The sequence below is a fragment of the Ceratotherium simum genome, chromosome 11, assembly GCF_057802395.1.
Source record: "Ceratotherium simum simum isolate JZ-2026a chromosome 11, ASM5780239v1, whole genome shotgun sequence".
NCBI lineage: Eukaryota > Metazoa > Chordata > Mammalia > Perissodactyla > Rhinocerotidae > Ceratotherium > Ceratotherium simum.
The window spans coordinates 35,682,686-35,752,431 of NC_141910.1; the positions used below are offsets into that span (position 1 = coordinate 35,682,686).

The window sequence follows — 69,746 nt, forward strand, 5'->3', positions numbered from 1 at the left end:
GCAGGTGCAGGGAGGAGGGACCTAAGCAGGTAGACATGTGAGATAGCAAGCTCCCATCCTTAGGAAGCTGTTGTGGCAATTCAGAGCTGAGGTAAAGGCTTTGAGGATAGCCAGCTAAAAGTCAGTGACTTATATAGTGATTCAGTGGGAAAAAGTGCCATTCATCATGGGGCTGGTTCCCCAAATGACCCATGCCTATGTGCAGGGAACTCATCATTTCCCTATTATATAAATTGATTAGGTCATTCAGAGTTGAGATTGACGCCATGGGTTTGCTGCTAATCAAGCTAGAATAACAAGCTGGAGGACAAGGCAGGCCCTCTGCCAAATGGACAAGGAGCTGGTCCAGAGGCACAGAACACTGCAGCAAAGCACTCTGTCCCTGCCCTGGGAGTCTGGGTGAAGAAAGCCACTGAGAGGTCTAGCAATGTCCTTCAGCTGCATCTGGAGAATCCAGAGCCAACTCCTGGAATGACACTTCTCAGGGCTTCTGTCAGAGCTGACCAATAAAGTGGAATCCAGCCCTGGAGGTCCATGCCTGGGTTATCCTGCCAGCAGGAGCTTGTAGAGATAGGGATAGGGGAATAGGTTGGGGTGACACCAGTGGAGAGCCCAGGGGAGGCAAAGACTTGGAGAGAGAGTGCTTGAAGTACATTTTGCCAATAATAACAATAGTCTGCAATGGCAATAATTTGTGTTTGTGTAAGGCTCCCACTGTGCTCTAGAAAAAGGAGGAGGGGGCTCTGCTTTCTCCATGGATGAGATGTTTTCCCCTTCACACAAAGGTTCTCCAGCCCCTTTCTAATAAAATGGCTGCAAAACTAGCCACATGCCACCCAGTGCCAGGAAGCCTGATTCTGACTATGGTGGCAGTAGAGTCTCTCCCAACCCGTCCCCTCCCTAACACAGAGGGGAGTGCAGCTGGCTCCATCTACAAACTGGAGCAGCATTTCTAGGAAGATCCAAGACTCCAACGTGCCCTGGTTTGGGAAAATCCATGTCCCAAGTCAGATGCCTTTCAGCTTTCCAATAGCTCTCCTGCCCCACCCCCATCCCCTAGTCTCCACGTCGGGGCATGGGGTCAGAGGGTCCTAGTTTCCAGGCAGTGCAGGGCTCAGTGAGTGGTGGAGGCTCCTTCAGGAACCACTTTGAGCACCCTGACCCTTAGGGCACCCATGCTACTGCCGCCACTTTGGGTCGACCCTAGCTTGAGTGTTTTCTATTGCGGAGGCCAGACACCCAGGGGTTTGGGGTGAGGGGCGAGTTCTGCATGTTGCCACAGTTCACCCACCCAGGATATCTAAGCACAGTCACCATCATTATCTTTTATTTTCTGTCATCTGTGTCGTCTCATCATCATCAAGGTCCGCCTCTCCTGTGAAAAGGGGACGGACAGAGAAGGGGCTGGCAGCCGGATGAGGACCGTTTTCCGTCTGTACCAAGAACGTTCCTCGCCAAAGAACTTTGTGGCCCAGGTCAAGTTGCCCGCGTCCGGTGGAAAAGCGCCCGCGGTAGCGCGGAGCACCCGCGGCGTTTCCCGGTCGCAGCAGGGCGGAGGGGCCGACAATTTCCCCCGGGCGCTCAAGAGCACACCCTCCCCCACCGCGGGCATCGAAGGAGACAGCTAGTGAGCTCCTCCCACACCTCCTCTATCCACCTTGCCGCAGCCAGGTTCTTACCCAGGATCCCCAACCCGGGGCTGGAGGGGTCAGGGAACTGGGTGGCGAGAGGAGACCTAGCAGCCGGGTGGGCCTGGACGCTCCTTTCTCCGGTGGCAGCTCGGTCCCCTACTAGCGCTTGACTCCTCCCCTGTCTCTATTCCGCAGCATCCCCGCCCAGTCAGCACGCTGCTTCAGCGATCGCACCTGCCTCCGACTGAGGGGGTGGAGGGGTGCACACAGGAGGTAGAAAGGGAAACAGAGAGGGTTTGGGGAGCAGCAAGGTGACCGGCCTCGCCCCGCGCGGTGGACCCCCGCAGCCATAGCAGCCGCCCGCCCCGCGGCTGCGGCACCGATGCGCTGTCCGCGGTGCTGACGCCGGCCACCCGCTCAGGCGGGAGGGGGAGGAGACGCCCTCATTCCGCGGTCGCCCCGAGCCGTGTGACCCCACCCCCACTCCTTCCCAAGCGGGATCGTTTCCCCAAAGGAACCCTCCGAGACCTGGCGCTGTGAGATCTGGATCCAGAAAAAGGAAGCGAGCGAGAGGGAACTTAAAACTTCGTACTGGAGCCCAAGAACCCGGTGGCGGGGGACCCGCGTCCTACGGCCCCCAGCCCCGGAGACCGCAAGGCACCAAAGTTGAGCAAAGTTTGGCGGCAGCTTGAAGATTAGGGAGGGACTCCGGAGCCAAAGCACAGGAAGGGGCCGGACCCGGTTCCCCAGCGGGGTGGTAGCCAGCACCGCAATCCGGACACCTGCTTGGGCGGCCCGCATTAGTGCCGCTAGAACGACCGGGAGGCGTCGCAGGAGACCAACTCCCCACCCCTTCCCTCCCTTCCTTACTCCCCCTCGCCAATACCCCGCCCCGGGCGCCGGTGACTCCGCCTCCCCGTGCCGGGCGGCTCTCCGGCTGGAGCTGGAAAGGGAGCGCTTCCCTGGACTCGGCTCGGTTCTGAGGCTCCGAAGCCGACGCCGCTAGCTCAGGCCCGGGGGCGGGAGCTGGACTGCCCGCGCAGCCTGCGCCTGGGAGCCGCCGAGCCGGGAACGCCTCATGGGACGCCCCCGGGGGCTCTCTTCATGCCCTGCTGCCGCGTCCCAGTCCTAGGCGCCCGGGCTTCACAGCCCGCCCTGCCCGCAGCCCGCGGCCTGTCTGGAGAGGAGTATGAGGCCCGGGGCCCCGCGGACGCCGGCCATAGGGCGGCAGGGGCCTAGCTTCAGACCCCTGTGCCCGAGGGCGGCGGGTGAGGAGCCGCGGGAGCCAGCGAGGCGTCGGGGCGCGAAGAGGACCGCCCCAGCCCGGGCGCCCGAAGGGCCGCGGGACCCGTGTGCGGCCTGAGCGCCGACGAGGAGGCCGAGGCGCCCCGCCGTCCGGGCTCTGGCGAAGGCGGCGAGGGGCTCCGCGGCGGCCCCCGACCCCTGGCCACCATCCTCACGCTTCTGCTCCCGCGGGGGGGATGTCGCGGCCCAGGCTCCGAGCGCCACCCCGGCCCCGGGGCTGAGCTCCGGACCATGTCCTCCCGCAGCCCCCGGCCCCCGCCCCGCCGCTGCCGCCGCCGCCTGCCGCGCCCCTCCTGCTGCTGCTGCTGCTGCCGCCGCTCGCACCTCAACGAGGACACGGGCCGCTTCGTGCTGCTGGCGGCGCTCATCGGCCTCTACCTGGTGGCGGGCGCCACAGTCTTCTCGGCGCTCGAGAGCCCGGGCGAAGCGGAGGCGCGGGCGCGCTGGGGCGCCACGCTGCGCAACTTCAGCGCCGCGCACGGCGTGGCCGAGCCGGAGCTGCGCGCCTTCCTCCGGCACTACGAGGCCGCGCTGGCCGCCGGCGTCCGGGCCGACGCGCTGCGCCCGCGCTGGGACTTCCCCGGCGCCTTCTACTTCGTGGGCACCGTGGTGTCGACCATAGGTGAGCGGCGCGCCCCGCGCGTCTTTCCTCTCCGCGCCTTTCACCTGCCGCCCTTTCCACTGCTGGGCGGCTCGGCCCGCGTCCGTCCGCTCCTCGCTTTCCTTCTAATGCCCCGTTGCCTACTTTCGTCTCGCCCTCTCCTCTCCGCCCGGCCTCGTCCTCCTGCCCCTTCTCTTAACTGGCTTTGGGCGCGGGAGCAGACCTGAGAGGCCCATCTCTGGCGCTCACCCCGCGGTGACTCGCCTGGCAGTGAAGCAGAATGGGGAGAACCCTAACCAGGCGCTGGGCGGCCCCGGGGTCGCCCGCGCTCCACCTGCCAGCTCCATGACCTAACCTCTGTGCGCCTCCGTTTTCTCCTCTATAAAAGTACTTGTGAGAATATGTAATCAAGGGCCTACTGCTTCCTTCCTATTCCCCACGACCCCCTGGGCCTCAGTTTCCTCATCCAGATAATTTGGAAAGCCCTCTCCCCCTGCACTCACAGCGTTTTTCTCTCCTTCTTTCGCTCTCTTCTTTTTTTACCACGCATTTCCCCTCAGCGTCCCCTAGCGCTTTTACCCTGGGAAGGGCGACCACTTTCCCCAGAATCTCTTTCCTAGATCTCCTTTCCACCCTCTTTTTCCACAGTCTACACTGTCCCCTCCCCAAAGAAAATCCCGTTACACTTGGAGGCCAGGACTTCAGGCGCTCTTGTTCTGGGCCCTCCTTGGTTTTCTTCCCCTTCTCCCCCTACTCCCCTCCCAACTAGCCTTCCAATTTTTTGACCTTTCTTCTTTGTTACTTTGCCATCTTTTCCAGCCAATAGTGGGGCACCAAGGGGTAGCTTGGGGGAGTGGGGTGTAGTTTCTTTATACTTTCCATCGTCCCTTCTCCCTATTTTTGGTATAAACAGTTCATGGTTTTGCAACCTTACCAAAAATGCTGTGTAAATACTCCTTGAAGCCCCCCACTTCTCCCACCTTCACCCCTCCTCTGAGCCTCTCCTGTAGAGATTCTGGAGCCACCACTGCTCCCCACTCCACCCCTTCCCTCTCTTCTTTTCCTCTCACCCATTTTCCCCATCCCACCCTTTCCCTGGGCCCTGGGTGTCATGTGAAACAGACCTCCTCCCCAGTTACTGTACAGAGTACACAATAAATACAAGATTTTCACTTTGGCAAGACTTTGTGTGTGTCCCATCCACTCCTGCTTCAACTCCCAGGGTGGGAGAAGGCACTTGGCTGGTCATACCTCTCGTCAACCCAAGGCACTGTTCCCTGGTGGTAGTTTTGGAGGAGGGGGTTGGATTCACTGGGCTGAGAAGTGAGGGATGTCACACCTTCTGTGGGTGGGTTCTGGACTGGTTTGGTATGCCAGCTTAGAGACAGGAGCATGGGCTAGCTGATCAGTGTAAGCCATTGCAGATGGCTGCTGGGAGGCAGAGAGAAAGACTGCATCTATGTGCAGGATATGAGCAGCTAGAGATGTCTTTCTGAGTGCATATGTATAGTCTACGAAAGGGCTTGCTTTCCTTCAGTGATTTTTCATGTGTCATGCTTGATCTGATTATTTTAAATAGAAAAGGCAAATATGGCCCAAGTCCAAAGTACACACAAATTGGATAAAAATACGCTGTAAAAGCTATATCATGTTGTTATGGTGATTGAAGATATAAAATGACCCCCTCAAAAAAATCCCCTTTTAAGAACTGCATCAAGTTGCCATAGCAACTAGAGTTTTTTTTAAGTGCATTAAAAGTACTAAGGATGCTTAGTCCTGGAGGATGACATCATGTATTCATAGCTCATTATTGATTTGTGCTCTTTCTCTTGAAAACACACCCTTTTGCTCTCTTCCACCTAGAGGCACACCTGAGCACATATTGGGCAGCCACAGCATTTGTCTCCCTGTGACGTGCTCTGGCTTTGGCTTCCTAGTGGAACCCACAGGCTAACGGGGAAGATGTGAGCAATGTCCTCTTCCCCTACAGTCCATGAGTCCATCCAGATGGGGCCCCATTCCATTGACCTGTGGTCTCCATGCCTCTCTGATGAGCTCCCATCAGTTTCTTCATTCACTACCCAGCCTTCGCTTCTAAAGCTCTCAGCTCTTTGCACAAAATCAAGTCAGCGTGTTGGCAAATTGTTACAAGCCCTAGCCTTTAATCTACTGATAGGATTGGTCATTCTTTAGTCAAGTGGAAAGAAACTATGTTCTCTCTCTTGATTTGTGTTTTCGGATGTGGGCAAGCAGTGTAGGAGGGCTACACTGAAGTGTGTGGCTGTGTTACAAATGATCCAACAGATTGTTTCCAAGATCTGCTGCAGGGAGACAGTCATCTCTGAGGGGAGCTGCACTCAGGGGCCAGAACTCGCCCTTTGCAGGGGTGCCAAGACAGCCACATGAGTAGAGGAGTCTCTGTCAGTTATTCACCTGCTATTGTGGTCTCGGGCAGTGGTTCAAATTGGTCACTTCTGTCAGTCAGATAAGTTCTGCTGAATCCCCAAGTAGCATGATTGTCATTTCAGCCTTCTCTTGCAAAATATACTTGGATGAAATTTCAGTAAAGACCTACATATGTCAGTTTCTCTTCTGCTTACATAGTTCCTTTCCCTCAAATGTCCTGAGTCTTCAGAGACAATTATTATTATTATTATTATTGGTGCTTTTATGGATTCAGCAGCTCAGGGAGCCAAAACTCTGTCCAAAATGGGCAGTCAGGGTTGTCTATCTGCTACCTCATCCAGTGAAGAGGAAAATTAGCATGCGCTCAGTTTTTTTTGATCAGTGACTATCACAGTGTGTATGGTCTATACAGCAGTGTAGACATTTCTTTTTTGTGCTGTGTAGACCAAGCTAAATGATTCATCTAGACTTTAATATAGAAAACCCTTCCTCCATTCATTCCATAAATATGATGTGTTGTGTATGTCAGGCCCAGTGCTATATTTTGAAAGGTTAAAGCATATTCCAACATGGGCAGTTGGATTGCAGCATTTATGGGCACCACATCTTGGCTGTCCTCACTAAAGATGATTAGAACAAGAAGGGGACCCTTGGTCCAATACCATGTGGCACAGAGTGTTAAGGGACTTGTCTCAGGTCACAGTTAATTATGTGTTCAGCCAGGCCCAGAATCCAAGTTATGCAGTGTTTGTTCTACCAATTTTTTGCATATAATTGGTGGACACATTCTTGTTTGAGATTGAGGTATTTAATAATGGGTGTGTGCCTGTCTGTCTGAGTGTGTGTGTGTGACACCAGGGCAGGGCTGGGCAGGAGGACTGGTCTGTTGGTCAGGCCAACAACTGATTAAGTCCAGAGAAAGCTTGAAGGATCAGGCATATCTTAGAGGTCATACAGACTAGAAGCATCTGGCAGGTCTTAGACGGCTGGGAAGGCAAGAGCCAGTACCAAGAAGGTCAGAGACAGGAGCACTAGCAAGTAGGAGACATTCTGGTAAACTCTGGTCCAACGACAGAAGCCACTTGCTCTCCACCTTCTTTTGCACCTGTGTGTGTGTGTGCACAGTCAAGCGTGGCTGTGTGTACTCAGGGTGAGATGGAACATGATGAGGAGATGGAATGTTTGTCCTGACATTTGGCTTGAACAGGGCCCCATATCCAGAACTAGGCAGTTTGCAATTGTGTAGACACACATGTGTGTCCACACGACACAGACCCAGCAGAAAAATTTGCCAGTGATGGTTCAGCCGTGGTTGAGGCTGTATAGAAAGTCAATCTGAATAGCTCAGGCAAAATAAAAATCCACTTTGTGGTCTAAATTATTCATATTGATTGCTTACACTGAACTGAAATCCTGGGTAATTATTATTTCTCCCATTTATGCTGTGTGACGTATTCCCAAGGGGTTGAAATCAAGTTTGCTTTAATGTGAATGCATCCATTTATTCATTCTTCCATTTAACAGAATCCGAGACAAGCATAACTCAGCACAGATGCATGTGTGGCTTTGGCATGTCATTATCTGCATCTCCTGTGATTACATGAACTCCTAAAGATAAAGACAGTGGCTTGTGCTCTTTTAATACTTGGAGGCAGTGGTCTAGCTCAAAGATATTCAAACAATCCAAAGAGTATTAATCCATCATTTCACATCCTAAAGGACATTTTATTGGTTTTCTTTGAAAAGATTAAAAGGAGACTCTCCACTGGGGCTTTAATTATGCAACTGCTGTCAGATTTACACATAGGGAAGAACATATTTAAAAATCTTTCTCAAATGGCAGCTTGATATAAACAGAAATATTTTTGCTTCCTTTTATTAGGTTTTCTGGCAGCGTATTTTAGCTATAAAGCTAAAACCATGCCGCTATAGACGGGATGGTGTAGGTATGCGAGTTGTCACTTTTGGCACTGCATAATTTAGCCTGCTACTTTCAGAATTAGGCACACTTAATTATTCAACTGCGAGATTAGTAACAAGTCCTAACTTTTTTCCTCTTTTTTAACATAGATTTTTTAAAATGTTCCTGCTTCAAAGGAAACTAAGACATTATAAGACCAAAATGTCGCTACCACATTTACACTCAGTTTTCTTCTAACATATATGTAATCCGGCTGGAGTGGTTCTGATACCAGGAGTGAAATACATTGCCCAGAAGGAGAGGAGCACCCTTCCTCACTTATTTCCCTCACTTATTTCCCTCCCTGAAAGATGATGCTAGGACAACTTTGAAGGATATTTAGGAAAAAAATACAGCATTAGATTTGAAGCTCTAGATGGCGAGCTGGAAATGCATTCTCATTCATTGCTCCGTCCTCAGCACCCAGCGCTGAACCCAGCACACAGTAAACACTCAGTGACTATTTATTCAGTGAATATAAGTCACTCATAATACAACTGCCCTAACACAACTCTTCATTTGTGCAGGTTCCCCTGCAGTTCTTTGTCCTACCTGTTGTAGAGAAAAGAAAGGGAACTAACTGATCTGTGCTGAGCTGCTTCCCTTTTGTTAACATTTTATCTTCAATGTTGTTTCCACATAGCCTTCACATACCAATTTTAGTGGGTGCATAATATTCCATCTAGTTGATGTTCCATAATTAACTATCCCTGTTGCTGGGTAGCTGGGTGGTTCCCTGTTTGGGGCTATTTTGAGTAATGCCACAGTGATCATTTTTATGCAGATGGCCTTTTCTTTCTGTAATATCTCCTTGGGTTGAATTCCCAGTGGTGAACTTGCTGAGTCAATGGATACTGCTGTCTTCATGGCTCTTGTGGCTGGCCCCTTGGGAGTGAGGGACTGTCTGGTCTCTCCCGAGCTGAGCCTCCACCTCTACAAAGTCTAGCAGAGATTGGACAGCTATCCAGCTAAGTGTTCCATGGAAACAGGCCACAGATCCACTTGGTTTTCTCCAGGATTGCACTCAGTCCCAGAGACTGAGCCGCCCCCTGAACAAGGCTGTGGCCTCAGCGTCTTCAGCCTCCCTTGCTTTACTGAGAGACGCTTCCTTTGGGAAGTTTTGGGTGAGTGGAGAAGGGCAGGAAGAAGTTGGAGAGATGGAAGTAGCCGCCAGGCCATCAAAAACTGAGGGTGTGAGGGAGTACCTGGACCGTCTTCCCTCCTATGCCCTACACTCCCAGGGATGGTCTGCCGCCACTCCTGGGCCCAGCCAGCTGAAGGAGAGCATTTTTCCCCTTGGTCCTGACTGTGCCCAAGGGCCCCAGCCTGGAACAGCCCAGAATTATGCCACATGGAGCAAAGATCTGCCCCTAAAGTATTCCAGCTGGATAGCACCATAAAAATCCTCCAGAACTTTCGCTAAGCACATAGACCATTTTGTCAACAAAAGCCAACAAGCAGCCCATTTTAGAAAACAGACAGTAGCAGAGCCACTCTAATTGAGGGTAGGAGCTGGAGCCCTGCCCAGTGGGCCTCCCCTTGGATGCCATGCACTCTCCAAAGGCTTCTCTGAGGAGCCCTAGAGCTCCTCCAAGACCAACGGATGATGGATAACTTAGCCTTGTTCTTCCTTTTACATAAGGTTCAGAGAGGGAGAGAGGTTGCCCGAGGTTACACAGCAAGTCAGAGGGGCATTTGCAGAGAGCTGGAGCTCACTCAGAACCTCCCTGTGTGGATTCTGAGGTTCTTGACCTCAAGGCTTGAGCTGTCACCCTGCCTGGAAGAGTTTCCTGAATACTGCTGAAGCTCGCTCGCTCTCTCTCTCTTTCTCTCTCTCCCTCTCTCTCACACACACACACACACACACACACACACAGCCCAAATGACGGGACAAGTAGAGAACCAGAACCAGCCGTGGTTCTTCTGAGCAGGTACCAGGCTTCCCAGAAGGGTAAGCGGTAAGCTGTACATGAAGGAGAAGAGGGACGAGCTTGTGGAGAGGAGGGTAGAGCATCTGAAGGGCAGCACGGAAGTCCATTGCCTTGGAGGTGTCCTCCAGGGAAAAGTGCCTACTCGATCTGACAGTGGTGGTGGAGCGTTAGGCCCGTGTTTGAAGGTGGAGTTCAGGGCCCCCACCCCCATCAGCTGCAGTCGGCCTCTCCTTGTCCTTGCGTGGCTGCCTCAGGTTCAGAGGAGCCAGGAGACAGAGGAAAAGCCCGTTATGTTCCTGTGGTCACCCCCAGCCCCGGGTCTTCCCCTAGTCTCCCAGCCCTGCCCTTGCTCCTGCCCAGCTCCACTGACTTGCCCAGGATCCAGGGCTGGGACAGGGGCTGCCAGCCAGCAAACCAGAATGTTTGTGGGGCTGAGGTGGGCCCGCTGGGCAGTCTCAGCCTCTGACCCCACCTGGGGACAGTGACAGGATTTCTATGCTGGGAAGTCTGGGGAAGTGGAGGGTCTTGAGGCTAGGAAGACGTAGGACTTTCCATGGGATTGAGAAAAGCCTTTGCACAGTACAGGGGAGGTGCTGGGAGAGAGTGGAGAGAGAACTGGAGCCCTTTGGCCCTCACCCCAAGCCAGCTCTTGGCTACCACCACTGCTGTCAGGCTCTGGCCCCAGGAAGTGCTATCCTAAACCCTGCCATCCCTAGCCAACCTCTAGGTCTAGTTCTTCCTCAGGGATCTAGGCCTCCTCTTCCAGCCACTGGTGGCTACGGTGGAGGATGCCCTGGACCCTGTCTGTGAGTGTCACCTCCTCCCTGGGCTTGGGCAACCCCAGCTCACAGCTATGTACTAGCTCATTAGCAGGTCAGGGGTGACTGGTGTGCCTGGGCCCTTGAAGGATCCAGCTCTGGGGGACTCACTCCATCAGCTTCCCCCAGATCCCAGAGGATTCATCCCAGGTGACCCTGGGATGGAACTTCCAGAATCTTGTGATTTCAGGTTTTATGGTGTCTGGATACCATGTCGTTATACTCATAGTAACAGACAGAGCAGACCAGGAAGGGAGGGTAGAACAGAGCGGTGCTTCTCAAACTGTAAAGTGCCTGTGAATCACCGGGCTCTTGTCAGAATGCAGCTTTCTGTTCAGTAGGTCTGGGCGGGACCTGAGCCTCTGCATCCCTCACAATCTCCCAGTGATACCCACGTCATGGGTTCCCAGTAGCCAAGGTGTAGAGGAGCAGTGGCAAATCAGGGAGTGGTGGCCTAGACCCAGCTCTGCCACTCACGGGCTGCGTGGCTTTGGGCAAGACACGTCACCACCTGGTACCTCAGTTTCTCCATTCCTGAAAGGAGGGAGTTCCCAGAGTCCCTGGGGTCACTTCCAGCTCTGATGTTCTTGTGTCCGGGGGGACTGTCGGCTCACGTTCTCCCAGCGCAGTTGAGTGTATACTGAACACACCAGCTCTGCAGCCTGCTTGCTTGGGTTCAAGTTCTGGTTCTGCCACTGACAAGCCGTGTGCTCCAAGTGAGCAGATGTTCCTCTCTGTGCCTCGGTTTCCTCTGTAAAGCAAGGGTAACGAAGGTTCCTGCCCCACGGGGTTACTTTAAGGACTGAGTGAGCTGACCCCCGTGGCTGGGAAGCCCTCGGTAAGCATCAGCTGCCCGGAGCTGGGTCAGCCCCATTGGCAGGCCCTACACTGCCTCACTGCACAGGAGGGAAACTGAGGCACTGCTCGTCCCCTGCAGCTCCCCCGGCCACACCACTCTGTGCACAACCCACTGGGTCTCAGCCACCCCTGCAGTGTGGCATCTGCCACACTGTCATTGGCTTCTGTCTTTGGGATGTGTTGCTGTCCTGCACTGTTAGATAACTAGCCCGAGAGGGTGCTTTTTAAATGTATTTTCTTTGGTCCCTCAACTAGGATGTCTTAATAATTCCTCACGTATGTGTGCTCTTTAATCTTTTTAAAGAACATATTTGGCGAATAATTAATCATGTGACTAAGTGCTGGGATAGACCAGTGTCTATCTGGTGCTTCTCTGTTCCCCACTCCCAGAACAGAGCCCTGGGAAGCCACCTCCCGCCCCCCCTCCTGCTTTCCCAGGTGGGCTGGGGCCTCCTTGGCAGTGCTTGGGCTTAGGGGGGGTCATGGAGCTGAGACCAGCAGAGAGGCCAGAGGTGGCTGAGGCCAGGCCTGCCACACTTCTGTGAGGCGGGTCTGGTGTTGGGACTGCAGGTGGAGGCCGCTGGAGGATGGCACTGCGGCAAACAGCCCCATTGTGGGTGGGAGCCAGGGTGCTGCTCCAGGGCCCCAGGCCCAAACTTCACCCTCCACCCTCTGCCTTGGGGCTACCACAGCTCCCGTGACGGGTGGAAGAAGCATTACCGGTCAGAGGCCTCCTGGGGCAGGACAGGGGTGGTGCAGGGCCCACCAGCATCTCCCCTGTCCACACTCTACCATGCCAGCAGCCAGGGCCTTTGTTCATGGGAGCAAGAGGGATAACTGAAGCATCACTGGTCTCACTGATTGTCTTCCCCACACACACGTGTCGTGCTTGCCAGTTTACTGTGTTTTCACGCAGGTTTACTCAGGAATCTCCCCAAAACCCTAGGACAGCAAAGAGGATGCTATTAACCCATTTCATAGATGAAGAGAGAGGCTCAGAGAGGTTAAGCAACTTGCCTGGGGTCATACAGCAAGTGAGTCAATGGCAGGACAGAGGATTCAGGGCTCCTGACTGCCCAGCATCCTCTCTGCTACCCAAGCTGTGCACTACCACGGAGGGGGAGCATCACGGCCCAGGCTGGGGTCTGCTGGGTGGTGGGGGCGGAGGAAGAGAATATGAGGAGGTGTCAGCAAGGGCTCAAGCACAGTTGAGGGACTTAGATTTGGCTGTGCTGTGCTCCTTGCAGCCCCGGTGGCCACACTGAACCAAGGGCTGCCTGCTTTCCATCCTTCACAGCCCTGGCCTGTGAGGGAGGCTGCCAGGCAGACGAGAGAGGGTAGACGAGCATGGTGCTGTGTGCAGAGCTCACTACAACTTGGGGAGCTTGTATTGAAGGGGCTGTGGAGGCCCACTGCACCAAGCTCCTGCCCAGAAACGGGACCCATGACCTGAGGGCCCTCAGCCTTGCACTTGGGAAAGCAGCAGTGGACACAGAGAGACAGGAACAGAAAACCAAATAACCAGAAGGTCTGCACTTGAGCACACCAGCCAGGAAAGTCTGGGGACCTGGCCAACTTGGGACAGGGCCTCCTGAGGGCCAGTTGGTTTGCAAGAGACTCTGCCCGAGGTCACGTCCTGGAGGCAAACCTGCCCAGATATTAGGGGAATGCATGAAACCAGCACCTGCCAGTGCACCCGCTCTATGGCCACTTTTCACTTCTGGCCATCCCCCTTCCACGCCAGCCCCTCCCACCCTCCCCCACTGCCACCCCTGAACTCCAGGCACTTCAAGCTTCCAGGCCATTGCTCATCTTCTCTCCACTTGGAAGGCCCTTCTCTTTCTCTCCATTTTCTACCGAGTGAACTGGGTCTTCAAGGCCCAGCTCAAACGGGGCCACTAGGGCGAGACCCTCTAAGAAGTCCCTCTTACTGTCCCCGGATGTGTGGTCATTATTGGTGTCTATGCCAGTTTCCCTGGTAATAATGCAAGCTCTGTTCAGTGGGGTAAGGTCTGTCAAAAGCTGGCACAGGACCCAGCACACAGTAGGTATCAGAAATTCCTTTCTTCTTCTTCCAGGTCAGGAGCTGCCTTAGTGGTGTTTGTCACTGCTACAATTAATAACAATAATAGCCATAAAGGCAGCAGCCATGCGTTGAATGACTACTATGAAGTGGGCACTGTGTCTGGAGATGGAGATAATTAAAGCAAAAAAGTAGTTTCTATAAATCATGGAGCATAATGCTTGGCACAAAGTAAGTGAATAATCAATGTATATTGAGTGGATGGAATAAATAAATGAGTGTGAGTAACTGAAAACCTTGGACTGCTGGAAATAATATAAAAAGAATGGAAAAACCTGGGCCCAGGCCGGGCTCCAGGAACCTGCCAGCGCCTCCCTCTCCCTCCCTGCCCCTGGAGCCCGAGGGGTTGGCTGTGCGCTGGCCCCTCTGCTGGGCCAATGGTTTAACGACCTCTTAGCGGCTGGCAGGTGTGCGGCTGGCAGCCAGCTCATTCTGGCTGGGGCTCCCCTGGCTGAGAGAGCTGTCTCCGTGGCTCTCTGAGTCAGCTTGGTCCTTTTCCTACCCTGCCTGGGGCCCAGCAGAATCCTTGGCATGAAACCACACCCGATGATTCTGAGCCTCAGCTGCTGTTGCCCCAGGAGTGGTGGGGAAAGTTCAGTCCTACGTAGGGAGGCCAGGCTTCTGGTCCCAGCTCTCCCACGGACTCAGATTCCCCATCTGGCCCCGGCTTTAGCTGCAGCCCGGGGCCATAGGGAGGCCATGCTGCATTCTACCTCTTAGCCCAGTGGTGCCACCTTCTCCCTCACCTACGCATGGCATACCTCTTAGAAACCAGATGTTAGTTCACAAATTGGATATAAATTTTATCAGCAACTAAATGCAATTCCATAAACCAGGAAAAGCCACCCCTACCCACACAGCCCAGCACTATCACATTGTCTCCAAAAATACCTGGGGAGGCTTTTATTGGAATTGGGTGTCCCAGCTGTCTGGCAAGTTACAGTTGAGATAAACACAAACCCCAAATCACACTCCGTGTGACTTCTTCCTAATCCTTTCCAAATGGCCACGATCTCATTGCCTGCTGCCCAGTGTTCTGAATTCTGAGTGCCTCGTGGTGAGCTGCTCAAACCAGGACCTGCCAGAAACGCTGCAGGGACAGCCTGGGCCAAGAGGGAAAGGAAAACGCAAAACTCTGCCCGTGTTGAGTTTTTTGGCATCTCCTATGGGGCGGGGCACATCTGGGAGACCATGCAGTTTTCGATTGTTGGATTCTATTTTCAAGTGGAGGGTGAGAAAGGAAGGCTGAGGTGGCACTGAGCCAGTTCTGAGCGAGGTCTGGAGGCCCCGGGCGGCAGGCAGGGAAGAGGACCCTGCCTTTGGCAGCACCGGAGTGGAGCTGCAGGGCCTGACCCTCCCTGCACCCAGGAACCTCCCTCTTCTGTTCTCTCCATATCTCCCAGTGCCTGGCACAGGGCTTGGCACATGGGAGGGGCTGCAGGAATATTTGTGGAATGAATGGCTGTTTCCAAGATTCTCAACTCCACCTAGGCACCAGTTTAAGAAAAAGTGAAATATGAAAATTCCCGCTTACAAATCAGATGATGATTCACCTGCTAAAAGAAAGCTTCAGTGTGCTAAGGGATTCACTCCGGGGCTTCTGTAAGTAGCCAGGCACCCCAGTGCATTCAAGTGAGATGCAACATGCAGCCCTTGTGTCAGGAACCCAGCAGCTGCATAAAGTCCCCTTTACTGCCATTGCCACTTTCACACAAGCCTCAATCCCTAAGGCAGCACAGTCCCTAATGTCAAGGGATCGTGGTCAAATTAGTGAGCAATGCACACGACCCAGTGGGCAATTCAGAAGCGAATATGACAAGAGCTGAAGTGGGAAGTGCGCCTGTACTGACTGGGGTTGTATAGGCTGCGGGAGCAGTCCAGCAGACTGGCTGTATGCCTAACGTACAGAAAGTGCCTTACAGAGCTGCTGGATATGCACCGTTCAGCTGGGCAGGTGGGTATCGTTCATGTCTCCGTTTGAAGAAATCTGCATCACCAGGAGACTGTTTGCAGTGCAGTACTGTGGTTAGGGAAAGGTGCTGAGGGCCCTGGTTCTGGGTTTGAATTTCAGTTCTGTCATTCCTAACACGGTTGCTAAGGCACGTCTCCTGCTCATTCAGTGAAGAAGTCTGGCTCGCTGCCTTCCTCTCCAGCCCTCTTCAGTCTCCCATGCATGGCCCATCCAAGACCCCGGGGCTCACATTCCTTGACCATCTCATCCACAACAATATTTTTCTCCATCCCACTCCAGCAGGTACTCTGTTCTACCTCTGTCCTTGCTATGACCAGTAACTGCACTACCCTCAAAGTTTTTGACTCCAAACATCTCTCCTTCTGACCACCGTCTCCTATCTTTCTAGCTCTCATCCTCTACTGCCCCAATATAATAATTCTTGGACCTCAAGACCTGTAGTCTCCTACTCTTATGTTTCCATCATCTTGTTTGGGCCCTCACTTCTTTTCTAATCCAGCTTAGATTTACTCCTTCTGCAAGGACCCTTAACTTCCTTGCCCCTCTCTCCCTATGCTGTACCCCTGTCCTCACTCTGCCACCATCAAAATGCCAGCTTTCCACCTAGTCCTCACCTGCACCCAAGCAGCTGAATGCAGCTGGAGAAAACCAGCAAAGATGCTGACTGGTCCAACTTTAAATCAGTGACCCTGGGTACCAGCTGGACACTCCAACCGGCAGGCCCTCCTACTACCTTCCTACTGAGTCAGTTCACCGCTTACACCCCTCTCCCCACCTCCAGCCCCCCATATCCCTCACTCTCTGCTCACACCTCATTGAGAAAATAAAAGTAATCAGACAGAGACTCTTACCTTCACACCCCCAAATCCACTCATTATGTGGAGCTGCTTTTGCTCTTATGACAGCAGATGAATTGGCCACTTTCAGAGGCGTGCCTCACTGGGTCCCATCTCCTCTAACTTTCTCAAGGACTCTGTTCCTGCCATTACCCACCCTCGTGCTTTGTCAGTTTATCCTCCAACAGTATGCCAACATGCTGTATTTTATTCCTTCTTCATAGACGCCCTCCTGACCCAGCATCACCTTCCATCTATCTCCCCATTTCTCTGCTCCCCTTTATAGGAAAACTCAAAAAAGTAGTCAACATCCTTCTTTCTCCTCTCCTTTCTCTCCTGGATCCACATCAATCAAGAGTCCACCCCACCTTTCCACTGAGTCTGCTCTTGTAAGGTCCCCAGTGGCCTCCTTCCTGCAAATCCAGTGATGCCTTCCTTGTCCTTGTCTTACTCATCATCTCAGCAACATTTGACATGGATGACCATTCCTTGTTCTTGAAATCCTCTTTTCTCTTGGCTTGTGGAACACCACATTCTTCTTAATCCTCACTGGCTGGTGTCCTCAGTTTCCTTTGCTGGATCCCCTCCCCTGTGTGACCTCTCATTGTTGGAGGGCCCCATGCTCATTCCTCAGACCCTTTTCTTGAGACTCTCTTCAGATCATCTCATTTCACCTGGGGAGATAAAAAACTTTTTTCCTCTACCTTGTTATGTTCATTTTCTGGGGTCCTGCAAATTAAATTGACAAAAGACAGATCAACAGGAGAAAGGGCTTACTATGTATGAATATGGAGGCCTTTATAGAAAAGAACTGAATACCCAAAGAAGCTGTGAGGCCAGGGGCTTATATAACATGCTAACAAAGAGTGATAAGTTGTGGACAAGTTATAAGATAAAAGAAAAGGGGTTTGGGCTTCTCAGAGTGGTAAAGGTGGGAAGGTGAATGTATGGGGAAACTAATGGAAGATAAGAGTTATTTTTGTAAGGTTTGTGATGCAGACTCAATCTCATGTGGTCTCAGGGTGATGAGTGTTTCTAGTGATTGAGTTGTTCTTCTCTTTCTGGTACAGTTGAGGGGAGGGAGATACCCTCACAAAAGGAAATTTATACACTACATTTAGGCAGGTAGGAGAAGGGTAGAGAGCTTTGCCTGCGTCTTCTGTTTCTCCTTTGCCTTCAAGTCAAAATAACCCTTATGCCAAAGTCACGCATTTTGTTGGCATACTCGGATCCCTTCACACCCCACGGCTTTAAGCCCAACTATCTACTGATGACTTCCAGATGAGTAACCCCAATCTTCCACGCTAAGCTTCAAGACCACGGGTCCAACTGCCTACTTGACATCTCCATGTGGATGTCTAATATGTATCAAAACTTAAAAAGACCAAAATAGAACTCTTGATTCTTGCCCGATCCCGCCTTCCTCATCTCAGTAAATGGCACCAACATGAGGAGCTGTCCTGATTCCTCTCTCTCCCTAACCCTCCACGTCCAAGCCATCACCAAATCCTGCAGTTCAATCTGCAAAATACAGTCTGACTCCATCCACTTGTCTCCATGCCCATCACTACTGGTCTGCTCCTACCACCACCACCATCTGTCACTGAGGCAACTAAATCAGTTTCCTAACCAACCTCCAGCTTCCTCTCTGCACTACTGCACACAGTAGTGAAAGAGATCTTTAAAGGTATCAATCAGATCAAGTCCTTCCCTTGCTTGAAACCGTTCAATGACTTCCCATTGCAGGAAATCTGACTCCTCACCAGAACCTGCAAGGCCCCCCGGGCGTGATCTGGCCCTGCCCACTCTTGGCCTCACTGGTACTGCTCTCCCTTTGCTCCACTCACTATAGCCAAACTGGACTTATTAGGCCTCAGGGCATTTGCACTTGCTGTTCCTGCTGTTTGGAGCATTGCTTCCTGAGTCTTAGCATGATTGACTTCTCAACCACATTCAAGCCTCAATGTCTAAAGCTAAAATGTTACCCCTTGAGGAGCCTTCCCTGACCACAGTGGTGGAACAGTATTGTCCGCCACTCACCCCCAGCCACTGTCCATCGCACTCCCCTGTCTTCTTAGAGCATGTACCTCTTTCATAAATCATCTGGCTCGTGTATTTGCTTACTTGTTTGTTGCCTAATCTGTGGCCACTCCCTGCTCCATGAGCGCAGCGCTCTTGTCTCTCTCATCCACTGTTATATTCCTATTGCGTAGCACAGCACCTAGTGTTTGTTGAACAAATGAATGAACTTCCAAAGCTTCAGTTTTAACATCTATAAAATGGGAACAATAATAGTACCTATCTCACATGGGTGTTGAGAGAATTACATGAGACACTGAATGTAGGTTCTTAGTCTGGCCTTGGCATTTAATAAGCACTGTAGTGTGAGCTGGTCGTTTTTATTAATAAATAATTGGCTGATGTCACACAGTGAGTGGAAAAGCTGGACCCTGAGCTGAAGTCTCTGACCCCCGATCGTTTGCTCATTCCTTCGTGTCTGATGCCACCTCTCGGGTTGCAGGGTAGGTAGGCCTGGGGGAACAGTGTGAGTGAGGTGAGGACCAGCCTGCCTTAGGCATGTTAAGGGACAATGACAGGTAAAACTACTTTAATAGGGTCAGGTCATATCAGAGGGCCTTGAAAGCCAGGCAGAAACGTTTAGATTTGGCACAGGGGGCAATAGGAGCCATTATATGTTCTTGAGCAAGAGTGTAATGTGATGATGAGTGTTTTAGAAGAGCATTCTGGCTGATTAGTCACTATATAGTTATGCCATTAAATCAGGCAATCTAGTTAGTCTAAATTGTTGGTCTCTAGACTGCCTGAAACAACCAGATAATTGTGAAGTCCCTTGTTTTGGCTGATCACCTCGAACATTTAAATCAGCCTACTACCAGCTGTCCTTTTCACTTTATGGGGAGCTTATGTGTCTCCATGGGTGGTAAATCCTTGAGGAGTGTGTGCTTAGTTTATATATTCAGCTCTGAACTGCACTGTGATTCCAAACTCATTCAAAAGGATTGCCAGTGAGTGTTATTTCTTCATGAGCTCTAAGTGGCTCATGATCTATTATAGCTATAATTTTATTTTATAGCTACTGGATACACACTTTGAACAGAGAGTTAGCAGAATTTGGCACATTAGACTTAGCAGCTATATGAATATCTTTCTCACGATGAAGTCTGCCTCACAGGGTTGTGGGGAGGACCCTCACATTATAGGCCAAGGGTCAATAAATATTTGTTCGTTTGTTTATGTGGCAACTCAGGATACTGAATGTTTGAATGCAGAGTGAATTGGATTGAAGGACTAGGGATAGAGGCCGGGGATCCTGTGGCCTTTGGAAAGGAACAGAAGAGAAGTTGCAAGAGATGTTTTCAGGAGCCAAATAGCAGGATCTAGTGATTGGCTCTCAACATGACTGAACACAACCTCCACTAATCTTGGGTCTTCTTGCTCTCTGTTCCTCCATTATTTCTTGACATCAAGGCCACACATGAAGATCCAGGGAAAGGGGCTGACTGTGGGCCTGGCCGCCTCTCTGATGGCCAGAGATTTGTGTGCATGTCTAATAAAGGAAGGCAGTTCAGGATGCTGCAGCCGCACAGGAGGTGAGGAGTGAAGTCAGGCTGAGGCCGCAGGAGAAAGCCCCTCCTCCAAAGCTGGGCTCTGCAGGACAGCCGTCCCCTCCCTGCTCTGAGATTGCTGAGGGCAGCCTCCTGTGCCCTGCAGGTGAGAAAGGCACTGGGGGAGGGTGGCAAGAATGCAACAGAGGTTGCTGTGTAGCAGTGACCTTAATTCATGGCATCTTTGCTCCTAGAATCACCTTCACCTCTGACTAAATCCCTGCTTTCTTTCTTTTTTAATGTTTTTCCGTAAAAATTCTTCTTTTACAGCTGTTTATGGCTGAAAGACACCTAGCTGCAGCCTCAGAGCTGAAAACTCTGATTGGTTCCATCCCAGTTCCTGACCCTGCCCTCTTTCCCAGGGCTGAGAAGGGAGGAAGGAGGTGATGTAGACCCTGCAGGGAAGGCCCCACTTCTCTATGCAATATGATCAAATGAGCCAGCATCTGCAAGGCGCTGGCTCTTGCCCCTTGTAATGTTTCGAACCCCAGAGTTGTGCCACTGTAGTAAAATACATGTCATTTAGAGCTCCTCCCAGCCCCTTGAGCTATGCACAGGGCACCAAAATGTTTTTATGCATCAAGAAGTCCAGAACTGGAGAGCTCCAAAAAACATGTGGTATGGATGCAGTGTGTGTGTGTGTGTGTGTGTGTGTGTGTGTGTGTGTGTGACTGATTTCACATTCTGCGTACAGCAGTAAGCAAGTAGACACGAGTCCTCACCATATGGGGCTAACATCCTAGTTGGGGGAGACAGTCAATAAACAAACAAGCAAATGTCAGATGGTGATAAATGCTACAAAAAGAAAAAGCAAGGTAAGAGAATGGAGAGTGGTGGAAGTGGGGGTCCTGTTTTTGATAGGGTGGTCTAAAAGAGTCTCTGATGACATGACCCTAGAGCAAGGACATGGAGTGAAGCAAGGGAGTGAGCCACGTGGCTACCTGGAGGAAGATTATTCCAGCAAGTGCCAAGGTCCTTAAGCAGGAGCTTGCATGGTTTGCTGGAGGAGCAGTAAGGAGGCCAGTGTGGCTGGAACAGTGTTTGGAGGAAGGTCAAGTGGGAGAGTGTTAGAATCAGAACAATAGTCAAGGACTAGATCATGTAGGGACTATGGGCCATGGCAAGGCCTTTGGATTTTATTCTGAATGAGATGTGGAGTCACTGGAGGGTTTTGAGAAGAGTAGTAAGATGATCTGATACATTTTAAGACCACTCTGGCTACTGTTCAGGAAAAAACTGTAGGGGAGCAAGTGTAGAAGCATGGAAACCAGTTAGGAGGCTTTTGAAATACTCCAGGTGAGAGATGATGGTGACTTGGATCAGGCTGTAATTGGCAGAGCCAGGGAGAAGTGATCAGATCTTGCAGAATAAATATCTTTCAGAAAAGATATATTCACTGGGGATAGAAATCTAGGTTGAAGGGTTGTTGGTTTTTTTCTTTCAGCATTTTAAAGATTATTTCCTCACTTGCATAGTTTCTGACAAGAAGTCTGTGATTTTTATCTTTGTTTATATGTAAGTAATGTGCCTTTTTTCCTCTGGCTGCTTTTAAGATTTTCTCTTCATCCCTGATTTTCAGCAATTTGATTTTGATGTGCCTTGGTATAGTTTTCTTTGTGTTTATCCTACTTGGGGCTTATTGAACATCTTGGATCTCTGTGTTTATAAATTTTATCAACTTTGGAAAATTTTTGACTGTTATTTCTTCAAAAATTCTTTTTGGGGGCCAGCCTGGTGGCATAGTGATTAAGCGCGCATGCTCCGCTGCGGCAGCCTGGGGTTCAGATCCTGGGTGCGCACCAACGCACTGCTTGTCAAGCCGTGCTGTGGTGGCATCCCATATAAAGTGGAGGAAGATGGGCACAGATGTTAGCCCAGGGCCAGTCTTCCTCAGCAAAAAGAGGAGGATTGGCGACAGATGTTAGCTCAGGGCTAATCTTCCTCACACACACACAAAAAAATTCTTTTTGTTACCCCCACCATCTCTTTTTGGACTCCAATTACACATATGTTAGGCCACCTAGTAGTGTCTCACAGGTAACTGAGGCTCCTGTCTTTGCTTTCTCTTTTGTTTTTTAGTCTTTTTTTCCTCACGGTGCTTCATTGTGGATAGTTTCTATTGCTGTGCTTTAAGTTCCACCTCTTTTTCCTGCAGTGTCTAATCTAATCTACTCTTAATCCTATCCAGTGAAATTTTCATTCCAGTATTATATATTTTATCTCTAGAAGTTCCACTTAGTTTTTTTTTCCATTTCTCTTCTCATTATGTTCATCTTTTCCTTTAAATCCTTGAGCATATTTGACTATTTATAACAGCTGTTTAAATGTCTTTAATTCCCAGATCTCTGGCATTTCTGGGTCTGTTAACCGATTTTTCTCTTGTTTGTGGATTACATCTTCCTGCATCTTTGCATATCTGATAATTTTTTATTAGAGACATTGTGAATTTTCCATTTTTTGATGCTTATGTCGTATTCCTTTAAAAAGGGTTGGACTTTGTTGTTGCAGATGGTTAAATTACTTATAGATAAGTCTGATCTCTTCCAGGCTTGTTTTTAAGCTTTTTAAAGGCTGATCTACAGGAGCCTTCTCTCTGGGACTCGTGTAGCTGCACTATTAAGGCATAACCTTTCTGGGGTCTCTGCTGAATGCCTTGTGTATTCAGTGAAACTTTTGCACCCTGGCTGGTGGAAACTCAGGTGATTCCTGGCTCTGTGAGAGCTCTGCGAATTGTTTGGCTTACAGATCTCTGGCAGTTATTCTTTCGTGGAAGTTTTTTTCTTGGTCTTGAGGAGTTTCACCCTACACTTGCAAGAATTTTTATTCAGCCAAAGATTCAAGGGACCCTCTATGCAGATTTCTGGGGCTCTTTCTCTTGATAGTTCCTTCTTCTCCAGTGTGCTAACCTGCAAGTCTTGCCTTTGTTATAGCTGCCTTGTCCTCCCTGAACTCAAATCTTTGTCTCCTCAATTCAGTGAGACTGCTGGGCTGTTTGGATCCCCTCTCCCTCTGTTGCTGTCTGAAAATTGCCTCCAGACAGAAAACCAGGGCAATCAAAGGTCTCACCTTGTTTCTCTTCTCTCAGGATTATAATCCTGTACTACCTGTTTTGCAGTGTCTGAAAATAGTTGTTTCATAGATTCTGTCCAGTTTCCTAGTTGTTTATGGTGGGAGGGAAGCCTTGATCTAGCTACTGTGTCATGGCCTGAAGCAAAAGTTGGTGGTTAGATTCTGGATACGTTTTGAAGGTAGAGTGGCAGGATTGGCTAATGGATCAGACATAGGGTGTGAGAGAGAGAAAAGAATCAGAGAGGACTCTAAGACTTTTTACCTTAGCAACTAGAAGGATGAATTTGCCATTTACTGGGATAAGCAAGGCTGTAGTGGAATCGAGGATGGGGGTGGTTGGGAGGGAGAAGAGAATCAAGAGCTCAGTTTTGAAAATATTAATTTTGAGATGTCTCTTAGACTTCAAGTTGGATGGCCATTAGGGAGTTGGATACACAAGTCTAGAACTCAAGGGAGAGGTTGGGGCTGAGACACAAATTTGGAATTTGTGAGCCTATAGACCACTGGTTCTCAACCTTGAGTATAGTGTTATTAAAATCATTTAAGAAACTTCAAAAAGAAAAAATCAGTGTTCAGACTTGACTCTAAGCCACTTCAATCAGAATCTCTGGGGATCAGACCCGGGAATTGATAGTTTTTAAAGTTCTCCAGGGCTGGCCCCGTGGCTTAGCGGTTAAATGCACGCGCTCCGCTGCTGGCGGCCCGGGTTCGGATCCCGGGCGTGCACCGACGCACCGCTTCTCCGGCCATGCTGAGGCCGCGTCCCACATACAGCAACTAGAAGGATGTGCAGCTATGACGTACAACTATCTACTGGGACTTTGGGGAAATAAATAAATAAAATTAAAAAATAAATAAAAAATAAAAAAAATAAAGTTCTCCAGATGATTCTAACCTGCAGGTAGGGGTGAAAACCACTCTTATAAGTGTTATTTCAAGCCCTACCAAAGATCAACAAGGGCAGTGGTTCTCAACCCTGGCTGCATATTAAAATTACCTGGGGAGGTTTTAAAAGTCTTAATGCCCAGATTGCCCCCACATCCAATTGCATCATACTCTCTGGGGGTAGGGCTTAGGAATTGGTATTTTGTAACTCCTCAGGTAACTCCAGTATATATCCAACACTGGAACCACTGAGTGATTATGGGACGCAGAAGAGACGGGATCCAAAGACCGAGTCTTGGTGGTCTGAAAGGTGAAAGAGTGGCTAAGCCAGGAGAAGAACCAAGAGAGAGGTGGCAGGCTTTCCTCAAATGTCTGAACTGTGGCTGTCTATTCACACTTAAGAGTTAAAAAGAAAATCTGACTGGAAATTCCTTGTGCCTAGACGGGGCATATGGACTCAAGTTTCTCTGTGGGTCAGTGGGTGAGAAGCCAGCCACTCTCTATGTGCTGTTTCCCAGACCCAAGTCTCTCCAGGGCTGTTGGGGCACTTCCTCTTCTTCCCCTCCTCAGCTGCAGCCCTCTCTGAGCTGCACCCACCTTCATCAGTCACCACTCTTTCACCTGCCGGCCACCTTCCAGAAGTGTGTTGAAATTCCCCATTCCCTGGAAACCTCCAGCCCCTTTCTCAGTGTTGTTGCTGGTTTCCACCTTTTTATCCCTTTACCATTATTTTATTCATGTCTTAGAGAGAGAGCAGATAAATTCAGGTGATTAGATGACCGTCTTAAACTGAAGTCTCCCAACCTTTTTAAATATGAGGATGATCACTTTAAATACTAGAAATATTTTTACAGAACCCATATGATAGAAGTTACATATACTTTCAGTATCCATTGGTTAATAGGAAAATATATATTGACACACAGAGTCCTCTGAATTAATTCAATACCACTTTTAAATGCATTAATGGTTTTACGTTTACATATATTGGGGACTAATAGCACAATTACATAGGAGACAGTTATTATGGCTGAGAATAATGCTCAGGGAACAAATAGATTCAGACAACTTTGCAATAATTGCAGAGTCAAAGGATTCCAAACGAGATAACTGGGACGCACAGCTCTAGGCCCTGGGAAGCCACTGGAACTTTTTGAATGGGAGAGGGGCTCTTTTTTGATGCCTGCTTCATTTACAGCTTTTCCCTGTCCATAGTTGTCTCTTTCTTCAGGAGATTAGTGTGCGGTGGGTTCCTCCCCAAGAGAACGCGTAGGTAATGCCAGCTGGCCTCCTGCGCACACTCTTTACCCAAAAAAAACAAAGGAAGCTCAGTCTGGGATTTTTATTCTACCACCTTCCTCCTCTCCATTCTTCCTTATCCTCTGTCTTTAGAAATTCTGTTCCTTGTTCTCTAACAGCACACATTGTCACCATTTCCTAGCCCTATGCAAAGCGCTTTACACACTTGATCTCATTTAATCCTCACCATCATCCCATGGAAGTAGGTACAATTCACATCCTCACTCTACAGATGAGGAAACTGAGGCAAAGAGAAGTTAAAGGGCTTTCTCAGATCAAAGAGCTAGCCAGTTGACAGAACTGAGATTCTAACCCAGATGTCCCTGCCACCCCTGCCATCCCACCCCTCCACCCCCTTGGCAAAGTTGGTGCCACTTGAATGAGGAATTTGGAGACATAAAAGGTAATTAATAAATGACTGAATTAGAGAAAGACATCAAGCTGTATCCAGGCCTCGCAAAGGGTTTGTCCTCTGGCAGCAGCCTCCCTGGTGTCCTCCAGGCTTCTACAAACTGGCCCAGCCTCTCCAAGCCCGAGTGTGGCTGACACTCCCCTTGCTGCACCCTCAGCTCTAGTCAGACAACACCTGGTACCGAGCACCGCTGGGTCTTTATTAGAGCCTTACCTCTGCCCAGAATACCTCTCCTGTCCTCTCTCTTTCCCTTATCCGAAATCCAGGTAGCATTCGAGGGCCTCTTCCTGTGCAGATCCCACCCTGATGAGTCAGGCTTCACTGACCCTCTTTCGTCCTTTTGCTTCTGCCGATGATTATATGACCACACATGTATGACTTCCCTTCCCACCAGGCTGTTAGACCCTGCCTTTAAAAAATAATGACAAAATGAATAATCTTTAATTCATTAAAATAACATATACTCATTACAGGACATTTGAAAAAGAGAGAAGCAGAAAGAAGCGAAAGAAAAAAACAATCCCCACATTCCACCACTAAAATAGAACTACTACAGAGATCTTTCTTTCCGGACAAAAATTTTGGACTCTTCATATTACTCTGCATGTTAAAGTGTTTTTAAGCACCCCTGTAGTTGGATGTGTAGCATTCCTTGGAGAGAATGTTCCCTAGTTTGTCAGAAGCACGATTGCATCCCCCATGGGACCCAGCCCAGGAACCCCCTCAGGAGGGCCCTGGTGAAGACTGTGTGAGTAATTGGGTTGTCTAGGGGGTGGAAAGAGGGTGGGTTATGTTTGGTGCGTGGTACTGTTAGCTACAGGGGGGCCATTTAGGAGGCTGGAAAATTACAGAGTGTTCATGCTGAGCCCACGTCTGCCAACAAAGGGCATTTAAAACAAATCCCATGAAATTATAGCTTTTGCAATCTCTGAGTTACTCAGATAAGAAAGTACACAAGACTGATGTGTTTTAGTAAGAACACTAGGAACAATGGTGCTAGCCGTCTCCAGTGCCTGGGAAGGTAGGGTTTGAAGAGAAAGGCTCTCCCAGAAGCTGTTCTCAGTAAGCAATCCCTATCATTCAGAGCTGATGTGGTGTAGGCCCCACACAGAGATGCCAGGGCTTCCCTGGGCTATGAGGCCTTGCTGAAGGACAGGCTGAGACTATACAAAGAATTGATACAATGAGAATTCCTCTGCCTAGTTTTATCCCTGAGACACCGTGTGTGTGTTGAGGGGCAGGCAGGAGGAAGGGACAGTGAAGGCAGAGTCCTGGCATGTGTGTGTGTCTGTCGTCAGGGTGGAGGTCTCTTTGCTCTCTTCTGAGACAGTGGAGTCAGGCCAAAAGAAAGAGAGGTGAAATTGGTGTTGGTGTTTCTAGAATGTTGCGTGGCCTTTTGCTGCCACCAAAAGTTGAGGGAGTGCAGACCCTGGGGACTCGGTGCCACATCTGGGGCGCCCCTGCTCTCAGGAGAGTGATGGGGCATCCTCCTGGCTCCTTGGTGGAAAGAACCCATGCCCTCCTCCCATCCGTGGCAGATGTGGTATGAGAATTGAAGCTGGGGGGATGACACCTCACTCATTGGTGGAGGGATGGAAAATAGACTTAAAAGATGTTATACATTCTTTTACAGATCTCCAGAATGACAGCGGCAGGGGGGAGAAGGAGGGAGTGGCCCATCCCCACCCCTAGCCTGCTGGCCTGGCTCCCGGAAGACCAGTCCATGGGCAGTGTCTAGGGCCTCATGACCATCCTGAGCCCCCTCTGTCCTTTCTCCCAAAGAGCAAGAGAGCACATGCCTGAGGGAATGCACTCCACTGCCTTCTGGGGTGTTCGTCCAGCCACGGGGCAGGAGCACCTAGCAGGACAGCTGATCTTCCGATGGGTTTCTGCTCTGAAAGCCCAGGGCGGTGTTGTTGGAGTGTCAGCCACTGTGGGTCACTGACCCGAGTTCTGACACCACCTCTGCCACTTTCTTGCCTTCCACCATGCCTCTCTGAACCTCAGATTGTGCATCTGAAAACCGAGGATAATAGGACTCTCCTCATAGATGGTTGGGAGGAAAGGTAAATAAACTGTGTGTGAAAATGACCTCGAAAACCCCACAGAAGCCTAGTGAGGAAAGTCACACCGTCTAGGGATCCGAGCTAAACAATGTAGTTGTCATCTGTGCTTGTTGTGGCAGGAGTTGTTGCTCTTTGTGGTGGTGGTGGTTGTGACAGGGTCTGCGATAGAATGCCCTGGCAGCTCTCTTTTTCACGGTTACATGACACACCTGCTCCTGCTCAAGTAAATTAAAGTTCCCGCCTCAAATAATTCTTGACAGAGAACACATCACATGTCAATGTGTAGACTGACCCATGTGTTCATCCTCTCAGGAGTATAAAGGGTTTCCACTAGCCAGTGTTGAAAACCTGTACACTTTTCTGTGTGTTTCTTGCCTGTCACTGTGACCTGCACTGGCTGCCCGCATGTGGGTTCTTCACAGGCAGTAGAAGCCTGGGCACCTTCACCTGGCTTTGGTACTCTCATGTCACACACTATCCCTACTGAAGACCTCAAGGGTCACAGTGCAGCAGTGATTTCTCTGCTAAAACAAGAATCTATGCAATGTGGCCAGGGTCCTGCTGAAACCTCTCATAGGCTCCTGAAAGCCAAGCTGGGCTGCAAAACCCCAGAACAAGCCCAGGGTGGCTGGGACTGTCTCCCAGGAGACCCTCCCCTCAGAGCTCACAGGAAGGGGAGCAAGAAGGGGAGACGGGTGGCAGAGGCACTTTACAGTTTATGAAGGTATGAGGCTAGACTAATTTTTTAAAACCAAAACCCCCTCCTTATTCTGTTTATTGAGCACCTGCTAAACACCTGGATCTGAGTGAGACTAGAATCATGACTCGGTTGCAGAGGTGCCAGTCCTTGGGCTGTGCGTGTTCCGGAGAGCTTGTGAGAGCAGTCAGCCCCCTCACAGTCCGCATGTGCTGCGGGAAGACTAGACTCCACCCCTGGAGCCCGGGCCTGGAGTGGGGGTGGGGAAAGCCGCATCAGAGAGAGTCTGAGTTGGGGTGGCACAGGAGAGGCATGGGGCCTGAGAGTGCGGGCCTGGCTGGAGGAACCCAGGAGGCCTGACAGAAGCAGCTGGTTCCTTGGCTGCCTCATCCCACCCGGGAGGTGATTGCTCTGGGTATAAACAGTCCCCTGCGGTTAGCAGGATAAATATAAACACAGCCTCCTGATCAGGGCTCAGAAACTCAGCTTTACATCTGAGCTCCCTGCTGCTGCTGCAGAAGCAGAATGAGTAAGGGTGCAGCACAGCAGGGCCTCTGCAGCCCGGGAACAGGAGCTGTGTGAGCCTGCTGGGGCTGCCATGACAGTCACACAGACAATTCTGGAGGCCAGAAGTACAAGACCAAGGTCTTGGCAGCCTTGGTTTCTTTTGAGGCCTCTCTCCTTGACATGAGGTGGCCGTCTTCTCCCTGTGTCTCCACATGGTCTTTCCTCAGTGCATGTCCTAATCTCCTCTTCTTATAAGGACACCAGTCATATTTAGGGCCTCTTACATGACCTCACTTTACCTTAATTACCTCTTTAAAGACCCTATCAACAAAAACAGTCATATTCTGAGATACTGGAGGGTTAGGACTTCAACATGTGAATTTTGGGGGGACAAGAGGTCATTGAGGCCATCCCCCTGCCTTCAGACTGAAACAGGTCAGAACCTTCCTGGGTGAAGGAGAGTTGTCTGCATTTTAAAGATCACTTTAGTGAAAGAGATTCCTTGTATTTTGTGGGACTACTGTGACTTGAAGATTTCTGGAACTTGCTGTTGCTTATTATATATGATTAAAAGCCAGCTTACTCCCACAAAGGATTTGAAGAAATTTAAGTGATAAAACTAGAATAAGTTAAACATAAGCTCTGAGAGGGCAGGGCTGTGTCCTAGCATGGCGCTTGCTCAGCAGATCTCATGGACAGGAGGAGGAAGAGGACGAGGGAGGGATGAAGGAAGCTAAAAAATAATTGAAAGAGGTGAGCGAGGTACCGAGTGCTAGACGCAGCCCTACAGCAGTTGATGACTGCGTTGGCTCTGCGCTTGCATTGAGCACGCAAACCAGGCACTCAGCGTTCAAGAAAAGACAGTAAGTGCCCCTAGGAAACCAGCACTTCAGATCCTGCTTCCAAGGAGAAACAGTCTCACAGATCTTGAAGTAAGGGACGTGGGCCATGATATTTTTTCTTTGGTTTTGCAGAAGACACATGGTCTTCAAATGGATGTTTCTACCATCCCTTCCTAAAGGCAAGAGGTAAAACATTAAACCACAATGAAGACATTTCTGTCGGGAGTAAGGATAATATGGTCCACGGTTGCTATTTTCTGATGACCTTACTTAACATAGGGATGGCATTTGGAGTTCTCACAAGAGGTGACTCACTGCTTAGGGTCTCCAGGCTCTTATTCAAACCCCTAATGGGGTGAGCCTGTGCCCTCCCACTTTCAGACTCTAAGTTGTTTGGCACAGCAAACACACCTCATGGCTGGCACGTAGTGGGCACTTCATGATGTTGTAAACGTGAGTGACCAGGTAGGTGCACATGTGAGTGAGTGCTATGGTCTGAGTGTGTGTCCCCCCAAATTCATATGTGGAGGCCTAACTCCCAAGGTGATGGTATTAGGAGGTGGGGCCTTTGGGAGGTAATTAAGTCATGAGGGTAGAGCACTCATAGATGGGATTGGTGCCCTAAGAGAGCTCTCTTGACCCTTCCATAATGGGAGGACACAGCAAAAATGCACCGTCTGTGAACCAGGAAAAGAGCTCTCAACAAACACCAAATCTGCTAGTGACTTGATCTTGACTTCCCAGTCTCCAGAACTATAAGGAATAAATTTGTTGTTTATAAACCACCCAGTCTATGGTATTGTGTTATAACAGCCTGAACAGACTAAGACGGAGTAAATGCATTAAAAGCAAGATCTGACACTTGACACGCTATTATGAAATTTTAGGACCATCCTTTGTATTTTCTCCAAGATGGAGGTCTGCTCAGCTAGGCTTTCTCCCTTCTCTGCCCTTTGCAGAGTGTGTAACCTTAATAATGAGTATGTTGAGTCTTCACTCCACCAAGCACTCTGCTGAGTACAGGGGCTGTCCCATCTAATCTAATGTTTCCATTTGATAGATGAGGACACAGAGGCATGGCAGGTAGCTCTGAGTGTAAGGGCTGGGTACAATCCCAATCTCTGACTCCAGGGCCTGAGATTTTAACTATTATACTCTGATACTTGGGCAAGTTACTTAACCTCCCTGCCTTAGCCCATTTGGGCTGCTATAACAAATATACCATAGACTGAGTAACTTCAACAGCATTTATTTCTCACAGTTCTGGAGGCTGGGAAGTCCAAGATCAAGGTACCAGCAGATTCGGTGTGTGGTGAGAACCTTCCTCCTGGTTTCCAGATGGCTGCCTTCTCACTGTGTCCTCACACAGCAGAAAGAGAGCAAGAGAGCTCTCTGAGATCCCTTTTGTAAGGGCACTAATCCCATTCATAAGGGCTCCACCCTCATGACCTAATCATCTCCCAGAAGCCTCACCTCCTAATACCATTACCTTGTGGGTTAGGACTTCAAAATACGAATTTTGGGGGGACACAAACATTCAGTCCCTGACACTCCCTGAGGTAGAGTAAGTGAAGCGCCTCTCTTGGCCCTGAGCCTTGACAGGTATGGGTGTCCTAGTGTTCCCCGGTTAAGCGGCTTCAAAGGCAGCCTCCCCTACCTGTGTCCATTTCTTCCCCTTTCAGCACGTTTTATAGCGCCCTGCAACGTGGCATCCATGAGGCTGTGTCCCCTCCTTTCATGCCTAGAGCTGGCTTCGACTCAGATGCCAAATCTCAGGGGAGCTGTTAGGTTCCCATCTTCCTAGAGCCTGCTAGAAGTTTCCTTCTAGAAGGAAATGAGTTGCCGTCTCATTCGTGCTTTTCAGGTCACCTGCCTCCTCTGGCTTCAGTGACTTTGTTCTCTCCTGCTTTTGTGCCGTCCCTTTCTTAGTCCCTTTCCAGCTACCACCCTGCTCTGGGCGCCCCCTCCACCTGTTTGATGCCACAGCCTCTGAACTGACTCCCTGATCCCGCCCCTTCAGACTGTCCTCAACACAGCAGCCAGAGACACTTTTTTTTTGTTACTGTCACATAAAAATTTTAATAGATAAACATTGATTGAGAGCATATAAACACTATGTACAAAATACAAACTCATATGCCCTGAAATATTTCCCTTGTTATAGTTAAAAGATTATAGGCTTGAGAGATGAGGCTGAGAGATAGGAGGTACAAATTCTGGCTCAGATTTGAGGAAGTCGGATGCCATATATGTCACATTATTTCCAATGGATTCAATTTCCTCGTGTATAAGATGGGGACAATGATGACACTCTCTTTCCTGGGTTATAGAGATGACTAAATATGATAAGACATAAAAATGTGCTCTACACACTGTCCAGAACTATTTAAAATGTTGATGGTTGTTCTTATAATCTTCTTTCTAAAATGGCATGAGAGTCTGCTGATAGAGAAAAAAGACAGTTATCAATTATATGCAGCATCTCCATTGTCCCTTGAAATCTACTTGAATATTTATTATATTTCTTCCTCTTTTTATAAAACCACTGGCTGATCTGTTTATGTCTCATGCTAAAATCAAATGAGAGTGATAAATGGGCCATTTGTGCAACTTAAACTTTGCCCTGAGAGTGTCCATGAGAGATTTGCCGACTAATCTCTTTGTTCCGTGTTTTCTTTCTTTTTCCCTCTTTCTTCTCTTCTCCTCTGCCTCCAGCTCCCCTGCCTCAGGGCCTTTGCTCTGGCTGTTGACTGGCCTGGAACACTCTCACCCCAGACGAGACCTCTTCCCAGTCCTTCATCAAATGTTACTTCCTTAACGAGGCCCTGACCCCCCCCAGTACCGCAAGTGCCTCCTCCCACCCCGCGACACACCCCACCCCCTTAGCTAACTTTTTTCTTTCTTCCATAGCACATACCACTTTCTAACTTCCCACATAGTTTACTTGTGTATGATGTTTGTAGTTTATTATCCATCTCCTCATGAGGGCCAGGAGCTACATCTGTTTGGATCACTGATGACTCCTGAGGGCCTAGCACAGTGCCTGGCACATCGTAGACCCTCAGTAAATATTTGTTGAGTGAATGAAGGCCTCCTTCACAGGCTCCTCTTCTGCCCTTTAAATGCTGGCGTTCCCCAGGGGCCCTCATCATCATACTGCACCCGCTCCCTGGGAAGTCTTATCCACAGGACCCCTGAACCCATGTCCCAACCCAGCCCTCCCAGTCTCTCCCCTACTACGTCTGCCTGCTGGGCTAATGCATCTTTACTTCTCAGCCAGCGGCACCTCCTCTGGGAAGCCCTCTTAGGCCTTTTTTCATTTCCTGGCTTCCTGTGACATCTCCCATTTTCATAGGGTTTCATGCTCATTCTCTTGAGAACAGCGGCCTTATCTTATTCATTTATCCATAAATTTTTTAAAAACAATGCTTGTTGGCAGAAAAGTTATAGTTTCAAAAGTAGTAATGACCCCATTTGTACCATAGGAAATGTGAAATATTTATAAAAGCATACAGAAGAAAAAGAAAATAAAAATCACTCCTATTTCTACAACCTAGAGGTTTGCTCCACTTATGGAATTAAATACATGTGTGTACACTTACACATGCACACGTATGTATATAGCCAGTTATTATAAATAAATTGGAAGACTTGGAGGGAATTTCTTTAAAAAAATAATAATAATGATGAATGGCATCCAATAAAATGCTGTCATGGCCCACTGAGCACAGAACCATTTTGAGAAAGACCAAAGCAGCCCGTGAGAGCCAGGAGCTGGCCTGGCACTCGCAGTTGGGTTGGGGTGTTCTGATGTGGAACAGAAGTAATTCCACAGGACACACATCAGACAAGGCCAGTTTATCACCACAAAGGAGTGAGAGAAAACAAGACCACTCGTCCATAATCATGTCTGAACACAGACCAAATTAGAACATCACCCAAACCACAGAAATGACCCAACACCCCCATCTGGTTAACATGAGCGACCACTGCTTCTTTACCAATCGCACTTGTGGCCTTCCTTCGTTATTCCCACCTTCTAGTTCAAGTTGTTAAAATACCCAATCCTAGAATTATCCCTGCTCCCTGGCAGCATCCAATCCAGTGCAAAGCCCTGCTTCCTTGAGCCCCTGCCCCCCAATCACCTAACTCAAGCCCAAATCCTAAGTCCTCTCTGATACCCCCTGGCTGAAATGCCCCTGAGCTCCCCCATGGTGTGCAGTCTCCTTTGTCACAATGAGTCAATAAACTTGATTTTGTTCAGCTGCAGATGTGTTCCTGGCGGCCTTTGGCTGTCGGGCATGGACAGTATTATACATCACAGTATTCCCTCCCCTGCCCCATGCCTGGCACACACCAGGTCTCAAAAACATGTAAGATGAATTAACTAAAACTAAGATGGAAACCATGTTTCTGGTACGGTCCCTGCTGGGATCATTAGACAAACTGCCGGTTCCATCAGGAATTTAGCAGCTGTTCCCTGCACACCTGCTTTATAGAGAGAAGGTGAGAGGAAAGCTAAGACATGGGCTGTGCCCTCACTGGCTGGGCAACGCAGAGGAACACAGAGGGCTAAGTGATGCTCTGGGGCAGTAGTCAGTGGTACAGGGGCTGTCACAAGCAGCTCGTAACTAAATGCCAGATGAGCTGAAAGGGCTTCCAGGTGCTGATGGGATTCAGCTCGGTGAAGAGAAAAGGAAATAAGTGGTTGCTGACCTTGGAAGGTGGGGGAACGGCAGGTGCAAAGGCATGGAGGGGGGAATATTTGTGGTACGTTTGCTGGACACCAGGTTCTGTCAGCCTGGGATTTTGTGCATCTGCTCACCCCCTATCCCCACTGTGCCTAACACAGAGCGGGCATTCAGTACACACCTGGCGGATGAACATGTGTGTGTGAATAAGTGAGGGGAGCCGAGGGCCTGAAAAAGGTTCAAGGAGGGGGGATGACCCTAGAAAGTGGGTCAGGGCCTTGAACGCCAGTCTAAGAAATTCCAGATCCTCCTGTCAATTGGGAGTTCCTTGTGGCTTGAGCAGGAGAGTGATCCTGGCAGAGCTGTGCTTCAGTACAGTCGATCTGGAAGAGACAATGTCCAGAACAGACCAGAAGGAGGGCCTCTCTGTGCAAATGGGGCAAGGGGCCAAAGGCCAGGGGGTGAGGTGGAAGGATGAGGGATTTGGAGTTGGGCAGACCTGAGTTGGAATCCCAGGTGTGCTGTTTTCTGGGACCCTGGACAAAGTCCTTAACATCGCTGAGCCCCAGCCTCCATCTCCTTTCACCCAGGATCTGGTGCAGACTCAAGCCACAGACCTGGAGCAGGCACTTTGGCCACAGCAAGTCCCCCGGAATGGTACCATCGTTTGCATGTTTCAGAGCAAAATCACAGTTGCATTTTCTGAACCAAAGGCTGAGTCAGGCCTCAAGAGTGGGATGGAAGGAGCTGTGGGTGTGGGGGTTGGGACCCCCGTGCTGGCAGTGGTCTTTCACTCTTTCCTTTACCTCTGAGCCTGGGCTTCCTTACCTGAACAGTGACCAGAAGCACCTCCCCCCTCCAGGAGTTGCTCTGGGGCTACATCCATGAAAGCACCAGCAGAGTCTGGGCAGGGGGTGGGGGCTCCATAAATCCAGCCCCTCCATCCCTCCCTTCCCTGCAGGCGGCTGAGAGCCCGATGTGCAGTAGGAACCAGCCCCTACCCCATTTGGAGGAGGGGGCACCCTTGACCCCTTAACTTCAGTCCAGGGGCCACAAGTCCAGTCCCTCCTGACCCAGCCCAGGCCTTAACTGAGCCCCTTGTGCTTGTTTACCAGCCTGTAGGGCAGGGGACATGTCAGTGGGCCAGCAGGGCCCACCCAGGGTTCTATGAGGACCCTCTAGAGTACTCCCCTGGCTGCAGTTTATTTATTTATTTATTTTTTTTTTTTTTAAAGATTTTATTTATTTTATTTTATTTTTTCCCCCCAAAGCCCCAGTGGATAGTTGTATGTCGTAGCTGCACATCCTTCTAGTTGCTGTATGCGGGACTCGGCCTCAGGATGAACGGAGAAGTGGTGCCTCGATGCGCACCCGGGATCCGAACCCGGGCCACCAGCATCGCAGCGCACGCACTTAACCACCAAGCCACAGGGCCGGCCCGTGGCTGCAGTTTAAACGGTGGGTTTGTTTTCATCATGCCTTCTCATCTTGTCACTTCTCTGGAGCAGCCAACCAGGCCGCCTTCTATGAGAAGAGGTCGGGGGAGGAGGCCAAGTGCCGGGGACATGGGGACAGCTCCTCAGATAGACCTAGAGCCTTGAGGAGTGGCCTCTATGCATGAATGAGTGGTCCCCCAGGGCTCAGAACCTAGCTTCTTAGGGGCTTGGCCCCTTTCCCTCTGTCTCCCCTCTGCCTGGGCACAGAGGGCCACCTTCAAATGTGGCTTGTAGCTACAGGGGCCGAGATGAGGGCGTGCTTCTCCGGGTGTGTGAAAACTGAATCGACTGAGAGGAGGTGGAACTGTCCACCCGAGAACAGGAGTCTTAGCTTTATAGGAACCACCATAGGTTTCCTTTAAAAAATCCGCTCCTGTGTGATATAGCATTTGAGGTGAAATTGATGCAATTGACATTGTACTGACACTTCCAACACCTGTCTGCCCTTCCAAGAGGTGGCGTGTTCCGCACCACAGCCCTGTGTGGGGACCCTGAGGTGGGAGGAGCAAGGAGCGGGGCCAGGGCGGGCATCAGGGCTTTTCTCCTGTCGCTGCCCGGACTCCAGCTCTTGTTAGCCAGGCCTTTGTCCCCTCAGGACTGTCCCTGCCTTCCCTGGCTTGGATTCAGTCTTCTCCCACAGTTCTGGGCTGAGGCTAGGGCTCGGCTCTTTTTGTGGGGGGCAGGAGGGGCGGTGATCTCATCCCTGAGAAGGATTAGTCATCAGAGAGACAGGGAGGGATCTGAGGGGGCAGGATGGAGGACGGGCTCTATGTAAATGAGTCATCTTCCCTCCAGCTCCTCAGGGCCTGAGCTTGACAGCTGCTCCCCAGGAGAGGTTGTTCAGCGGGAGCTACCCCGAGGCAGGAGTAGTTAACTGGCTTTTAATAACTCATTTTGCTGAATGACTTCTGGTGAGGAGAGAAAACCTTCATCTCACAAATGAAGCGCAAGTGGGGGAGGTTCAACCAGCACCTCCCCCGCCCCGCCGGCAAGGAGAGGTTCAGAGCTGATTCTTGGGGCCACTTGCCCGTTGCTCAGAATTTACCCAATGTTAAAAATCACCAGCCTGGGGCCGGCCCCGTGGCTTAGCGGTTAAGTGCCCGGGTTCGGATCCCGGACGCGCACCGACGCACCGCTTCTCTGGCCATGCTGGGGCCGAGTCCCACATACAGCAGCTAGAAGGATGTGCAGCTATGACATACAACTATCTACTGGGGCTTTGGGGGAAAAAAAAAATAAAATTATTAAAAAAAAAAAAATCACCAGCCTGCAGCCTGTGGGGTTCAGTCTTTTTCTAGCCCCCCTGCCCTCTCGGCCACCCCCACCTGCCCTCCTGCTCTCATCAAACAGAGGACCATCCCAAAGTCCCCCACAGAAAAGTCAAAAGCAAACAGGAGTACGGGAGGGCCCACTTTCTCCGTGTGTCCCACTAGGCAGTGCCTCTTTGTCCTTGGTCATCGAGCCCCCAGTGTGAGCCCACCCGCACCTGGCTGTGGAGAGGAGGAAACCCAGAGCTGCAACTCCCGGGGTGCTGTCCCCCTAGTTTGCGATGTAGACAAATCCACAAGTGCCACAAATAGAGCAGCCCACGGTCTCAGCTTTGCCACAGCAGCCCCATTTCCCAGTATCCCGCCCCGCGGCCACACTCGACTTTGGGATTGGAGAAGGTGGGGCCTCCCACCCAGCTCTGGGGCCAGAGCCTGAAGTGAGCCCAGAAAGGAGGTTGCCACTCACCTGGAACTGTGGAGGAAACTGAGGCCCAGCGAGGTGAAAGGACAGCGAGTCAAGGGTAGAGTCGGTCTCGGGTGTTACACGGATGCTTTTCCTTGCCGCTGACATTCCTAGTCATGGCTGCCCATCCCTGGCATGTTCACTGATGCACTTCAGCTGTGATGTAAGGGCCAGGCCTCGCCCCTGGTGTTTTCTGACTTGCTCCTTTTTGAGCACTTACCATGTCCTAAGCACTGTGGGAACCATGTGGGAACCACCTCATTTACTCCCCACAACAACCTTACAGGGTAGGCAGTCATCAGGCCAACTCAGAGGGAGCAGTAACATGTCTGTGTCACCCATTAGCAAGTGGAGGCCCCAGAGCCTGACGCTACAGCCCCTGCTCCCAGCCTCTGCTCTCAACTCGCCAAGAAAAGCGATGTTGGCCCTTCCCAAGCCTGCGGGAACAGAGACTCGCTGAGTGTATCTTCTGCAGCTTGAGGTTTCCACAGCTTGTAAGTTTCTACAAGGCAGGGCATATTGCCGGATGCCAGGCTCAGATGCTGGAGAAGCTTCTAGAGGTGCCAGTGATACTCTGACTCCCACAAAGCCGTAAGTTCAGCCTGAGTACAAGGTGGATGGGAGCCTTGTCCTTTCCTTCTTCCACAGGTTCACCCCTCCATGAGCAAGAGTTACTGGACGCTGTCTATGGGCCAGGCACTGAGCTGCATGTGGGAACCAGGCAGGCTGAGCCCCTCACACGCCCCGGCCCTGTGCACAGCACTCTCCCAGTGGGGCACGCCTTTCTCAAACCCGGGCCTCTACTTCCTCCCTCTCAAAATCCCAGCCACCCTTCAAGACTGAACACCGATACCTCTTCCTCAGAAGTTTCCCAGTCACTCCACCAGGAGGATCTCAGCCCTGATTCTGACCTAAGCTGATTTGGGTGCGCCTGTACCTTGGGGACAGTTTTACGTTTCCCAGGTGATTCTAATGTGCAGCCAGAGTGAAGAACTGCTGCTCCAGCCAAAAGCAACCTACCTCTCTTTCTGCTGAACTCGTGTGCATTTGACTGTCTCCCTTATCACGTTGCAAGCTCCTTCCCCTACCTTCAAATCCAGCCTCCACCGCTTGCCTGTTCTGTGATCTGGGCGAGTTATTTAACTTCAGTGTCTTTTATCTATTAAATGTAACTCCACTTACTAATCTCACAAATGGGGATGATAATCGTTCCCACTGTAGTTCATCAAATCTAAGATACCATCGATTATAAATGCACCGTTATAGTGTACCATTAAGAATTTGAAATGCTGCCAAATAAATTATGTCAGACCATTGATTGTAAGATGCATCCTGATTTCAGGGATGTTAAAATTCGAGGAAAGAAGCTGTGACTTAGAATGAATGAAACCCAGTGCCTCGTAGAGTTGTGAGGCTGAAATGCACCGATACGCATGAAGCCTTGGCGCAGTGCCTGGAGCAGCCAGGGCTCAGTACATGTCAGCTATTATTAGCCCCGCCATGTTTCCATTTCTCACTGCATGATTTAATGACTTTTCCCAGCCATTCTTTCAGCCCCAGCTCTCCCAAAGTTCGGGGCTTATCCAGGCTGGCTGGATGTCCTCCCCAGGGGTGGTTGGAGAAGGATGACATGGTGAGGTTTCGGGGTTGGGCTCATGTCCCAGGGAAGTCTCTCTGGCCAGATGCCCTCTCAAGTGTCCAGCCCTCCTCCATGGAGCATGGTCAGGAGCTGCCTGCCTTCTCCCCGAGAGTCAGTGTCTCGGCTCCAGCCACAGACAGCCTGATGGCAGCCCCACCCTCCACCCCACAGCACACCCCACATCTCCCACTGTTCCCTGTTCGGAGAGGGAAGGGCCCAGCCTCATGTGAGCTTCAAGCTCCTTGATTATTAAAGTGAGGCTGTCAGTCCCTCCTCCAGCCAGTCAGGAAGGATCAGATGAGATGTTAGGAAAGGAGTCATGGGCAGGGTTGCCAGATCTAGCAAATAAAAATACAGGATGCCCAGTTATATTTGAATTTCAGATAAACAGCGAATCCCTTTTTTTTTTGATGAGGAAGATTAGCCCTGAATTACCATCTATTGCCAATCCTCCTCTTTTTTTGCTGAGGAAGATTGGCCCTGGGCTAACATCCATACCCATCTTCCTCTACTTTGTATGTGGGATGCCTGCCATGGCATTGCTTGATAAGCAGTGCGTAGATCCGTGCCGGGATCTGAACCTGCAAACCCTGGGCTGCCATAGCAGAGTGCGTGAACTTAACCACTATGCCACCAGGCCAGGCCCAACGACAAATCATTTTTTAGTGTAAGTATGTCCCATGCAATGTTTGGGACATACTTATAACTGAAAAATGATTCATTGTTTATCTGAAATCCAGATATATCTGGGCATCCTGTATTTTATCTGCTGAGTCCTAATGAGTCCTTTCCCATTCCCTGCCCACTGACCCCGCACCTCGGCTTTCCCACCCTCTCTGGTATTTAACTCTCACCCTTGAGAAGTTCTTGAAATTTTTCCTTTCAGTCATTCAGTCAAAAAATAACCATCAGTGCCTACTTTATACAAGATTCCCTTGTTCACTCTAGAGAATAGAAAGATTAATAATAATAATAAACTTTTAATAACGGTTTATTAATGTGCTAGGCACTGTTCTAAGTATTTTGCATATATTAACTCAATTTAATACAAAAATTATTGAGGTAGGTATATATTATTTCCATTTTACAGGAAATGAGGAAATTGAGGCGCAGAGAGGTTAATTAATTTGCTCAAAGACACACAGCTAGGGAGTGGTGGAGCTAAGATTCAGACCTGAGCAGCCTAGTTCCCAAATAGCCAATATGATGTGGCCCCAACTTATAGGGGATTCCCAATCTCATTTAGAGACAAGCCCCAAAAGGTAATTAATACTCAAAGTCATCTGTGCTTGCTACTCAAACTAAGGTTCCCTGACCAGCTGCAGTGGCATCACCTGGGACCAGGTTAGAAATGCAGACTTGGGAGCCCTGCCCCAGAGTCAAACAAGATCCCCAGGTGGGTCCTAGGCAATCTCATCTGAGAATCACCACTCCAAACAAATACAGTGCGAGTCTGTTCATTCACTCAGCAAACTTGGCCCGAGCACGTTCTACATACCAGGCAGTGTTCTAGGCACTGCAGTGTCATGGTGACTACTGAAAAATGTAGGAAATCCTCAAGCATTTTTTAAAATGTCCCATCCATAATTCATCATGAGGGTAGAGTGCAGCATTTCCCAAAGATTATTCTTTGAAACACTCAAGTCACCCGAGGTGATTAAATACAATCTGTGGTCAAATTAGTTTGGGGAACACTGGACAGTGTTGGCATAGGCCCCTTGGATTCATACATCACATTAACACAGGAAACACTCTGAAAAGTCCCACAGTAAATCAGCTTGTTCCACTTTAACTCATTTTTTTTTTAATCTTGGGAATTCTCCTCACCCTCCATTAAGTCTATTTTCTCATCTTGAGGAGCACGCTCTAGCACAGCATGTTAGAGTTACAAAGTGGGTTCACATTGGGAGGTTTACATTTTACAGATGAAGAAATCGAGGCTCAGAGAAGTTAGTGACAGTGACTTCCTTCAATCACTTGCTGATAGAGGCCACAGCAGAAGTCAAAGCTTTGAGTTCAAGTCTGGTACTATTTCCTGGACACTGGGCTGCTTAACCAGGCCCTTCACCATCGGCACCAGTTGCAGTGTGTTTGGTTGCATGTCACTGAAGGCATAAGCAAGAAAAAGAATTTATGGGCTCAGGCACCCGGAAGTCCAAAGATAGATGGGGCAGCATGGCCAACTTGACCTGACGGCTCATTAGGGCCATCAAGATCTCATTTCTTTCAAGCTATCTCCACTCAGTCGTCTGTAGTGTCAGCTTCATCCTAAGGCTGGTTCCTCCTCATGACCACAGATGGCTGCCAGCCACCCCTGGTGCCACCTCCTGCTCCCTCCACATCCAAGACAGCTCTTTTAATTAGAGTGAGAACCTTTTAACCCAAAAACTATCAGAGAAATTCTTCTCTCATCTGATTGGCCTGAATGGAGTCACATGCCCATTCCTGAGCCAATCTCTGTAGCCACGGAAATGCCCTGCACTGATTGGCTTAGGCCTACCCACCCTTGGGCCAATCACAGTAAGGGACTGGATTATCCTGATTGGCTTAGACTATGAAGCCCACCCCTGGAGTTGGGTCAGTTTTCCAAATGGCTTGGCTGCTGCAGTGTGTGTGTGTGTGTGTGTGTGTGTGTGTGTGTGTGAGAGTTCGTTGAGGAGACAGGTACAATGTCCACCACCAGGGTTTTAGGTCGCTTGAAATTTAAACCAAAATATTTGAAATTGGGCAGATTCCAACCAGTAGGGTCTTCAGGGATACATTATAACATTATTTCTTAAAGGAAGGGTTTTTGCCTATTTGGGTCAGAATCGTCAGGGGACATTTGTTAAAACGCAGATTCCTGGGCCCCTCTCTTGACCCACTAAATAAACTTCTGAAGTGGGACCTGCCTTGGAATCTGCATTTTAATCACATCCCAGTTGCTTGGCTCACCCTGGTTTATACGTGCTGTCCTGGGGTAATTATTAGTAATGCCTCTTTTACTCTCAAAAGTATCCCGGATTGGACTATAAATTATATTTCCCCTCCTCTGAGTTGACACTGCAGAGCCAGCCGGAAAAGGTCCCAGAGGTGATGAGCCAAGAATCCCCATCTGTCTGGCACAGTGGAAAAGGCGTCCGAGTCAGCTCAGCCACTTACAAATGGTAACTCAGCTGAGTACCTTCACCTCCCTCGCCCAGGTCCTTGCCTGCATTGTTGGGGTTGAGGGTGCTTCCCTCACAGGGTGGTTGGGGGGATTGGAGTGTCCAGTGTCGGGCACAGAGGCTGCACCCAGGGCCGCCTGATACAGATCGATGCTGGCCTTCCCCTCTCACTTCCAGGCTCTTTGAGCTGAACTCCAGAGGCCCTGTCACCAGGGCCCCATTTGCGAAGGCGGCACCAGACAGGCTGTGGGAACAAGCTTCACAGCTTTTGTCGAAGTGGCATAATAAAGCCCCAAGTGTCTGCTCTTTGCAAACTGGGATGGCAGATCAATTGTGGCATAAACAAAATAGCAAGCTTGGTGCGAACCTGGGGACAGATTACGCCTCTGCAGGGTGTGAGTGGGGGAGGAGGGGATTCTCAGGGTAGCAGGGTTTGCCTTTTCTCTGGCTGAAGCTTCAAGGCCCCTCTCCAGAGCCAGCCTGGCTCCCCACAGATTGCTGGAGCTTGGGGACTGCTTCTTCACTCTGGGAAGCATCTGGCTAGGCAGCGGCGCCAGGCACAGCAGCCCCCCCTGCCCTCAGCAAGAGGCCGGACCCCAGGGCCTCAGCGCCCCCCAGAGCCCTAAGCCTGCTGGTGTTGATGGGGAAGGAGGGTAGACCGTGCCCCCTCCGCCTTGTCTCCCGAGCTGAGCTGACAGTGCGATCTGAAGGCAAAGGGAGGTGAAGCGGGCACAGGAGTCAGACCTCAGGAAGCAGGGCGGTGAGAGGGACACCTGCATCAGGTGCCCGCTGTGCTGTCAGAGAACCTGCTGACCAGCCAGTCCCCTTCGTTCTGCGCAGATAGTGCCACAGCCGGTCAAGCATTCGGCGTCATTTTGGGCTTGCAGTCACGGCCACGAGGAGGCCCCAGGACACGTTCTGGCCCAGCCTCTATGTGGGGGCAGCGGGGAGAAGATGTGCCCTGGCCCAGGAGTGAGTCTGCTGGCAGCAGAGAGGCGGGGGTCCATACAAAACCTCTGAGAAGGCAGCCCAGATACTCGCTGAGGACAGGAACTATGACTGTCTGGTTTCCCACCTTATCCCTGATCCTAGCACCAGGCCTGCCAAACTAGGTCCTCAGAAAATGTTTGCTGAGGGAATGAATGGCTGGATGTTGGGCTTCCGGCTGCATACCTGGTGATGCTGCCTTATAGAGGCCATAGGATGAGGCCACAGCCCTGTGGGGAAGGAGAACGGTAGGTGGGGAAACAGGTCTCGTTCTGGGGTCCATCATCAAGGGAGAAGCAGATCCTCAGTATGAAATTCAGACTCCAAAGGAGGGCCTTGGGCAGAAGCCAGGAGTTGGAACATAGAGGAGTTGGGTAGAATCTGAGGATGCCAGAAAGTGGAGGACATGGCCGTTGACTCAGGGGGGTAGGTTAGGCAGGGGCAATTCTGGGGGAACCCCAAAGGGCAGATGCATACCCTGCCTGTGGGCAACCAGCCAGACTGTCAGGCAACAGCAGTGGTCCCCTCTGTGTCTCATTCTTCCTGCTGTCCCCAAGCTCTGGGTCAAGTCTGGTTTAAATAGCCTTGCTTGTCTTAGCTGTGCTATGGGAAGGGGGATGAGTCCACCATGGGCTCACATTCAGGGAAGAGCAGTGGCCCCTCTCCCAGCAATGGTCAGTGGAAAGAGAGCCACAAGAAGACAGAGGACTCTTGGGCACAGGAGTCATGACTAAGGGTCGGCCACCCTGCCCACGTGAAAGTGCTCTCCTGGCTGCCCGCCCTGGAGGATGGTAATTTGGTTTTCTAAGAGCAATGGAGGCCCTGTGGTGCTCTCGGAAGACAGTCTGGGGTGGCGGAAAGAACATGGATGTTAGATGCCAGCAGACCTGGGTTTCAGTCTCAGCTCCACCATTTCTAGGCTGTGGGGCCTAGGCAACTGCTTAACCCCTTGACCTGGGGTTTCCTCATCTGTTGAATGGAGGCACGCCTCCCTCACAGGTTGTTGTGGGAATGAAGCGAGATGGCACGTGCAGGCTGGCACTGTTAGGTGTGGACCTTCACCACAGCGGAGAGCGAATCCAGGTGGAACCAGTCTATTAAATGTGCTAACACAGGCAATGGCTTTGTCTTCTATTTTCTTGAAGAACTCCCATTTGGATCCCTTAACAGCATCTTGGATAGGGTTTTCCAAATAGTTTTTTTTTTTTTTTTAAAAAGAGAAAGTAACAGCAGTTTTAAAATAGAGACGCATTCTCAGGTGTCCAATCCAATCTAAATCAAAATCTAATCACATTCACTTCTAATCAAAGCTCAGCCTCTCCTCTGGCTCTAGCCTGCCCCGAGGCTCAGGGACCTGTGGTGCCGGAGGGGGACTCTGTCTCTTTGCTCTTGGTCTGACATCACTGGTGCCACTGTCACCCTTTCTTAGCTGTTGCTGGTGGGGCTGCAGTGCCCACTGTTGGGACAGACATGCCCTTTCATGGGGCCCATTTGTGGGTCTTTGGAGACCCCCCACAGGGACCACTGCCCTGCACCATTCCTTGAGTGGGTGGTGCCCTCGCCATCGTAGCCCCGTGACTACCTCGCATGCTGTCCCTAGCCCTCCACCCCTCAGCCTCTTATTGCTAGGGCTGCTCCATCCAGCAGGCAGCCCTCTTGGGGCAGAGTCTCTTCAGATCTAGCTGCCTTCTGCAGTGTCCACTGGACCCGTCACTCTCGCACACCCTTGATGCAGCAAGCCCTAGAAGTACAAGCTGCTCCCACTGCTGTCCTCGTCCCACCCCTGCCTGTGTGGCTGCTCCAGTCAGCCTCCCACCCAGAGAACTCTCCAGCACAGCTTCGGACTCCAGGAGACACCCCTGGCTCTCCTGGAGCTCTCACCATGCTCTAATCCAGTGGCCCTGGGTGGGCCTGCGAGTGTCTGCAGCTCAGCCAGCATCCAGCCGGGGAATGAGCTGCCTGCTCTGCTCTTGCTGCAGCCTGAGTTCTCTTGACGACCTCCCCCATCACTTGGCCTGAGGGTGGATGGGGGATGCCACAGCACCCTCCACTACAACAGCTCTCCAACTCCATGACATTCTTCCACTAGCCCTGGATAATTTCTAGCCTTTCAGAACAGCCTGGAGGTGGATAGTGGGTGTTGCTAGTTGCCAGACCCATTTTGCTGTTTTAGTAATCCAGCATAGATGTATCCAGAACTTCTCTCTAGAATAGGGGATAACATACCACATGTCACTCTTAGTTTTGAGACTTTAGCTGAAAATCCTCAAGAATAGGGAAATCCCATTCAATACTTTCTTAGGCAAAGTATTAATTTCCAGGCTTAGGCTTTTCCATTTAGGAATTTAGCAAAATGATCCCCCTACTAGCGATTTTGTTTCCCTACATGAGTAGAAGCAGTGTTGTGTATAATGGTCTAAGCACCAGCCAGAAGCCAGGACACAGGTATGGTGTCTGCCCCCAACAAGCTAGTGGTCATGTCCCCTCTGCCCCTGCTCCCTCACCTTCACAGTGAGGGGTAGATCAGAATTAAGGTCCCCAGGCCAGCCCCAGTAGCCTGGTGGTTACGTTCGGCACGCTCTGCTTTGGTGGCCCAGGTTCAGTTCCCGGGCACTGACCTACACCACTCGTCTGTCAGTGGCCATGGTGTGGTGGCAGCTCACATACCAAAAAAAGAGGAAGATTGGCAGCAGATGTTAGCTCAGGGCGAATCTTCCTCAGCAAAAAAAAAAAAAAGAATTAAGGTCCCTTATAGTTCTAACAGTCTAGGAATTTTTAAAAATTTTTTCTTATCATGAGTACAAAAAAACCATAAAACACAGAGTTTGACAAGTTATACAACTAACACCCATGTAACCACCACCCAGCTCAACAGAACATTTCCAGCACCCCGGAGGCCCCCCATGTCCCCTCCCAGTCACTACCACCAGCCACCCCCAGAGGAACCCCCAATTCTGACTTTTATCAAAATCACCTCCTCACTTTTCCTTACAATTTTACCAAGTATGCATCCCTAGAAAAATTACCATAGTTTGGTTTTGCCTGGTTTTGAGTTTTATGTGAATGAAATAACATAGTGTATTCTTCTGCATCCAGCTTCTTTTGTTTAACATTCTTTTTGTGAGATTCATCCCTGTTGTTGCAAGTAGCAGTGGTTCATGCTTTTCGTTCTTGTTTAGTAATTCCTTGTAGGAAGAGACCATGAATTAGGCTGCTGGACACTTGGGTTATCAGTCTAGGACTTTTTATAAATACACACACACACACACACACACACACGCACACTCCCACTCTACATATAGCCATGTGGATTCAGAGTTGATTTCTTTATGAACTCAAGAACTTGAGTTTGGCTTCAAAGTATAGCAAAATCCCTCTACTGAGTTCCTGGTGACACTGCTAGCTTAGTTTCTTCACACTCTTGTGGCCAAATTCTGAATCTTCCTCCACATAGGTATTGTCATAAGATTTTCTCCTAACTTCACTCATTAAGCATAAGATGAAGACCATGTCAGGCAATTGGGGACTTCCTCCAGGGAATCCAGAAAATGATTAGCATGCAAATTTAAAGAATTACTCTGAAAAAATATTTCCCCTGGCTTTTTTAGGGAAACAGCCACTGCTTTCCCAGGGCTGGCCCCACCCCACTGGCAGCACACAGGTAACCATCCTGCCACTGGGCATGAATGACACAGGGACGCCCCTGAACTTTTGCTGCAGAGGTGTTGAAAGGTGCCGTGGTGCTGCTCAGACACATGATCCATTTTCAGCTCAGACTCCAAGCAGCAGAAATTCTTCCTGCCAGGATATTAAATCTCCTCCCATAACCAGAGTCAGGCAACCGTGGCCCCACAAAGACGCCACAGCCAGCAGCAGGCTGAGAGCTCCCATTGGAGGGACAGAGTGGTGCTGCCCTGGATGGCATGGGCCAGGCACACTAGGCAGGAAGACAAGGCTTCTGCAGAAATCAGTTGATAAAGAATCTCCCTTAGAAGGTCAAATACCGTATGATTTCCTTCATTAAGTAGTAGATAATAACAACAATAAACAAACACATGGAGACAGAGATTGGATTGGTGGTTACCAGAGGGGAATGGGGGAGGGAGGAGAGCAAAAGGGATAATTCGGCACATGTGTGTGGTGATGGGTTGTAATTAGTATTTGGGTGGTGAACATGATGTAATCTATGCAGAAATAGAAGTATGATGATGTACACCTGAAATTTATACAATGTTATAAACCAATGTTACTGCAATAAACAAAAAATTAAAAAAAAGAATCTCCCTTAAAGACTGTGCATTGAACAAGTGGGAAAGTTAAGAATTAATTATGAGTTCAAAGCATAGGCTGCTGCCCAGAGAGCAGACCTCCTAGGATAAAAGTGACCCAGACACACGGCAGCAGAGGACACAGCTGGGCCAAAACCTTTCCTTGGCCACAAGTCTGAGGAAGGGTGATGGTGGTCCTTGGCTGAGAAGAAGCCCACACCCAATGGCAGAGCCATGCTCACTCTGGGAGGGTTGTGGACTCATTCCCAAATAATCCTTTTGTCAGTTTCAGCAAGCCCTTTTCAGAGACCATTAAATATAGCCACCTGGATGAACACACACCACCTGATCCCGGATAAAACGAAGCCTTGATGGAATACTGTCCTAACAAGGCCCAGGTGTGCCACTGGTACATAAAAACCGATTTGAGCGGCAGGAGAGCAGGTGACACTTTGCTTTGTGGGTCTCAGTGGTTTGCCCCTGTGCAGCAGTTTCTGTTTCATGTCTTGATGGGTCCTTCCTAGTGACCATCCTGCCCCACCCATATTGATTTCTAGATCCCCAAGACGAGGGGCCGCGTCTCCTGTCAGTTTAGGGGTTGCCAAGAACAGGAACCATGTCTAGCACACCAAGCGGGAGATATGTCTAAGTACTATCTCACTGAGTGATGCCACTCAGGAGAGGAGCCATCTCAGCACCTGCATACGCCTGCCCTCCCCACCTCCCCGCCCGGTAGGAGCCACCTGCCCTGTCAGGACCTCGCTGACCCTTGCCCTGTCTCCACAGGTTTCGGCATGACCACCCCCGCGACGGTGGGCGGGAAGGCCTTCCTCATCGCCTACGGGCTGTTCGGCTGTGCCGGGACCATCCTGTTCTTCAACCTCTTCCTGGAGCGCATCATCTCGCTGCTGGCCTTCATCATGCGCGCCTGCCGGGAGCGCCAGCTGCGCCGCAGTGGCCTGCTGCCCGCCACTTTCCGCCGCGGCTCGGCGCTCTCGGAGGCCGACTGCCTGGCGGGCTGGAAGCCCTCGGTGTACCACGTGCTGCTGATCCTGGGCCTGTTCGCCGTGCTGCTGTCGTGCTGCGCCTCGGCCATGTACACCAGCGTGGAGGGCTGGGACTACGTGGACTCGCTCTACTTCTGCTTCGTCACCTTCAGCACCATCGGCTTCGGGGACCTGGTGAGCAGCCAGCACGCCGCCTACCGGAACCAGGGGCTCTACCGCCTGGGCAACTTCCTCTTCATCCTGCTCGGCGTGTGCTGCATCTACTCGCTCTTCAACGTCATCTCCATCCTCATCAAGCAGGTGCTCAACTGGATGCTGCGCAAGCTGAGCTGCCGCTGCTGCGCGCGCTGCTGCCCGGCGCCCGGCGCGCCCCTGGCTCGGCGCAACGCCATCACCCCGGGCTCCCGGCTGCGCCGCCGCCTGGCCGCGCTCGGCGCCGACCCCGGGGCCCGCGACAGCGACGCCGAGGGCCGCCGCCTGTCGGGCGAGCTCATCTCCATGCGCGACCTCACGGCCTCCAACAAGGTGTCGCTGGCGCTGCTGCAGAAGCAGCTATCCGAGACGGCCAACGGCTACCCGCGCAGCGTGTGCGTCAACACGCGCCAGAACGGCTTCTCGGGCGGCGTGGGCGCGCTGGGCATCATGAACAACCGCCTGGCCGAGACCAGCGCCTCCAGGTAGACGCGCGCCCGCCCGCCCGGCCGCGCCAGGGACCCTCACCAGGCCGGCGTGCCGCTGGGCGTGGTTTGCTTTCCTTCTCGCAGACGCTGGCGCTTTCTTAATCTTTATCCAATAAAATGAAACCAAAAAAAAATTTTTTTAAAGAAACACTATTTGGCCAGACCTGATGTTATCAAGGGCAGGTTTTGGGGGAGCCTGTTTTCTTTGTGGGTCCCCTCTTGGAGAACCGTGGCCCCAGCAGATTCTCCTCCCGGGAGAGAAAAAGTGGCACCCCAGACCCTCACCCCGTGCATACCGCAGTGAAGAGAGTGCCTCCCCTGGGTTTTGTAGACTGGCACTAAACCCCCTCTCCATGCACATAAGCCACCGGCAACCCCAAAGCATATGGTGCAACTTTTCATGGCTCTGAATTACCTCCGCAGCATTTAGAATCCTGGCCCAGCCTAGCAGCTTCCTTCTGGTCGTCAGAAGTGATATAGTCACAGTTTTGACAGGTGGGGGTGGGGAGAGCCATATGTCGCCTCCCGATGCATATATATAGAACAGCCGCTACACACTGAGAAGGGTGTAGTATTATGCAATGAGATGAAACATGGCACCAACTTGCGGACTGTGGCATTTCCCCCAGATCTGGAAATTGCAGTGGTAAGGGGCTTAGCTGGCCTTTCTCAGCCTGGAGTTAGTCTGCTTAGCACAGCACACAGGGCAGCTACTTTTAAGGAGGGAAAGCCCAGGGGGGCCTGCAGGCAGGGGAGCACTCCGTTGCGGGAGCCCTGCTCTTCAGCGGGCTGATCTCTGAGACTGGGGCACATCTCTGGATCCCCCAACCCTCCTTTCTTTCACCAGCGTCATCCACGGGAATGCTTTTTATTATTAATCAGGAATGTCTGAATCTTCTCAGACGAGACTTTTTGTTGGTGGCAGTGTGGATTTTTTTTTTCTTAACTCCTGCTAATCAGTTCAACTTTTTCCCCTTTTAGAGAACTGAGGGAGCAGAGTGAAGCCCACTCCCCCACAGCCGCCCCTCCTCCTCCTCTGCGTCAGGGCTCTGCCAGCTACGCCCTTGGGGCACCAGGCCCTGTAGCGCCAGGAACCCAAAGCAGCCATCCTGCAAATGTCAGAGCATTTGGCTGCAGAGCCCGTGATGTGTTTGGGACACATCCCATTCTAAACCCTGTTTGGTCCCCGCTGAGAATCAAGTGAATTTGTTTCTTCCACACACAGTCTGTGCTGGAGGTGGAGGGAGGCAGGAGGGTGGGAGCTGGGGGAACTGGTGGATGGAAGCAATTTGAGGATTCAAGTTTTGCTCTGGATGATCCTCCAGCTGAGGGACAGGTTCTCCCAGACGCCCTCTGCAGCGTAGGGGTCACTGACCTGGAGGAAGGCCAGACGCCGCCTTAATTGAAAGGATGGGGGTCTTGGTCTGTAAAGGAACACTCTTTGGGCCCAGTTTTCTTTTCCAAAAAGATGACAATCCCAAGGACAAATGCCGGAGTCTAGTCATACACTGTGTGACCCACCAATCTACGCAGCTTCTGACGGGAAGTCTAGAAAAGCACCAGACACCTCACACGGTCTGCCCGAGAGGCATGGAGAGCCGTGAAATCCCCCTCCCTGGCAGGGAAGGAAATGTGCCTGGAACATATACACGCGCGCACACACAGCGTTACGAGTCAGGCTTGAATGTCAGCCTCCCCTTTCCCCTTCCAGCTCATGGCAGGAGGGAAAAAATGGGTTGGGATCTGAGTGACCCTCCAGCTACTTTGGATCATTTCTTTTTTGGGGAGTGGGCGTTAATTTCTACTTTGGGTTGGGATTCGATTGTAAAAACAGGCCCTAATCTGGGGGTGAAGCCAGTGAGACAGAGCTGGCCTGGAGAGAGGTCAGTCTTGCTAAGTTCTGAAGGGTGGAATTCTAGAGAGCCACACTTCCCGGATCCATGGTGACTGTCAGTCAGGTCTGCTCGGGGACCACCCCCGCCCCCATCTGGGCGATGGCTGCAGTCACACTGAAGGGACTGCACGCTTGAGGAGGCACACGTTCTCTAGGGCAGGGCCCTCTCACAGGAACTAGAGACAGTGTCAGGTTTATCCCTTTAAAAGAAGGGAAGATTAAAAGGCATCCAACTAGAGGTGTCACCTAGGCAACAGGAAATAACTTGGGGATCTGAGCCATCCAGAGGGGGAAGTAGAGATCCCCATGATAGAGGCATCTGGACCACAAAGACTTAATGGAAGGCAAAATAGCAGCCAACCCAGAGGAAGTGAGCCCCAAGAATGGCACAGGAGGCTTAAGACCCATCCATCCAGGCTCCTTGAGCTAGACAGGCCAAAGAGGCATCCAGGCGATCCCACTGACCAGCACACAATCCCATCCCTGCAGGAGGGAACAGGGCCTGCCTCCGGAGAAGAAAAACTCAAACCCTTCCTTGGCAGTCTTCTCTGTCAGCAGTGCTTCCTAAAGTCTATCCTGAGTTGCTCATGCTGCAGCCCCAGCTATTTTCACTTCTTTTCCTATGCTTTGCCTTTGGAAGGAAGCAATTGCAGGCAGCTTGTGCAAGCTTCTGAGGGGGGAACCGTAAGCATGGTTTGAGGGGGCAGGGAAGGGACCCTTCCCTCTCACCAACCTCCCAGAGACACACCAGTCCTCCAAGTTACAATGGTAACTCAGGATCCAGTGGCACGCGTGTATTTTTGCCCATGTTCCCCAGGTCTCCCTGCCCCCAATCTCAGTACATTATTGTCCTTCACCTCAGGCCAAAGGGCTCAGTGCTCCAGAGGCCAGGGGCTGCTTCCCAGGAAAAGCCAGGCTCCCAAGGTCAGGGGGATTGATGGAGACCAGACCCAGGCCTGAAGGACTTGTTTGACATCCTGCTTGACGGTGAGCATTGAAATCCAGGACTGCTTGGCAAGCAGGGATGGGGTCCCCCCATCATTTCTGGAACAATGACATCAAGAGGGACCCTTTTCTTTGGTGCAGGTTCTTCTGAACCTCAGGCTAAGAAAGGGCTCCATTCTCTTAGATGCAGTGGCCTCTCCCACCATGTAGGGGTCTCCAGTGTGACCCACAGACGGTCACTCACTGCAGTCGACAACTCCCCCAGGCTCCAGGAGTTGCTTGCTAACCTTAGGCCCACACTCAGCCTGCTCATGGCGGGGCTGTGGGGCTCCCATAAACACGGCATGGGCTCTAAGAAGCCCTTGCCACCCGGCTGTGGCCACACAGAAGCCAGGGTCTTGGAGAGCAGCCAGGCCTTCTCAGAGCCGAGTGGGCAGGTAAAGAAGCCACCCTTGGTGTCCTTGTTTGCTAATAAGGCCAGGTGGTCAGGCCCCTGTGTCCTCTGACTGAAGCCAGAGCCTCCAGGCCTGGAGAAGGAGTCAGAAGGCTCAGGCAGTCTCAGGCCCTCAGCTTGTGGAAAATGCCAGACTGTCCTGGGCATTTGCCCAGGAGCATCACACACTGCAGCATCATGCACACACACACATCAGCGTTACAAAGAGCTACCAGCCCCTTTTCCCAAGGAAAAATCCCAGTCTGGGCCACTTTAAGAAGTAAGATTTCCCATATTTAACTCCCTGGAGATCTACTAGGACCTGGAAAATTCCTCTCTGCCTTGGGGGAGTTTCGTGTACACTTTGCATGAATTTGTGTTTTACACAGAAGCCAGCATCCAAACCCAAGCCAAATCCTGGGAAATAGCTGCTAAATTTACCCAGACTCCTCCATCCCTCAGGCAGGCCTCCCAGCAGATGCCTTCTCCCTGCGTGCTCTGAGGTAAGGGAGTCTGAGCCCTCAGGCCAAAGGAGAAGCTTCTAGGGAACCAGGCAGAGGGCAGCCACAGAGGCGCAGCACAGGAGCTGTGGGCCAGGCGGTTCCATGTTACTGTAACTTTTTACATTCTTAACAAACAGAAAGCGCAATTCCTCCTGTGTTCCTCAGGAGAGCACATCCAGGCAGACTGCTTAGGGCACTTCTGAGTCCAGAAGGGGCGCAGAGGCTTGTTTCTTTGTTCCAGCATGTGAGGCTGCAGGCTCCACACTCTGTGGGGTGGGAAGAGGGGGAAGGGCTGCTGAAACCACCCCTGACCCCAGGACGGCTCATCAGCATGGCCTCGGGGCCAGACTCTTGCCCCTGCAGTGGCTCTGGCAGCTTCAGACCCCGTGTCCAGCCAGGCTCATTATGTGTTAAGAAGCAATGGGATTTCTACCTAACCCAGCCCCAGACCCTCTTCCCCTTTCCCTCAGCCTCTCCCTCCTCCCCCTCCTCCCTAGGGAAGCTCTACCTTGCTTTACGAATCCTTTTCTATGCTATATCTTCTCTTAGGTGGGGGTTAGAGCATTCGGAGCAAGCCTGCAGGGTTTCTTAAACAATACATTTATTTTTCTGAGCAGCACTCCAAGAGAGGAGTTGAAGGGTGTTTAAATTAACGATGAATAAAATGCAGCCTGCCACCCCTTTGAGCTGTTTGCTTTCTGTCTGTCAGAGCCACCTGCTTCCCCACCTCCCTGCTCACACCTCCTCTCAGGGGGTCCAGGAGACTTTGGCTTCCTGGATTGGGACCCGGGGGAGTTACTCTGCAAAACAACCGTGACATCCACCTGTGCCAGGGGCACCTGGGTCTTACGAGGACCAGATTGGGCCAAGGCCCGTTTGTGACAGCCGGGCAGGAAGGAAGGCAGGGGCACAGAGGAAACCAGCGCTGGGGGAGTTGGGAGATGGTCCCAACTGTGGCTGTGGTTTCCAACTCTGGCTGTGCTCTAGAATCTCCAAAGGGAGCTTTAACAGATACTGATGCCCAGGCCCCACCCCAACCGCCAAGAGTCCCAAGATTCTGATTTCAGTGGTCTGGGGAGCTCAGGCAGGTGCTGGAATTTCTTTGGAAGCTGCCCAGGTGATTCTAATGGGCAGCCAGAGTCTTGAACCCACACTCTAAACACAGAGCACTCACTGTGGTGTGGAAAGAGCACCATTTAGAAGCTAGGAGGTCTGGCTTCTAGTTCTAGATCTGGCAGTCACCCTGCTTATTCAGATCCTCAGTTTCCCCATCTCTAAAATGGGATAATGCTATCGTCCCCCACTCCCCACCCCCCAGGAGGCTTATGAAAAGTAATTGAGAGGCTGGGAACTCTGAAAAGCAGGAAGCGCTCCACAAATGCAGTGTCACCATTATAAGAGGCATTTCATGATAAGGGACCAAGTAGCCCCTATCGCTTCTGCAGGGGGCCCTTTCTGCAGGGCCAGCTGGGGAAGAAGGCTGCATCCAGATGATTCCTTCTGCCTGCGATGCCTTTGCAAACCTCCCCTTTTTGGCACCACCTTAATCGCCATGCTAATAGTGCACACTCCACTGAGGCTTCCTCTCCCCTCCACAGCCCCTGCCCCAGCCATCCTTTTCCTTCAGGTTGCCCTAGAGATAAGAAGTAATTGACAGGTCACTCAAGTATGAGACCCCCCCTCCACTTCTCAATCTGGAAAATCACTCTCTAGCTCCCCCCAAAGCCAAAGGTTTCACAAGCCTGCAGTGACATACAGGGTACTATTTTCCATTCTGGTTTTTGGGTTTTGTTTTGTTTTAATGCTGGTCAAAATTCTTAAATTGATTTCATGATCTGCTTGTGAATCACTCCCAGCCGTTTGAAAAACACTGGCCTACAGTGTTTCTGGAAAGAAACTTTCCTATTACCATGCTTGCAGCTAAGACCCATTAGCTAGCTGTGACAGTGGAGAGGCCTCATCCCTGGTCACCCATCAGCCTCCTCTGTCTCTGGGTCTCATGCCCCAGCTGTGTAACCAGCCCAGTGGGTGTTTTAGCTGCATGAGGTGGTGCTTACCTTCCTTTCAAGTTCTAAGGCCTGTGATTCCTATGACATTTTAGACCCCTAGCCAGCCATTCCTGGATGGACTGCTAACCCTCCCTTCTACAATCAGTTAACTTTCTGGAGTATATCCGTTTTCTTAACAAGAAGATAAGAAAAAGATACTCATATTTACCATGCACAGGCACACATTTATATTAAAAGCCTACTTATAGGCATTGCTGCAAGTAAGACATGAAGCAAAACTTCATAGAGCTGCCGCCTGTAACTCAGACATTCATGTGGAATGCTCTGGCAGTGAGGAAACAAAAAAAGAAGCGTTTGCTGGACTCCATGGCCGGAGGTAAACGAGGACCGACAAGGAGAAGGTCACGCGGCAATTCACTAGCCGATCTCTAGCAGAAGCCAGACATCCTTCCTGCCGGCCCACAGCTCTGTCCAGCCCCTTTGTTGTGTCTTGTGTTCAAACAAACACATGTGAGCACTTACTATGTGCATGCTCTGTGCTAGGCCCTATGGAGGTTACAGTCAATAATTTAATAAGTCAATAAGACCTCTATGTCTAGGAGCTAGGACATGGCAATAGGTGACCGTAGAAGCAAGTACATCCAGGGCTCAGAGAGGTCCTGGAAAGGCTACTTCAGGGTATGAGCCACACGGCGAGCACAGGGTGGCTCTATACTTCACCCAGCTCTATTCCTTTGGCTCCCCATTCCTAATCTATCTTCCACCCAGCAAAAAATAGAATACATTCTTTGTTTATCAAAATCTCAGCAGCCAGTTAACACCAGAGTTTATAGACCTCTTTCACGCACATCCCATCTTCTCTGCTCCTCCACTAAAATTGCTCCAGATCAGGTTCTTAAAGTCCTTCTCATGCCCAGGTCACAATACTGCTGAGTTTCACTCAGGAAGCACAAACCACAAGAGTTGGTCATATCCATAGCTGGAATTATAGCTACCTGCAGATAAGAGTTTAGGGGTGTTGAGAAGGCCCATCAAAGTAGATTGTGGAACCTTTGCTTCTGTCTGCCCGGGATGTTCTCCTATCCCCTTCTTCTGGGAACAATATCCCTGTCCTCCTGTCCTTTTGGAAAACTCGACCCCTTCTCTATGTGGTCTAGTGGACCTGTCAATCACAGGGTCCCTCCTGTGTTAGTTAGGAATGCATTCAGCTGCAACTAACAGAAAACCCAACTGAGGGTAGCTGAAAGAAATAGACACAGGGGTTTATTTGATTAACAAAACCGGAAGTCTGGAGGCAGGTGGTGTGGGGCTGGTGCCATGACTCGGTGATGCCCACTGTAAAAAGCTAGCTCCTCCTCTCTTCCCACTCTGCCATCCTTAACATGTTGGCTTTGGTCCTCACTCTTGTCACCTCAGGTACCAGAGGTAGCAACACTCCCAAGTCTCACGTTCATGTTACCAGCAGCAAGAAGTAGGAAGGGAGACTCCCTGGTGAGCCTTTCCCCAGGCCTCCCTAGGGACTTTCTGCTGGCATCTTATTGACCAGAAACGTGCCACCTGTGTATAAGGGAGGCTGGGAGACGGAGCATTTTGTTTTCAATCCTCTGTACCAGAGAATAGCAAGGGTGAGGGGGTTGAGATGGTGTGGAGTAAGACCACCTACGGTACCTGCCACCCCCCCCCCCCGCCAGGCTGAATCAATCACGATTCCATATCCTCAAAGACAGTCATTGGTCTAGGGGAGGGCACATGCCCCAGGCCAGGGGAGCAGCTCCCTGGCCTTACAAGGACTGAAGTGGTGGAGCGGCTCTTTCTTCTCTCGGATTACAAGTTAGGCCTGGTGCACCAGTCAGGGTAGAGTTAACGCAATAGGATCCAGTGCAGCTGGTTTAAGCAGAAAAGATTTATTACAGGTGATAAACTGTGACCCAGCCATCTAGCCCACTGATACTGACAACCTGACTAGGTGACATGATCCAACTCAGGCAAGTCGCAGAGCACTAGATGCCACAGTCCCCAGGCAGAGTCTTATGTGCTTAGGAGAGACAGCTGGACACCACGATCCTGAGACAGGCACCACACGCACAGAGCAGGCCGCCTCCAGGCAGCCAAGGCTTCCACAACCGACAGATCCAGTCAGCATCACTCAGATTTTGCTTTCCTACTGTGGGGCAGAGACAGAATTTGCAGTCTTTTTATTTTAAAGAACCTACCCCATTTCTCCTCCCCAAACCTCATCCCAAACAGCCTTCCTAGACCCTGTCCTGGATCACGTTTCCTGCTTGTCAGTAACGATTTTTCACTCAACACTCTATTTTTGGTCTCTGGTGGGCTTTATTTTATTTATTTAACCTGGGATATTAAATGGCCTGTACATCCCTGGGAAAGCTGAAAGGACTCTAGATTGAGCTCTCAGGGCTGACTCTTAGGAGAGATACACCCACAGAACCAGGTCACTAAGGGGGCTGCTGTCTCTCCTATGATCAGGTAGCAGCCCTTCTCAGAAGGCTGCCATGATAAAGAAGCCACTCCAGAAAAACCAGAGACCCCCACTGGCCAGCAGAAAACAGCAGAAGCATGTGCTCCACCTCCGAACAGCCCGTCAAGTCTTGTGCAAGTGCATCTAACGTGCAGAACCTAAATCTCATCCAGATTGGTAGCTGCAAGGGAGCCCGGGAAATGTAGTTTTCAGCCTTCTAGCCTCTGCAGTACAGGACAGCCCTGTAGAAGGAGGGTGGAGCAGAGGCTGAGTGCCTGTCTGCCACGTCCTGCCTGCAGGAGCTGTCAGTCAGCAGATATCCCCGCTCCTCCCCCATCATCCGCCAGGTGGAGCATCCGCCTACAGGAGGAGAGAGAGGCCACTGTGCAAAGGGAAGCAGAAGCAGGCCTCGCTGCCTGCCTGAGCCCAGCTCTGCTCCCTGAGGCCCAGTGCCTGCAGTTGTTCCTCCAAGTCTGGGAGCCTCCTCAGCTTTCTTCCCACCAACATGAGCCAGTAATTTCCCCTTTGCCTACGGGCTGAGTTACCTAGGTTACTTTGCAACCGAAAAAATGGGGGCTAACTCTATCCCTTTACTCCAAATCAACTCTTTTCTTGCTGCTTGAGGGCTGAAATAGCAACTTTCAAGGGAAAGTTCAGTCTTGGAATGCAGACACCTTGGAATGCAGTCTTGGGAGAGAGAACACAATCTCATATTCACACTCAAGAGTAAATGACTGACAGGGGAGCCTCTCCTGAGACCACATTCTGATGGAGCAGAGGGAAAGGAAAGCCGTAGCTCCTGGCAGATGGAGATGGGAATCTTACCAATTGGATAAAGGCAACAGAAAAGGCCATTTGAGGGCATCATGGATCAACCTTGCTAACTTCTGGCTTCAAAGACTTAAGGCTAAATGTAAGCCCTAACATTCCTTCCCTTCAAAAATGAATTTCCAGCCATCCCCTGTTACATTTCTAACAAATGCTCAGGCTCCAGTGTTGACTTAATGTTTATGTGACAAGGTCTCTGCCAGCCCAGCTTCTAATATGATTAACAAAACACCCTAACATTCGCAGAAGTCTCTCAATCTGTCCCTCTCTTCCGTGTTCCAGCTTCCTTAGACTCTCTTCTGAGCATCCAGAGCTTGGGACAAGAGGGTGGGACGTAGGTCTCTGCTGGCTAGAGAGCCAGAGAGTATCTCTGTTCCAGAAACTTGAAACATTTGTCCCTCCCAGCCCACTTATGCTCACCCCACCATCCCTAATAAGGAATTTCCTTTTCCATAGGTCAAAAGTCAAAATAATAAAAAAGGAAAAAAATTATTATTCTGGCCATTTTATTCATCGTAAACAAGTTAACGAGAATGATGCAAAAGCGCTGGAGGCAGAATCCAGCTCTCTGGCCTGGAGACGTCTTAGGGTGCAGTCCTCTCCTGGAAGCTGCAGTCCCCTCAACCCCTTTCCCTGAAGGCATTAGGGCCCCCTCGCTCGTCCCACAGCCTCATGTGCAAGGACCCATCTGTCCTTGGTCGTGACCGTGGGGCTCGCGTGTGGACTCCAGGCTGGGCTCACACCCGGCTGCTCCAGCACCTGTGCAATTTAGGAGCTCACTCCTGCTGCAGAAACTCCAGAGAGACTTGCCACCAGATCCTAGTGCCCCCTTAAAGGCAGTGACAAAATAAGCCATCTGGCCACAGCAGGAGCAAGCCAAGCATCACTGGCATTTCATTCCCTGCTCCAACGCACCCTCTATGTACCAGGGAAGCCACTTAGAGCCACATGGGAGAGCAGCCTGTGGACAAGGCCATAATCCAGCCTGGATTAGCCACCTCTCTCCTGGAGGGCAGATGCGAGAAAGCCCCCAAAATTATGGATGGCTGCACAGGCAACCCCTAGCCATGGTTTAGTCCGTCCTTCCTGTCTTACAGATGAGGAGCCTGGGCAGAGAAGAGAAGCGACTTGCCCAGGCCTCCTGGTTATATGTGGGGAAAGCCTGGACTAGAAGATCTGTTGGCACCACTGGCAGAGCCTCTGCTTTTTCATCACCAAGCCACAGCCAAGGAAAATATGGCCTTGAGCCCCACCCCCAAAGAGATGCTACACTCCTGCTGCTTTCGGTTTCCCTCTATTCTAACATTTCTTCTCCATTATCACTTCAAAACCTTCAAGGTCTATCCCCAGGTGACCTCAGCCCACCTGGAGAGTCCCCCAGACAGTTGCCTGGAGAGTCATCCAGATCCACAATAGACTTTGTATGAACAAGAAATAAACCTCTGTAACGTTAAGCCACTGAGATTTGGGGATTATTTGTTACTGCAGCTTAGCCTTGCTTATCCTGACTGGTACACGCTTGTTCATCGGCTGCTGTATAGTTGTTCTCATCATGGTTCCTGAGTATGTACAATCCTCACCCCTTCCAGGAGCTCAAAATCTCCCCAGGAACAAGGGCCAAGTCTTGCCTTTTACCGTTTACTTAGACAAGTCACACCCTTGTTGGGGATTGCTTTTCTCACCTGTAAAGTGGAGTTAAAAATATTGGCACATACCTCATACAGTTTTTGTGAGAATTAAAAGAGATAAAGCTGGGAAACAGCACAATTGTTGAGTATAAAATCTCTTTACTCCCCATTTCTCCATCTTCAACCCCCTAACCCCATCTGCTCCAGTGCCCACATCAGGGCCAGGCCCCACCCAGCTGTCCTCTCCCAGCAGGGTCACATGGCCAGCACTTCATTCTCCCGGGAGTGATGAGTGACAACACGGAAGTATTTCCAGCAAGGGAAGCTCACCCCAGCCTTGGTGTCTAGGGTTTTTATTGGGGGTCAGTCACATAGGCTTGGAGCACCCACCTGAATGACCTTAGTTACCCGTTCTTCAGCCCCTCCACAGATCGAGCAGATAGAGCATTGCCCAGGGCCCCGGGTGAACAGACAGGTGCTCCCATGCATCACATTGTTAGCACAAACTATCTAGCGTGACTCAAGTTCTCAGGATCTTTATGAAGCAAGATATTCCAAGGGCTCAGAGGTTATTTCCTAGAAGCAGGTCAAAGGCCAGTCCTTTCTTTGGAACATGCAAGGTGTGAGCACCCCAAGCCTCCTGAGTTAAGTCTCTACTCTTCACTGGTAGGTGGCCTCTGCCTCCCCAGGTCGTGCCTACAGAGGCCAGTGGCCAAAGTGGGCAAGAAGAGCGGTGGAAACCACAGCTAGTCTTGGCTCAAGGCCCTCTCCCCACAGAATTAGCACCAGACCCAGCCCCAAAGACCCCCCTCTTCCTCTAACAGGGACCTGAAAGGCTGATGTGTTCTCCTTGGTGGCCATTAAAATTGTCCTGCTGTGGCCATCAATGGTGACCTTTACTACACCTGTGGCAGCCTCATTACCTTGTCTTTTCTGCTTCCTGACTCTCCGTGGGGAGGGAAGGGGCCCAGACACGGTCCTCTCACCACTGCTGGTGTCACTCCACTTTACCACTTTCACACACGTCTCATTTTCAGCTCTGTTGGGGGTTAGGGGCTCCCTCCCTAGCAAAGCTACAGCCCCTAATAGTATCCCCAAGAGCGGGCTTGGCGGTCTCTTTATCCTATACCCCTCTTGCTCAAGGAGCCAGGGACAACCTGGGTCAAAAGGCACTCATGTAGCACTATACAGTGTCACACCCGAGGTGCCTCTCCCCACAGAATTCCAGGCCCAATGCAAGTGCCTTAAGTCTTTGCAACCTCCTGGGGAGTTTCTTCTCCACCTCGTCAGCTCCCTGGTGGATGGGAGGGGGCATTCTCTGTCCTCCATCTTGAAGACGTGTTCTAGGAAACAAGCACCCACTCCAAAGTCCGCAAGGACCCCTAAGGGTCCCTGTACAAATAGATGCCAGTACTGCCAGGGCCTGCCAGAGCTGTCAGGTAAGCAAATGGGCCTCCCACAGGGTTGCAAGTAAAACGGGCTTATGAAAATCCATGCCCAAAAGATGACATATGTGAAGAAACAGTGTCTACTATTGAAGGCCATATGAATAGAAATGAGGAGGATTACTATTCTTTTGCTGACAAAAACTTTTTTCCTCACGATATGACTTGAAGCATACACAGCCAAGGAGGAAGGAGATATTGTGGTTCCCGCATATAGTACCATGCAAATAAATGACTGATGACAGAAGCCTTGCAGTTTATGGCAAGGCTAAAGGCAGAAATAGTAGCCTCGCTGGTACCTTGAGGAGGCGAGGAGAAGGGGCTATTGGTGAGAGGTGTGGGGAGGGCACAAAGGCTGAGCAGCCTGGTGGTCTGTCAGAAGCTCAGAAGCCCAGCCTCCAAGAGGACAGAGCGAGCAGTCAAGGCAGCTTGTGTCATCAGGGGTGGGCCTGCTGATGGGAGCCTCTGCTCACAAGGCACCTGGACGAGGCTTCTGTGAAGGACAGGCCCACAGCCAGGGTGGGTGATAGGCTTTGGAACCAGGATGCTCCAGCAGGACAGACCATGATCATGCTAGGGCAGCCGCACCAAGAATTCAGTCTCCAGAACTGAATCCACAGTCTGGGCTCCAAACCCCTCTGCCCCCTGGCTCCCGGGCCCTGTCTCCTCTGAGAGTGACATCAGCTTGAGGTTAGGTCTGACAAACATTGTTCCTGAGCAGCACCCAGCTCCCACAAGGAGGCCTCATCTCCTCATCCTCTAAGGCCTGCCCATTCAGGTAATATCTGCTCTCAGCTCTTACACTCTGGAATAAGCATTGAGAAGGGTGTAGTCTGCTGTCTGTGGGGAAGGCAAGGCTGGGGGACATGGGAGAGGAGAAGAGCCGTGATGGGTAGGGCCAGCTGGCCTCAGCCTGGGCCCCACCTGTCTCAGCATGCAGCATTCTAGGACAGCTATGTTGAGGGCTTGGCCACACCTGTCCTCAGACTCCTTTCGAACCAATGAGGGGAATGGTCATCTGGGGCTGACTCAAGCCTTCAGGAGGCCAGCTCTTCCTGTAGCCCCCACTGCTGACCCTTAGTCATGCCGGAGCCTGCCCCACTTTAATCTATTTGAATCTGGCATCCACATGCTTTCTGAGTCAATGCTTCTGAGCAAAAAATATCATAAAAATCAACTTTTTGGTGTCTACTTGGTGCTGGGTTGACTTTTAGAGTGTGGGGGTTTTTCCATTCAGACTGACCTACATGAGGGTCCCATTAAGCAAATTCCTTAACCTCTCTGAGCATCAGTTTCAACATCTTGAAATGGGAAAACGAACATACCTTACTGCACTGGTGTGAGGTGAAGGGGAGGAAGACTATCCTCTACCCACTCTGGGTCCTTTCTGGCTGGGCTACAAATTAAATTGACATGATACTGAACAGCAGGAGAAAATCAAACAAAGCTTTATAACATGTATACACGGGAGAGACCCACTGGGTAACTGAGTATCTCAACAAGATGGCGGAGGTTCTCACATTAAATATTACCTTCAGCTAAAGACAAAGGAGGATGTTGGGTGTAGGGGAGTCAGCTGTGGGAGATTACCAGAAAGCACAGTAAACAAGAGTATGCAGATTTAAGTCCTTGCCTTCGCACTGATAAGAGTTTCTAGAGATAAAGTCATCCCTCCTTCTTCCTGATACAGAGAGGGAGATACCTTTACAAATGGAGATTTCCCTTATAAATGTAAATGTCTCTTACAAAGGGTAACTTCTACTTTTCAGAGCTTCTTTCCCTTCTGCAGTTTCTTAAAAGTAACCAGCCCAAAATAATCCTCATGAAAAGAGCTGCATTTTGGGGTGGCCAATTCTGATCTCCCACAGAGGATTAACTGAAATGATAGTTACAAAGCTCCAGACACAGGGTCTAACACAGGCATTGAATGAATATCAGTTTCCCTCCTTCCCTCCCCTCATCAATAAACAAGTTCTACCCTTCCTGTGCCATCCATCCATCCATCCATCCGTCCATCCAAGTGTTTATGTTACATCATTTAGTGAGCACCTTCTGTGCACAAGCCACTGCGAGTTGTCCACAGAAGTAGATATACGAACATACAATCTAGAAGCACAAATTAAGTACTAAGATCAGGATATAAATAACTTGGCAGAAGGTGAAAAGTGTCATAAGAGAGGTACAGAGAAAGTGGTGGGAGATTAAACACTCCCAGACATCTCTTGAAGCTCCAATAGAAGGCAATTGACAGGATTACATTTTATTTAATAAAACATTTCTCTCTCTAATGGAGACCACCAGGACATTTTTTCCTTTTACACAAAGAAGCAGCCTCAAATTCTAATTATCCTAACCTGGGCAATGGCTTTCTCTTTCATTTTACTGTGTTCAGCTCTTAGTTGCTCCACTGAGGACAATGTATAGAGCCCAGATTCCTTCCACAATTGTAATTGGACCATCCTTGAGGAATTTTGAAACCAACAAAATGAGCTAAATGAGGAGATGATGGATACATGAAAGACAGCTGCCTCGGGCCAGACATTCCCTACACAACAGTGTGCAGGTGAGTCAGTAAGTGAGGGCTTTGCATCATCTTCAGCCGACCTTCACCCCCTTAAAGACCTCTCTCCACTGCCTGAGTCCTGCCCACACTTGAGTCAACCCCAGGAAGAATTAGGGGAAAAATATCTACCTACAAAAGTGCCTGATAAACAGCGTGGAGCTGCATTTCTCAGCAGATGAAAAAAGAAAATATCACAAATTTTGTTGCCCCAGTGAGAAACAACGACCCATCAACATGATGAATGAAACACTCCATAATCACCACAGGCCACTACTCACCCCTGCAGGAGGAATTTGACTGCAAGATTCCTACAAAGACATGGCCAAGAAAATGCTGCCGATGCTACTGGCTGAGTTGTTGGTGTTGTGGATTTAGAGACAACAGAAGACCCAGCTCGGCCATGGGTCAGCCACGTGAGTTTGGGCAAGGCCCTTGAGCTCTCTGAGTCTCTGTTTACTAGTCGGTAAGCGGGAAATCACCCACCTCGCCTACCATAGCCGCTTGCTTGATCGTGACAGTGCCAGGAGGCAGGAGGCAGAGTGCGGGGCCAGTCCTTCCATCACTCATTAGCACAGTGATCTTGGGCAGATAACTCCCCTTTTCTGGTCCTGCACTTCCGTGTCTGTATAGGTGACAGGTTTGTGTGTGGATTAAATAAGATTATGTGTGCAGCGCATGGCGCAAACAAGGTGCTCAATAGATTTTAGTTCCTTTCCCCCAGACCTGTGCTGTTCACACTCTACGGAGTTCCCCTTGGCCTAGGATGGGAGGTACAGAGTCTCCTGGCTCCCCAAGCTAAGGCCAACCATTTAGGGCCCACCTCGTTGACTAACACCCCTGATGCCTGAGGCTGATTTCCACTTGGCTCAGTAGCTTCTGGCTCCTAGGAAATGATCTTCCAAACCCTCATTTCACCACACCACCAGCCGCAGATTCACTCTCCAATTCAGCATGCCTTCACAAGACTCTAGAATCATTTTCCCAGCTCTGGCCCTTGTGACTTAGGGATTTTAGCTCTTTATGCCTCAACACAAAGAGATCCTCTTCTTCCTAGAGGCCGTTGCCAGCACATACAGGGCCTTGTGGGAATTAGAATTAGGCGCCCTTCTGAGCAGACAAAGCCTGGGCCAGGGCATATGGTAAAGTGAAGGCTAGCTGCCCTCATGCAAGGTGTAGAGTACACCACATCCATCCTCTCCCTCCCCCCTACCTCGTCCTCCTCCCTCCTCCTCATCCTCTTCACCCTTCTCCTCTTCGCCATCACCACCATCATAGCAGCAGCTGACACTTATTGAGGGCTTGCTAGGACCCAGACACCATGCTCAGCTTTTCACCTGCCATATCTCTTCTAATCCTCACAAGTCTCCTATAAAGAAGTGTGTGGACACGTGCTGTTTTCCTTGGCCCAGCACCACTTCTTCACTTCTTTGGACCGTGGTACTCCCCATTTCCTCTGGGAACATCTCGTCCCTGTTCCACCAGGTTCTCCAGGGCTGCCCTGGTAGCCTTTGCCTCAGGTCAAGGTAGTTGGAATCCCTCCCGGGATGTATACGTGGACGCTGAAGAGAGATGACCTCATCCTTCTGGATTGAGAGTTGTAAGGTTGCTGTTGACCCTGTTGCTGTCTGTCAGTGGCCATGTCCCCTGTCATGTGAAGGAACCCAAGGATGAGGCCAACACTCAAACAGGCCAGAATGAGAAAGGGAGAAAAGCAGGGGAAGGCCACGCCACGTTGCTACTGCTCCAGTTTCTGGACCCAGCTGGGCCCGAGATCAGCAGCCCCTGCCCCAGACAGCTCTTTTTGTATAAGGTAGTGTAGGCTGACTTTCTCTTACCTGAAAGCATACGTGTTCTGATGATTAGTAGATAGATAGGTAAATTAGGTAGATTCTTTTATTATCCTCATTTTACAGAGGTGGAAAATTAAGTGTCTGAGGTCTAGAGGCAGAGCAGGGACTGTTGCACGAATATATTTCATTCTGCTAGAATGCCCAGTGTGGCCATATGCTGGATGCTGTACAATAGAACTCTGTAGAAGTGGTTATGCTTCTCTTACAAGTAACACTCTAGGAAAGAGGTGCAGTCACATGTTACTGATACAACCCCACTTTAATCAAATCCGTGTATACCAAGCCATATTTATGGTCTGCACAACGCTGCAAAACAACTCACATCAGAGTTTCCTTAAATAGTGGATGTTCTTGGTGCCTTTGGAATCTGAATAATTCACAGAAGCATGAGTCTCCTATGTCTCTTTTGAGGCCCATGAGGAGTCGGTTGTCATGAGTTTTCATTCTGGCTCAGTCAGTGCATGAATCATCCAGGGACCCTTTGGTCACAAGCAACAGAACCTGCACTCAAAGTAGCTTAGCAAAAGGGAATTGATTGGCATGATGACTCAGAATCCCAGGAGCGGAGCTGGCCTCAGAGAGCCCAGGGACTCCAGTAAAGTGGTAAGCTCACTTTTGCACCCTCCGCCACCAACATGCAATAGCTCTCCTCTCTCTGTAAGTTGACTCAATTTTTGCCTCTTGCTGGGCTCCCTGTGATGGCTGGGTGGGGTAGGGGAAGATGAGGGGAGGTAAGAGGCAAGCAACATCCCAATTTAACAATCTTGGAGGAAGACAAGCTTCTTGTTCCCCAAATCTGTGTATAAACTCTGGTGGTACAGCTTGGCTCCTTGGCACACCTCGGTGGCCAGGACAGTGGGCCCTGTGACTGGCAGCCCCTTCAGAACTGCATAGAGGGGCTTCACCAAGAAAGGTAGGGAGGGAATGGTGAAAAGACACAACATCAGCTATCGCTCACTATCACAGTGGATTCGAGTTGGTGGAAGGCTTAGTGGAGGTCATCCAGTTCAGCCACCCTGAGACACCCAGGGATGGGGGCATACAGGTGCCTACATCTCCACTCCTGGAAATTACACTTCCTACCACCTGTGTGGCCTTGGGTTCTTGGGTTCCTCACATTTAAATCAAGTGCTTGAACTTGATGGAGTTATCTGAAGACCCTCCCAGCTCTGATCATCCAAGGACTGTCACAGCTACACAAAATGAAGCTTTCTTGGAAAAGGGACCCCTGCCGTAGCTTAAGCCCTAACCTGTGCAGGAGCTGGTGCTAAAGTAGCTAGCCTGGGGGCTGGCCAAAAGCAGGCAAGGCAAAGGGCTGAAGCCAGGCTAGGCAGAGGCCAGCCTGAGCAGAGGGAAGATCGGGAAGCCGCTGGGCCTGGGAATAATTGGAGGGTCAAATCGCTCATAGATGAGGAAGGACTGGCATCAGACTATTCAAAGTGGTGAGAGTGTTCCAGGAACTCAGGCCTTGGGCTGCCTGGACTGTTGGGGAGAATATGGGGCCAAGATGGCAGAGATCTCGAAGCTCCAGGAGAGGAACGAGAGCGAGTGAGAGCTACATGTGGAGTGGAAGCAGCTCAGCTTCAGGCCAAGGAGGTTGGGCCTTTTCTTACGTGGCCGTTGGGCTGCCAGGGCCCAGATGGGATGTGAGACAGAACGTCTTACAGCTAATAAGAGGCCGAGTCCCCAGGGCTCCCAGGGGATGGTGCCCTCTCTGAGCTGTCACTTGGGACCTCTGGTGACCACAGAATCTGGGCAGGAGCCACCATGGGCCTAGCTCCAGCAGAGACTGTGACACCTCCACAAGCTCACTAAGCATCCCTAGCCATGCAGGTGGAATTGCTCCCTAACCCCCGAGAGACTCGGAGGAAGGGCTGCCTTTGGAACCCGTGAGGCCAGTTGAGGACTAACAGGAGCCTACTTCCCTTAAGGAAGAACCAAGAGACAGATGTGGATTGATTCCAAGCAGTCTGAGAGATAATGTCATTAAGAGAGCCAAAAATATCCACGAGGAAAAGTCAGAAGAAAGCAGAAATGGCCTCAAAAAACCCTATGAGGTGACCTGGACCTCTGTCAGCAAGATTCTGGGCAGGAAGGACCCTGGCCAATGACTGTGAGAGGCCTGCGCTGGCCATTCCTCCGCTGGAGCGGGCTCTCCAGTGAGGTGTCCTTGAAGCACGATTTCTGCCCCAAGGGGAGTGCGGTCCTTACAGCGCTGCCCCTTAGAAATATGCCACAACCCCTAGAAAAAATAAACTGTTCTTTCTTCCAGCTCATTTATTTTCTGGCTTGTCAGTTCTCACACCAAAGGAAAAACTATTGGGAGAGCGGAGGAGAGAAAAGGAACATCTTCACAAGTATTAGGGTCTTCTGCAAGTCTATAAACACGGTACAAGCACAGTAATTACAGCTTAGATCTGGTGCTTAAAAAATCAGTTCAGGTTCATTATTTCCAGCTAAGTTAATCAACCCCAAGAGGAGGGGAGGAGAGAAACAATTTGCAAATACATAAAAATTTATTATCCATTTCTCTTTCACTTAATGATCCTGTGTGATGAGGCTCTGCCTGGAAATCAGGGTTTGATTGAGAAGCTCTGTAGTCAGAGGAGGTGCCTGAGGGTCAGGGGGCCCACCCTCCAGGACAGGTCTGGCACCAACCAGCCATGAGCCCTGGGGTATGTCACTCCCATCTGCATGCTGACTTCAACTCTCTACCAGTCTGTTCTGTGGAGGGTCATTTTGTTCCAGCCATGCCAATGTCCAAGGGCTCCACTACCGTCCATGACAGTCCAGAGGGAGAATTATATACATTGGGGCACATCAGAGTCACTGCTCAAAGGTGTCAGTAATCCAGGTCCCCAGGGAGCTCACACTGTTTTCTGAGAACCTGCTCCAAGCCTACTGTGCTCAGGACTGTGGGCAAGACAGACAAGGTCCTGAGTTTTTAGCTTAGTTGGATTTGGTGTAAACAGTGATTACAGAATAGAGTGGAGTTCAAAGAAGTTATTATGTGGGAAAGAGAAGGAAAGAACAGAATCCAAATGGTGTTCTGAGAGGAAATAAATATTAAAGACAGGTGGGGCTTCCAAGGTGGTGAGCAGAAGAGGAGACATTGTCATCCCAAAGCATTTACTAAGCGCCAAGTTAAAAATCCGTTGCCATTCCCAAAACATACTTTTCAAAATGGATTTTGGTCAACAGCTCCTATGAGGTAGGGAGGCCAGCTAAACATTCCATTTCCAGGGCTCCCTCAGTGTAGACACTTGACTCAATTCTGGCCAAGAAGATGCAAGTGGAAGCAATGTGTACAACTTCCACATTTCCTTAAAGCTAAGAAGAACATCCTTGTACGCTCTTCCTTCCTGCTGCCTGAAATGTGAGTGCATTGGTTAGAGCCCCAGCAGTCATCTTGGGCTACAAGGGGACCTTGGGAAGAGAAGCTGTGCACAGGGGAGAAACAAGCTCAAAGAATCCAGGGTCCCTGATGCTCACAGAGCCACCTTACCTAGACTTCCTGCCTCCAGATTTCTTTTACATGAAAGAAAAATAACTTCTATCCTAATCTACTCATGTATGATGATCTTAGGCTAGTCACTTATCGTTTCTACACCCCAGTTTCCTCATTTTTAAAATGCAATGTAATAGTATTTACCCAATAGGTTGTTGAGAATAAACAGTGCCAGACACGTAAAAGTGTTGGCTTTTATTACATTTTATTTA

General features: G+C 50.5%; 1 protein-coding gene across 1 annotated transcript; it reads left to right on the forward strand.

Annotated features, from left to right (window-relative positions):
• The first annotated feature begins 2,587 nt into the window (after positions 1-2,587).
• Positions 2,588-49,587, forward strand: KCNK12 (potassium two pore domain channel subfamily K member 12). Its single transcript, XM_004436671.3, has 2 exons — positions 2,588-3,558; positions 48,549-49,587. Exons 1-2 carry the CDS (start codon positions 3,168-3,170, stop codon positions 49,448-49,450), a joined length of 1,293 nt encoding a protein of 430 aa, XP_004436728.1. The 5' UTR covers positions 2,588-3,167; the 3' UTR covers positions 49,451-49,587.
• Positions 49,588-69,746: the final 20,159 nt, after the last annotated feature.

Excerpts from the sequence above, each read along its gene's own strand:
- KCNK12 (XM_004436671.3), top strand. The coding sequence starts at position 3,168 with ATGTCCTCCCGCAGCCCCCGGCCCCCGCCCCGCCGCTGCCGCCGCCGC. Across the intron at positions 3,559-48,548 it reads CACCGTGGTGTCGACCATAG|GTTTCGGCATGACCACCCCC; the intron begins GTGAGCGGCGCG and ends CTGTCTCCACAG.